Below are 67,630 nucleotides of genomic sequence, written 5' to 3' on the forward strand. Positions count from 1 at the left end.
GACCAGGAAGTCACAGGAGACAATATACAGTCAAAGGAGCAGTGATAATAATCATGGTCCCTGATAGTTACGAAAGCACAGAGTACAGGCAATAAGCAAAGTGATCTGGGGAATCTGAACGCAGGGGAAGCAACGCACACTCATCATTATTAGGGACTTTAGATAGCTGGAATACAATGGTAAAAGCACAGCACAGACCCACGGAATTAAAAAGGACCAAGGCCATCTATGCCAACCTAGCTCTAGAGAGGAATTTTCTCCCCAGCCTCCTCCTAAAGATGACCATCCAACCTCTGCCTGCCTTCCTCTAGTGATGAAGAACTCACCATCATACAAACAGCCAATTTTCCCATTGGATAGCTCAAAGAATTTTTCCTTATATTAAACAGAGTTGTTGTGAGGGTCAAATGACAGAATGTGTGTGAAGTGCTAAAATGCTATAAATACATGTGTGTGTGTGACCTGCATAGTTATGATACATGTAATGTGAAGTATTATTATTATTATTATTCTCCTCCTCTACTGCAGCACCACACAGAACAATTCGAATCCCTTTCTCCATAATTTCCCTTCAGGAACCTGAAGACACTTATGTCAGTAGAATGGAGGCTCCTTGAGGGTAGAAATTGTTTCATTCATTGCCTTTGTCCAATGCTTAGCCCAGTGTAAGTGCTTCAGAAATATAGGCTGATAGATTGATTGTGTGTGTCCTTGCTAAGTGATCTCACAAAGCAGATCTCCATCCATTAACCATTCTGAACTCTCTCTTCCTCAAATGAGATAGCCAGAACTGTGGGTGATATTCTCAATGGGAAGGGGCAGCTAGGTGGCACAGTGGATCAGCCCTGAAGTCAGGAGGACCTGAGTTCAAATCAGGCCTCACAAACGCTTGAGACTTACTAGCTGTGTGGCCCTGGGCAAGTCACTTAACCCCAATTGTGAAAGAAAGAAAGAAAGAAAGAAAGAAAGAAAGAAAGAAAGAAAGAAAGAAAGAAAGAAAGAAAGAAAGAAAGAAAGAAAAGAAAAGAAAAGAAAAGAAAAGAAAAGAAAAGAAAAGAAAAGAAAAGAAAAGAAAAGAAAAGAAAAGAAAAGAAAAGAAAAGAAAAGAAAAGAAAAGAAAAGAAAAGAAAAGATATTCTCAATGAGATGTGACCAGGGCAGTGAAGCTCTCACTACCCTTGGGCTAGATACTTTGGCTATCCTCATGCTGCTATATCACCTTCAAATCCGGCCTCAGACATGACACTTACTAGCTGTGTTACCCTGGGCAAGTCATTTAACCCTATTGCCTAGCCGGAAAAAAAAAAAAAGATCATATCACCTTCTATGGTCCTGTTGTTGTCCTGCTGCCTCCTACTGGACTTATGGTACAATCAGACCCCAGTGGATTTTTTAAAGTTTAGACATTTCATTTTGACATACCAGTAACTTTGGCACAGTCTAAGGAGTATTTATTAAGCACCTGCTCTGTTCCAGGCACTAAGCTAAATGCTTGCGATACAAGGACATCCCCTCCACAAAAGGGGGGGAACCACTCCTGCCTTCACTGAGTTTACATGATGCTGGGGAGAATACAACATATGCATGAATAAAGAAATAAAGCTGAATTCATTAGCCGAGGGAAACCAGCACTGACTGGGGGCATCAGGAAAGCCTCCTCAAGGGAGGGAGGACCTGAGATGAGCTTTGAAGGAAGCCCAGCATCAGCAGAGGTGGCACTAAGGAGGGACAGTGTCCCAGGTGTGAAGGGCCGCCAGGGCCAGGAAACAAGAAATGCCTTCATTCCCAAGTTCAGAGGCCTGGAAGAAGACTGGCGGGGCTAGAATATACAGTATGTAAAGGTGAACAATCTACAACAATCCCAGAAAGGAGGGCTGGAGCCAGACTGTTTGGCAGGGAGGGAGGGAGGAGACATTAAGTGAGGAGCCTGAATTTTATCCTCATGGTAATAGGGAGTCATTGAAAATTCTTGAGCTGAGACAATGATATAATCAGATCTCAGCTTTTGAAAGATTTGTTTGGCAGATGTAGGGAAGATAGATTGGAGAGGAGGGAGACTAGACAGTCTAGGTCAGAGGTGAAAACTACCTGTTTGGGAGGTAGATTTGACAAAAACTGGACAACTGGCTTGATAAAGGGAATGCAGAACAGAGAAAAGGTTAGACTGACTCCAAGGTGTCAAGCATGGGTGACCACCACATTGTGGTGACATCAACAGAAATGGGTGCATCCAATAGCGGGAAAGGTATGCACAGGGAAGATAACTAGTTCCATTTTGGATGTGTTGCATTCAAGATGCCTGGGGGGCAATGTCTAGCAGGAAGGTGTACAGGCAACACTAGAGCTCAAGAGAGAGATTAGGGTTGGGTCTATAGATTTGAGCATCATGTACATAGAGATCATATGGAAATGCATACCACTCTGGGAGATAGCAGAGAGTAAGAGAAAAGGACACAAAGACTCAGCACAGGGACCGATGGAACAACCACGCCAAAAGAGGGAGAGATTGATAATGATCCAGTAAAGAGACTGAGAAGTTGTCAGGCAAGGAGGAGGGGAAAAACTAAGAAAAACAGGAAACTGTCATGAAGGTCAAGGAGGAAGAAAGTGGGGTGGGGGACGCTTGGGAAGGAGATGTCAATTCTGTTAAAAGCTGTCAAGCGCTCAAAGACAGGGAGGACTGGGAGGGGGAGAGAAGCCATTGGACTTAGCCATTAAGAGATAGTGAAGTAGGAGAGTAGTTTGTTGGAGGCAAGTGGTTGAGAGGGAAGCCAGATTGTGAACTGGTGAGAGGTGAGAAGGCAGTGAGGGAATGGAGGCAGCAAATGTATCTCATGATTTCCTTGAAGAAAAATGGAGAGAAGAGCATAGTTAAGGTGAATTTTGAGCTTTTTACGTCTCCAGACTGAAAGAATAGAGATTTAAGAGTTAGATACTGAGCTCAAGGGATATCATTGATAGGGTATCTAAAAGATTCCTCTTAGGCAAATGCCATGCAGCATCTTTGTCTACAACCTGGATGAAGACATAAATGGAGTGCTTATCCATCATGGAGATGATGGAAAGCTGGGAGGAATAGCTCTCAAAAGAACTCAGTGCATAGAAAGATGGGCCAAATCTAAAATGATTGCATCTAATTGCAACAAGAGCTTCCAGGGCATGTGAGTGACAAGATGGAGGACTAGACATTTTCTCTGATCCTCATCACCTCTCAGACCTCTCCAAAACACCAAGTATGTGGCAGAGGTAAAACAATTTCAGCTGTCCCCATGGAAGAAGACACCCAGAATCCAAAAGGTGATTTTTAAAAAACCCATAAACTCACACCCACTGACCCTGTGCTCACTCAGTGCCTGTTCTCCCCCTCCCACACTACTGGCAGTGAAGCTGATATTAGCAGCCTAAGGACCCTGCAGGAGCATACAACAAAACCCAATCCCTCACTCTTTCCCATGTCCACAGAGACCCTGGACCCAGGCTATGGGAGTCTTCCCAGGATGCAACAGACAGCCAGTACAGCCAGATAGCAGTGTAGCACCAGCATACAAAGCTCTGAATTGCCAGTGCTGAGGTGGACGACCCTACAGAGCCAGCCGGTGAACTCTCATTGCTGGGCTACATACGGAACTGAGAAACAGAGCGAGCAGGAGAGGACACCCGGACGAAACACCATATTGCTTGTGTGGCTCTCCACTGAGCCTAACGAAGAGTTCAATGTCCCTCTGGGGCCAATTCCATGAACCCAAAAGTCACCTGTGGCAGAGATGTAGTCTAGTGAACCATGAACTACCCAGCGTGAGAGGAAGCTCAGATACTTTGAGACCTAGCTCCAAAAGAAACCACCATCATCAGAGAGGAGGTAGTCAGCAAAAGGAACCGAAATTACCGCAGATGTCAGGAAGGAGAAAGCTCAAAGCCCTTGAATGTAAACATATAAATCAACAGGGAAAATATTAACAATAGAAAGAAATATGACTTCCAGATCTATAAATAAACACTGGGAAACAAAGGAAACTGATCCAACACTTGATGAGACAGAGTACTCTGTGGGATGGGAGGAGAAATGGAACCACAACACTCTCCTAGAGTGGTTAAAAAGAGAAATGAGAATTATGAGAGTGCAATATGGACTGCATGGCAAAATATAATGGGCAAAAGAGAAAAGCTGTCGTCTGTGATGGCAGGTCTCATCTCATTTTACAGATGAGAAAACTGAGGCAAACAGGGTTAAGTGATTTGCCCAAGGCCACACAGCAAATATGTGCCTGAGGCCAGATTTTAATGAGTCTTCCTGACTCCCCTTCTAGCACTCTATACATTGAACCACGTTGCTGCCCAAGAGTAAACTGAACCTGCAAATATACAGAAATTAAGGACAAGCTGGAAGAGAAGGGAAAGATGAGAACATTAAAAGGAAGTATGCTTCCTATGTAAGCAAAATGTACTGATCTCAAAGACAGGATGTGCAGAGACAACCTAAGGATCGCAGGTCTCCCAGAAGAACACAATAAGATGAAAACCCTTAACATCATAATGAAGGGAAAAATAGAAGAGAATTGCCCAGAATTTCTGAGCGTGGAAATCGAAAGACAATTTTCATCAAAAAAAAAAACCCTGGGCTGCAAACTCTAAAACACATGGTGGCTAAATTCAACAATTCAATTCAGAAACAAGTTCTGCAAGTGATCAGAAGAAAGATCTTCAAACGCAAAGGAAAGGACATTTGAATAACATAAGACTACGTATGCTGCACCCACCAGAAAGCATAGAGGGGAATGCAATGATCTATTCCAAAGAGCAATACAGCTCAAGATGCAACCCAGGACCTAGCCTGGAAATCTGAACTTAACCATAAATGAGGGGAGGGAAAGGACGTTCAATAACAAAGATGTTCTAAAGCATTTTTAGAAAGAACTGAAGAAATCGTTTGCTTTGGGGACACAACAAACAACAGTGAATAAATACTGCAGGAATAAACGCCAGGACAGCAATGGCCATGGAGTAACAGGAGGGAGACCAGTAGAGACTCCTTTCTAAAGGGACACAAGGAGATGGGAAGGAAGGCAGAAATCCAACAGATGTAAGGTAAAAGATAGGCCTGGGTCATTGTGGACAGAGCCTGTCCATACTGCCTGCAGGTGAATCAATGTTTTTCTTGTGGCCGTATTACAACAGGGAGAGAATGTGGTGGGGGAGGGAGAGAGCAGGGGGACAGACAGGAATGTGTGAAGTGCTGGGGTCAAAGCAAGGGCTTGCAATGAGGGTACAGTGCCCTGCTGTGGTCTGAGAAAGAGAAAAGCCTATATGGAATAGGTGAGGAGGCAGGGGAAGGACTGAAAAGGCAAGGAAGGAAAGAGGCTTTAATTTGGTAATGGGGGGGTGGGGTTTGGGAATTCCACCGATGAATGCTCCTATGGGTGAAAAGAGATGGTCTGTGAAGGGAGATTGGTCTAGGGGATTTTGTGCTTGAAAAATCCACTTATCTTGCCTCAGGACGGGGGAAGTTGGTTAAATGGCACCTGGGGGAGTAGGAGAGCATGGGCCCAAGGATATTTTGAAGCAAATGGAGGCAAAGGTAATCAGGGGAGAGTATATATCGATAGTGGACCATATAATTTGGGAGGTAGTGGGGGAAAGGGCTATACCAGGGGAGGAGGGGGCAGTGTCCTCTCTGACAGCCCCAATAATTGGCATTGTTCTTGGAATGAGGCATAATGGAAAAGGGAAATCCTCAGGGCAAGCTCTACAAGGCATTGGCAGAAGCTGCCTAGAGGGGAGAACCTCTAATGGATACCTTGGACATTTTGATTGCATGAGGAATACAGAGAAGAGAGAGAGAGAGACCAGATAATTATGGGGGTCATGAATCAGATAATGAAGGTCTAGAATAAGCAGAAAGAGAAGATGGATAATGAAGAGAGAGGGAAAAATCATTTTTTTGAAAAAGAGAATAAAAAGGAAAATTTTAAAACTAATGAATAGAAGTAGTTGAAGGGAGGAGAAGGGTAATTCTACTTGACCCAGAGAAAAATGGAGGGGGAAGAAATATATAACCAAGGGGCAGCTAGGTGGTGCAGTGGATAGAGCTCTGGCCTTGGAATCAGGAGAACCTGAGTTCAAATCCAGACTCAGACATTTGACACTTACTAGCAGTGTGACCCTGGGCAAGTCACTTAACCCTGATTGCCTCACCAAAAAGCAAAATAATAATAATAATAAAATAAGAAGAAGAAATATATAACTGGATAAAAGCATGAGAGAAAAATAAACCAGTAAGCAAGACTCCAAAGGAAAGGGGGAATCATATGAAAAAGGGGGATCAGAGGTGAGAGGAAGAGTTAGTGGGAAAGAGCCATCTTAGAAAAAAAAGATTGAGATAAAGAAAGAACATAGTACTGTGTTTACAGCAGAAAGAGAGGGATCATAACTTGAAAAAATATTAGCCACAGGTGGAGGAAATATAAACTTCTCATAATTTAAATATGAATGGATTTTAAAACCCAATAAAATTTAAAAGAGTGAGAGATTGGAAAAGAAAACAAAACCTTACAATATGTTGTTTACAAGAAATAGATTTTTAAAACAGACATGCATACAATAAAAGTGAAGGAATGGGTGGAAAAATCTACTCTGCATCAAGTGAACACAAAAAGCAGGAGTTGCAATCATGCTATCTGACAATCAAAAAATAAAAAGAGATAAACAAGGAGATTACATTATGCTGAAAAGAACGACAAACAATAAACTAATATTAGTTGCAAACATTTCAAATGTCCTAGCATCCAGAATCACAAAGAAAACATTATCTGGGTCATAGGAAGACATAATAAGACATTAGAAGACATAATAACACAGAAGACTTCACTATCTCTCTCTCAGTTTTGGATAAGTCTAACAGAAAGAACAGCAAAAGGGAAAATGTGGAACTGAACAAACTGGAGAAACTAGAGCTGAAAAGCATTTTGGCGTCTTCTAAATAGAATTGTAAAAGAATATACATATTTCTCAGCACCATGTGCAACTTTTGCCAAAAAAATCACAATGTACTAAGGCATAGAGATATTGAAAACAAATGTTAAAAAGCAGAATGAATAATAATACGTCCTTTACAATCCATGATGCATTAAAAATGGTAATTGGTTTGGGGGCTACAAACAAAAAATACAGATTCAAATGGAAACTGAACAATGATTTCATAAATAACAAATGAATCAAAGAACAAAATCATAGAAGCACTTATGAACTATGTAAAAGAGAATGATGATGATGAAGCAACATGCCAAAATTTCTGGGATACAGCTGAAATAATCCTCAAGGGAAAACTACAAACAGATATGAACAAAATAGAAAAAGAGAAGATTAATGAATAGAATACGCAGTTTAAAAAATTAAAAAGCCAACAAATAAACCTAAAATTGTCACAAAAAGAAGATGTTAAAATTTAGAGGGGCAATAGATAAATTGGAAACAAAGAAAAAGCCCAAAGGAATGATAAATAAAACTAAAAGCTGGTTCTTTGATAAGACTAATGACATTGACAAACCCTTAGCTAATCCGATTAAAAAGAAGATAACAGAAAATCAAAGGAATAAAATGGCAAATAAGCAAGGTAAGATCACAATAAAAGCAGAAGAAATAAGAATAATCAGAATATTATATACAGTTGCACGCTAACATATAACTGAGAACACAAAAGAAATATAGGCATTCCTTCAAAAATATGAAATAACCAAAATATTGCAATACCAGATAGAGATTTCAAGTAACCCAATGTCAGAAAAGGAAATAGATCCAGTTGTAAAGGAACTACCAGGAAGGGGGGAGGGGGAAGGGAATTCTTGCTCCTGGTAGATTCAAGGGAGTTCAAATGAACTATTAAAGAGCAATTAATACATACACTTCAGAAATTATTCTCCAGAATTGGGGAGGAGCATTCTACCAGTATCCTTACATACACACACACACACACACACACACACACACACACACACACATACACACACACATATAATACCTAAACCAGGGAAAGATAAAACACAGAAAGAAAATTATAAGCCAATATAATTGATAAATACTGGCTCAATTTTTTAAAACAAAATCCTGTCAAATGGACTACAGCGATTTATCCAAAAAATCATTCATTACGACCAACCTGGATTTACCTTAGTGATGCAATCATGGTTCAACATTAGCAAAGCAATCAACATAATTAATCTTATTAAAATAAACACATCCAAAATTGCATGAGCAGCTCAATAGATGCAGAAAAAAGACTTTGACAAAGTATAACACTCTTTTGTGCTAAAAATCCCTCGGAAGACACACATAGAGGGACCAGTTTTAAATATGAAAAGCATCTGTCTAAAGTCAAAAGCAAGCATCACTTGTAATGGGGACACACCAGAACCTTTCCCAATAAATATGAGAATGAAGCAAGGATGCCCACTTTCCATATATTATTTTAAATAGTTCTGGAAATGCTAGCGACAGCAATAAAACAAGAGAAAGAAATAAAAGGCATAAAGATAAGAGAATAAGAGATAAAACTATCTCTATTTGGTGATGATATGATGGTATACTTAGAAAATCCTAGGGAATCAGCAAAGATACCATTTGAGACAACGAATAGCTTTAGCAAAGTTGCAGGCTAAAAAATAAACCCTCCAAAACCAACTCATTCCTATAAAATACTAATAAAACCCAAGAAGTAAAAATTGAAAGATAAATCCCCTTCCAAATAACTACAAAACTCATAAAATGTCTGGACATAGACTCATCAAAGCATCCAAATGATTTCTATCAAGTCAATTAAAAAGGGATCCTTAAAGAAATAAAAAACAACGTAAATAGTTGGAGAGATTGAGTGCTCATGGCTAGGCTATGCCAACGTAATAAAAATGACAAAGCTGCCTAATTTAATTTAAACTTTTAATGCTGGACCAATCAAATAAGCAAGGGGATACTTTCTAGAACTTGATAAAATATAACAAAATTCATTTGGAAACACAAAAAATCTAGACTATCAAGGGACATTATGAAAAGAGATAGGAAGAAAGGGAGAATAGCCCTTCCAAACCTAAAACAATATTATAAAGCAGTAGTCATCAAAACCATCTGGTATTGGTCAAAAGATGCAGAGGTAGATCAATGGAATGGATTTAACAGGGGATACTCAGAAATGCAGAACTCAATAACCCAGTGTTTGATAAAGTGGAAAACAAATTACCTAGGAAAAAATTGACTTAATAAAAACTTCTCGGAAAACTCGAAAGCAGTCTGGAAAATAGGCTTATGTTACATTTTAATGTATTGGACAATAAACAGGCACATGACCTTAATATAAAGATCTCATGATTAAAACAAATTAGAAGAGAGATCATATGCCTCTCACATGTATGGGTGGGAGATATATTCTTAGGCAAACAAGAGATAGAGTTAATTACAAAAGATAAAAGAAATAACTTTGATTATTTGAAACTGAAAAGCTTCTGCACAGACAACATTAGTATATCTAGGATAAGAAGGGAAATAGTCAAATGGCGGAAATTCTTTGTATCAGTTTGACTCCAATAAGGTTTTGGTGTCCAAGATGCACCATCAGTTAGTAAATAGATATAAATAAATGAGGTGGAGGGAAATACAGTTAATAATCACAACTGTGAATGTGAATGGCATGAGCTCATCCATAAAACAGAAGAGGACGGCAGACAAGATTAGAAACCAGAATCCAACAATATGTTGTTTACAGGAGACACACTTGAAACAGAAAGACACACACAGAATTAAAATAAAGGGCTGAGACAGAATCTAATATGCTTCAACTGAAGCGGAAAAAAAAAGCAGGGATAGCAATCATGATCTCAGACAAAGCAAAAGCAAAAATAAACCTAATTAAAAGAGATCAGGGAAACTATATTTTGCTTTTAAAAAAAGCCATATACAATGAAGTAATATCAACTTTTTAAAAAAAGTATCTCTGATGAAGACCTCATTGTTCAAATTTTTCAAAGACCTCAAATTCAAATATACTGAATATAGAATTGAGTCAAATTTATAAAAATAAGAGTCATTCCCCAACTGAAAAATGGTCAAGGGATATAAACAGGCAGTTTTCAGAAGAACAAATCAAAGCTATCTATAGTCATATAAGAAAATGCTCTAACTCACTATTGATTAGAGAAATGCAAATTGAAACAACTCTGAAGTATCACCTACCAGAAATGACAAATGCTAGAGGGGATGAGGGAAAAATAGCTACACTAATGCATTATTGGTGGAGCTGTGAACTGGCCCAACCATTCTGGAAAACAATTTGAAACTATGCCCAAAGGACTATAAAACTGTGTATACCCTTTGACCCATCAACATCACTACTAGGTCTGTATCCCAAAGAGATCAAAGAAAAAGGAAAATGAACTATATGTACAAAAATATTTATGGCAACTTTTTTGTGGTGGCAAAAAACTGAAAATTGAGGGGATGTTCATCAGTTGGGAAATGGCTGAACAAGTTGTGGCACATGATTGTGGTGGAGTAAGCACTATGGTTCTATAAGAAATGATGAAGGAGGCTGGTTTCAGAAAAAGCACATCAAGACCTATATGAGCTGATTCAGAGTGAAGTGAGAAGACCCAGGAGATTATTGTATATGGTAACAGCAATACTATAATGATGATCAACTGTGAAGGACTTGGCTACAATGATCCAAGACAATTCCAAAAGAGTCGTGATAAAAAAAAAATGCTATGCACTGGCAGAGAGAGAACTGATGAACTCTGAGTGCAAACTGAAGTGTAATTTTCTCACTTTCTTTATTTTTCTTGCTTTAAAAAATATGGCTAATATGGAAATATGTTTTGCATGATTTCACATGTATAATTAATATCATATTGCTTGCCTTTTCAGTGGGTGGGGTAAGGGTGGGAGAGAGGAAGAGAATTTGGAACTCTGAATTTAAAAAGAAAAGAATGTAAAAATTAATAAATAATAAGTTTGAAAAGAGTAAACATAACAAAATTATGAAGATCCAGCAAGACTCATATTAGCTAATAAACCTCAAAGCCTCCTTTGTAGAGGTGAGAGGTCCATAAGTGTTACATGTTATGCATGTTTTTGGACTTTTCAATGAATTTGTCAGTTGTGCTGATTTTTCTCTTCTTTATAAAAAAAATACTATCTGTTAAATGAGATGGCTGTCTAGGAGGAGGAAGGGAAAAGATATTTGGGATCACTGTGATGGTGTAAGAAATAGAAGACATCAACAAAATGCATTTTTAAAAATGTGATTGCAGCTAATATTAAGTTCTGTGTTGGATTTAAAAAATCAGACACAAGAACAAGATCGGGACGGGGTTGCGGCTCCATAACACTTTGTGAAAGAAGACCCTGAGAAGCTAGTGGACTGAAGGGAGTCAAGAAAACGACAATAAATGTACTGCCTGGAGTTCCCTCACCTGCAAGCCTCCAAATGTTACCTGAGCTTGGAGGCCTGTTGTACATCAGCGTTCACTCAAAACCCCTTTGATTCCTTTTACAAGTCAACATGAGGAGATAGCAGCTAGGTGGCGCCATAGTGCACAGATACCTGGTCTGGAATTTCGGAAAGTTCAAATTTTACCTCAAACACGTACTAGCTGTGTGACCTTATGCAAGTCACTTCATCTCTGTTTGCCTCTGTCTTATCATCTATAAAATGGGGATAATAGTAGCTCCTACCTCCCAGAGGTTTTGTGAGGATCAAATGAGTTAATAATTATATAGCTCTTAGCACTCTGCCCGGCACGTAGTAAGCACTATATAAATGTCAGCTATCATTACCTTCATCATATTAGTTCAAAGGGGAAAATATTCAGTTAACCAAGTGCGTAAAATAAGGGACAAGAAAGATTTATTCCTCCTTCCTACCTACCCCCATACACTTAAGGGTAGACTCTTCCACAGGTTATCACACTACCTATGGGAGAGGGGGCAGAGGTAGGGTATCTCATAGTGAGGGTATCTCATTCTTCAAAGGTGTCATTGTTGTTGGACTCCTCCTCTTCTTCCAGCACTGGCCCTTGATCCTTTACAGAACCAATGATGTCTTCTGATCACGTCATCAAAAACTGCCCTCTCTCCTGAGCCAGATTCTTGTGTTACTCCCTGCTGGCCATGGCCACTGAGCTGCTCCCTTCTGGTCTTCAGCTGCTACACAGCCTCTTCCCTGCCCCTACAAGTCATCCAAGAAAGTTCTTTTAACTTAAACCCCATGGGTTATTTCAACTCTTTTGTGATATAGAACCTAGCCAGCTACATAGAGAAAACCTTAAGCACGTACATATTTTTCATGAATTTTGCCCTTTCTGGTGCTCAGACACTCAGTCCTAACTCTGACTCCTGTCATGCTGCTGGCTTGGGAGATGGTTCCCTTCATACATCCCAAGGCCTCCCAAGTAACAGAATTGCAAAGAAGCTAAATGGATCCAAGGGAAGAATCCCTTCTTGAGTCCTGAGGTACCACAGATGACCCTACCCCATCCTACCCCACTCCCCACAGCTAAAGATCACCCTGGAACCAAATGGCTGCGCTCTCCACATGACACTGCTGTTCATCCTTTATTTTCAAAGAGGACCAATGACAACACGATATTGGGATAGAATAGTGGATGACAGGTGATATCTTGACTTGCCCATGAATTGAATTTAAATGAGGCCAAGTTGGGTAGAGATATGACCTTAATGTTTAGTTGATCTGTGGTCCCAGAATCACAAAGTTTGAAATCTAGAAGAGATCTCAGGGGCCATCTAATGTAATTCCTATATGAAAAAACAAATCCCCACAGTACCATGCTCAGCAGAGGTCATTCACCATCTACTGGAGGATCTCCAATGAGAGCTTCTCATTAGTGTGACCACCCTCTCCCCTCCAATGATTCAGATCTCAACCCACCCATATCTTCCCATTCCGTGATATTCAATTCCTAAATGCGAAGTTCAGGTGGAGAAGTAGAAATCTAGTGTCCAGGATGAGCTTAGATCCCATCATCCAATGAGTGAACTAAGAGGCAGCATGCCAGAATGAAGTGAGTTGCCCCACCTCTGACCTATGCTGACTGGGCGACCATGGACAAGTGATTTCATCTCTCAGTGCCCCATGTGACTCTCTCAGATTAGAAGTTGAAGAGAAAATGCTAAGCTGCATTGGTGGGGGAATTTTCTCTCCCCAGAGCCCCATAAACCAATGAAATAACAAGTCTGGTTAAAAAAAGCCTCAAACCTGAATTCTCCTTTCCAGCTTTGTGTCTTCTACAGCTCTTGTTATCTCTGTCATCCACATCACAGAACAGCACAAGGCCATAAGACTCCTCTGGAGTTCCTCCCAGAATGCCATCTATTAACGATAACTCTTTTGTTCTGCTCCCTCAACTAGGTCAACATTCAGCTCACTGTGCTCTCATCCAGCCCACTCCCTTCCATATGGTCCACAGGGATACTGTAAGACTTTCAGTCACCGAAATCCAGACACAGTCTTCTGTCTCTATGCTATTCCCTTTTTCTACTGTCCTAATAACCAAAAGAAAGTGACTTTAGTTGGACATGCATGACTTGTTCTTCATGGAAGCATGCTGACTCTTCTTAGAAATCACTGCTTCTCTTTCTAAGTATACAGAAACCATACCTTTAAAAATGCATTCCAGAATTTTGCAAAGAATCACAGAAATTCACAAGCCTCTAGTTTGCTCTGTCCACTTTCTGGTTTTGAAAACCAAGGTAAGCCTTGCCTGTTTCTGGGTTCCAGGCCATTGATGGGGGCTCAGCAATTGCACTTATGAATTCTTTATATATGCTGGGATGTATGGCGCTCATCCAAGCCTATGTAAGTTAATAGCAGCTCAGTGTTCTCTTGCCATTTGCTCACTTATCTTCACGGAACCTTGGAATTGGAAGGGATATCAGAGATATGTAGTCCAACCTGTACCTACAGCATCCCTGACTCATCCTCACTTAGCCCCTGCTTGTAACGGGGAACTCACTATATCCCCAAGAAACCCATTCCACTTTAGTTCAGCTCTAATTGGCAGGAAGTTTTTCCCAACATTGAGCCAAAACTTGTTCAGTTTTCAATCATTTTTTCAGTCGTACCCAACTCCTCATGACCTCATTTGGGGTTTTCTTGGCAAAGATACTGAAGTGGTTTGCCATTTCCTTCTCCAGGTCATTTTACATTTGAGGAAACTGAGGCAAACAGGGTTGAGTCGCTCGCCCGGGATCACAGAGCTAGTAAGTGTCTGAGTCTGAATTTGAACTCAGGAAGATGACTTCCTGACTTCAGGTTGGGCTCTCTATGATCTATGGCACCACCTAGCTGCCACAGCCAAAACCTATCTCTGCAACTTTCATTTAACTTTTAGTACTGCCCACTGGGGCTAAGCAGAGCAAATCAGATTCTTCAACATGACAGCCCTTAAAATACTTGAAGAGAGTGCCCATCCCCTATCCCTCCCCTTCCCCCCATCTTCTCTTTTCCAGGCTTGACATTCCCAGTTCCTTCAGCTAATCTTCATATGGGCTGGTCTCCAATCCTCTCATTTATCTTGGGTTTCCATATTTCCATATTCCATATTAAGCACTTTCATTTCATTTTTCTACTCTGAAGATTGTTCTTATTAAAGAACAGAAAAGCTTGCTGGAGTTGGGTATTTCCACAGCCTCTCAGTTATACTCTCATCATCCCATGCACCCCAAAGAGGTTCTTAAACGTTGTTCTTTCTCTTTATCCAACATAGTTTTAACACCACCCCCACCTTTTTTTTTTAATTGTCCTTAGCTTTTTTCCCCAAGCTTCAGCTCCTGCTGGGCTTTAGCCTTTCTGATACTATTCTTATAGGACTGTGCCACTTTTAGTTTTGTCCTCAGGTGTGTGCCCTGGCTTCTGTCTTTTAAATAAACTTGAATGTGTCCTTTGAAATCTGAGCTCACTGGTGAGCTCCTCATGCAGTACTGCAGATCTCTTCAGATGCCTCCTCTTCTGCTTCATCAGAATTCTCTCATGAGAGTTTGTGCTCGGAGTTTCAGGCTTCTCTTTTCTCTGAACTTTTAGAAATATGCTTTCCTAAAGTTTCAGGTAGATGCCTGGCTGCGAGCTCACCTGCCTTCTCTGCCAGGAGCCCTAAGATTAATGGAGTGTTGAAATAGCTTGTACCTGCTTCGGGGGATTGTTAAATTTTCTGTGTGAGCCATGACACCTCAAAAATGGACAAACACTATGAATCAGGGTCTCAGTTTCTTGTTTTTATTGATTGTCTAGACTTTAAAAAGTGATGGAGAAAATGTTAATGGGACAGATTAAATCTTAAAGTGTATCATGCATACATTCCCTATCCCCTGCAAGAACCAATTATTACACATTTGCTAACACTCTCCTACCTAGAGCCACTTTGGTCCGGCAAGTTGATGCTTTCTCTTCACTCACCTCTTCACTCCTCCTCATTGTTCAGAATGGGTTCCAGCCCCTCCTTCCTCCATATGATGAAAAGTGACCTTATCACCATTAGGAGAATTGAGAATGTCTTAGCAGTTCTGCCTTGAGCAGAGACAGACCTCAAGCAGATGTCTGGCCAGTTGAAATCTCCCATTACTATACTTTTCTTTTTCATTTAGGCAATGGGGTTAAGTAACTTGCCCAGGGTCACACAGCTAGTAAGTGTTATGTGTCTGAGGCAGGATCTGAACTCAGGTCCTCCTGAATCCAGGGCCAGTGCTCTATCCACTGCACCATCTAGCTGCCCCCTCCCGTTACTATAGAATTCCCTCCATGCCATTTCTGAAAGTCACATCAGGAACTTATCACCCATTTCCCCTTGCTGGCTAGCTGGTCTATAAAATATTCCAACTATGAAAGTGCCTTTTGTTTCTCTCTCCTTTTGGCTTCACCTGAGTGCTTTCCCTTAACTTTTCCCTTCAAGTTTGCAATTTTCCATCCAGGAAAATGTATTCAGTTATTTATTCAACAAATATTTATTGAGCACCTATTGGGTACAGAGTAGCACTGTGCTGGAGGGGTGGGAGTAGAATTTTTAGATTAAGCTTGATCCCAGCCCTAATTGAGATCATAATTCAGATCAAGGGATATTGTTCATAGATGATTATAACATACATTATAGAATGAGTGTTTCCAAGAGGCACAAAATCAAATGTTTTGTGAGGTACAGAAATTATTGAAGGGGGAACCTAGGTGCCACAGTGGATAGAGCACCGGCCCTGAAGTCAGGAGGACCTGAGTTCAAATCCGGCCTTGGACACATGATACTCACTAGCTGTGTGACCCTGGACAAGTCACTTAACCCCGATTGCCTTACCGGAAAAAAAAAGTTATTGAAAGATCAGAGAAGGCCTCTTGAAGGAGACAGCATTTGAGTTGTGATTTAAAATGTAGGCAAGAATTCAAAAGGAGAAAAGCAAACATCCTGGACCTGGAAAACCGAGTCAGCAAAGGCAGGTTCCCTGGATCAGTAACTCTTAGGATTCTAGAGCTAGAAGGAACCTCAGAGGCCATCCAGTTCAACCCCCTCATTTTGCATAAGGGGAAAATGAGACCCAGAGAAAATGAATTGCCTGACTTATCTGAAGTGATACAAAGCGAAGCAAGCAGAATGAGAAGAACACTGTGTGCAGTAACAGCAGTACTGGACAGTGATCAACTGTGAATGACTTGGCCATTCTGAGTGATACAAAGATCCAAGACAACTCCAAAGGACATAGGATGAAAAATGCTATCCACCTCCAGAGAAAGAACTGATGGAATCTGAGTGCAGATTGAAGCGTAATTTATTTATTTATTTTTCTTTTTTTTTTTCCTTTGTAACATGGCTAATATGGAAATATGTTCTGCATAATTTTACATGTATAATTGAGATCACATTTCTTGTTTCCATAATGGGTGGGGTAGGTGTGGAAGGGAGAGAATTCAGAACACAAATTTTCTTTAAAATAAATAATAAACCATAGAATAAATAAAATAATAAATTTTAAAGTAATACAATTTAAAATAACAAAATAATGAAATAAAATAACAAATTTTAAAATCCATTTTTAGAAGTAAATAAATCCTGGGAGAAAAAAAGAGAAAATTAACTGCTCAAAGTCATACAAGTGATAAGTGGGAGAGTCAGAATTTGAATCCAGGACTTCTAACTCCAAATCTGACACTCTTCCCGCTGAGCCACCCCTGCCTGCCTCACAGCTTGAAAGTTAGGGTGGCCAGATTACTGGAAGATGTACAGCCAATTCCATCTAACCTGTTCTTGTGGCTACCTCCTCTGTTACTATGTTCCCTCTCAGGCCCATCCCACAAACTCAAAGTGACACTATTCCTGCCTTATTTACCTTCCTGCCAAGAGGTCTCTTGTTCCCTTCCTGCAGCAGTCTGGTATGGAGGATTGAGCTTAGAGTCAGGAGAGATGGAGCTTCACATCCCAGACCTGACATTTCCTAGCTGGCTGTGGGACCTTGGGCAAGCCACTTCCCATCACCAGGCCTCTGTTTCTTGATCCATCAAATGGAAATAATAATACTTGTCCCACCTGCCTCAGAGGGTTGCTATGAAGAAAACATATTGTAATCCTTGTGAGCGCTTTGGAAATTTGAGCTGTGTATTGATAGACATGCACCAGACCCTCACTTATTCATTCTGCATCTCCCTCTTCCTAAATACTATCGCCTGTGAATCACTGAACACCCACACTGATTCACACCTTTTTCTACCTCTTTGTTCTCTTTTTTTCCTTGCACTTTGGGATATGTTTTGGAAATTGTACCAGGATGATTTTCTCCCTTTCCATTCTCTCAGCATTTTTCTTTTGACCAGACTAATAAGCATCTAGACAAAGAAGCCCTTTCCAGCCTCAGTGGATTCATACCATCCCTGGTTAAGTGACCATCCTTCCAAAGCAAAAACTTCATCTCTAATACCATCTTCTTAGCCAGTTGTCTACTTCCCAGGTCATCCTTTCTTTCTAACATTTTTGGTCTACAGCAGAGAATAAAACATTGTGCTCCTGTGGGCTTGAGATTCCTACCACAGGATCCCTAGGGATAGTTTCTAGGAATCAATCCCCTGCCCAGGAGCAATAGATAACAGGAAATCAGTAGTAGTCATTAGGTTTGACAAGTGTCCAGAGGAGAGGTTCTTAACACAGAGAGGCCATGAATTTGGTTTTTGAAAATATATTTTGATAACTGAATTTCAATAGAATTTGTTTCATTTGTGATCTTGTGTAATTTATTTTATGCAATGGAAAATATGATTCTAAGAAGGGATCCATAGGCTTAATTAGCCTGCCAAAAGGGTCCATGCTACAAAAAAGATTAAGAACTCTTAGACTTCAGTGGCACATCCTAGGCACATACTCTAGGAATACAGGCCTTGGTCATGCCCAGTCAACATGTACACAGCAGGGTATCCCAGAGAAGCAAGAAAGAGGTTGTCTTGTAAGAATCCTGAGGATAACGATGGTGTCAGGTTGAGTTATTCAGTTTTTGGCTGACGAGAAACACTTGATTTTTGATGCCTCTTGCTCCCAGGACAGAGAGCTTATTGGAAAGATGGAAATGTGGGCAGGCAGAATTACGGGAGCACTCTGAGGAATCACTGACTGAATCACTGAGGTCAGGTATGATTAAGACATTTAGGAACCGTGTCATTCTCAGGAAGACCAGAGGGTGTGTGGTTGCCTGCACCAGACTGGGAAAGACTTATATGTGTAGGCAAGCTGGGCTGTCCAAATCAAGACAAAGACTATTATCAAAATTCTACAGAAAGGTGATAGCTAATGGAGTCAAGATGGTGGAGTAGAGGCAGCAACCCAGCCAAACTCTCCCAATGTTCCCCTCCAAGCACCTTTAAAATACTGCCTCAGATTGAATTCTGGGGCAACAGAGCCAATAAAAGGTCAGGGCGTGGCACTTTTTCCAACCTAAGGCAATTTAGGAGATCAGAAGGAGAGGTAAGTGACACCGGAGTAGAGCCAGCCCAAAGCACATGGGTGGGCAACACAAGCAGTGGGCCTTGGAGGCGGCTGGAACAGCAGCCAAAGCAGCCTCAGTAGCTCTCAGTCTAGAACTGGTAAAGGGGTCACGCAATTGACAGGTGACCCTGAACTGACACCGGGCATAGGACCAGATGCCATTTGGAAGCTGCATTTCTCATACGAGGTTCTGAATCACAGTTCCAGGGCAGAGAGGAGCACCAGGGCTTGTGGCTACAGGGAAGCAGAGGCTCTTCCTGGGTAAAGACCAGAGCACAAACCAGGAGAGCAGTGACCACACCTCTCCCAGGATCACACCACCTTGGAAGCATCAACAACTTGCAGACTTCTAAACTAACTCTGAAAACAGCAGCACAAAAAAGCCTAAAGCTTGGGGCAGTATCTTCCCACCTCTTGGTAAGCAGAGCTCAGTTTTAATGTAAAGTTCAAAGTCAAGAAGTAGGCTGGGGAAACGAGCAAACAATTAAAAAAAAAACCTGGCCAGAAACAAGTTACTACAGTGTCAGGGCAGAATGAGGCACAAACTCAGAAGAAAATAATGACATGAAAGCAGTCACAAGCAAAGCCTCAAAGAAAATTGCTAATTTGACACAAGTTTAACATAAATTCCTGGAAGAGTTAAAGAAGGAGATGAGAGTGGTAGAGAAAATGTTGATATAAGAAATGAGACTGATGCAAGAAAATTATGAAAAGAGAATTAACAGCTTAGTAAAAGAGGCACCAAAAAATACAGAAGAAAATGACACTTTAAAAAAACAGAATTGACCAAATAGCAAAAGCGGCACAAAAATTCGCTGAAGAAAAGAACTCCTTTAAAAAAGTAGACTTGGAGAAATTAAAAAAAGAAATTCAAAAACTCACTGAAGAAAAGAATTCCTTAAAAAGCAGAATTGGCCAAATGGAAAAAGAGGTACAAAATCCTACCAAAGAAAATAATTCCTTAAAACTTAGGATTGGGTGACCCAGCAATAGCACTGCTAGGGCTGTATCCCAAAGAGATCATACAAACAGGAAAAGGACCCACATGTACAAAAACATTCATAGCAGCTCTTTCAGTGGTGGCAAAGAATTGGAAATTGAGGGGATGCCCATCAATTGGGGAATGGCTGAACAGGTTGTGGTATATGAATGCAATGGAATACTATTGTGCTATAAGAAATGATGAACAGGCTGACTTCAGAAAAACCTGGAAAGACTTATACGGTCTGATGCTGAATGAAATGAGCAGAACCAAGAGAACATTGTACATGATAACAGCACGTTGTGCGATGACTAATATTGATAAACTTAATTCTTCCCATCAATATAAGGATCTAAGACATCTCCAGAGGCCTCGTGATGGAAAATGCTATCCACATCCAAAGAAAGAACCATGGAAGTTGAATTGCTATCTTTTTTTCTCTTCTGTTGAGTTGTGTTTCCTCTTTCTGGTGGTTCCTCCTATTGGTTTTAATTTTTACTTACAACATCACTAATGTGAAAACATGTTTAATAGGAACATAAATGTATAGCCTATATCCGATTGTGTGCCATCTTGGGGAGGGAGGTGGGGAAGGAGGGAGAGAAACATTTTAAACTCAAAAGCATAAGGAAGTGATTATTGATAAATCCAAATAAATTAATAAAATTTTAAAAAAATTCGAATTGGGGAAGTGGAAGCTAATGACTCTATGAGACATCAAGAAACAGCAAAACAAAATCAAAAGAATGAAAAATAGAAGAAAATGTGAAATATCTCATTGGAAAAACAACTGACCTGGAAAATAGATTAAGAAGAAATAATTTAAGAATTATTAAGCTACCTGAAAGCCATGATCAAGAAAGAACCTAGACATCATATTTCAAGAAACCATAAAAGAAAACTGCCCTGATGTGTTAGATCCAAATGCTAAAATAGCAATTGAAAGAATCCACTAATCATATCCTGAAAGAGATTACAAAATGAAAACTCCCAAGAATGTTACAGTTGCATTCCAGAGCTCCCAGGTCAAGGAGAAAATACTGCAAGCAGCCAGAAAGAAATCATTCAAATATCATAAAGCCACCATCAGGCTCACATTAAATTTAGCAACTACTATGTTAAAAGAGTGGAGGGCTTCGCATATGATATTCCAGAAGGCAAAGGAGCTAGGATTACAATCAAGAATAGCTTACCTAGCAAAACTGAGTATAACCCTTGGGGGAGGGTGGGGAGTGATGGCTAGTTAATGAAGAAAGGATTTTCAAGTATTCCTGATGAAAAAACCAGAGTTGAATAGAAAATTTGAAATTCACACACAAGATTCAAGCATAAAAAAGTAAACACGAAAGAGAAATCATAAGAGAACCAATAAGGTTTACATATACATATGTATGTATATGTGTGTGTGTGTGTGTGTGTGTGCGCACATTTACATAAGATTAACATTAGAAGTGTTTGTATTCCTATATGGGAAGATGATACATGTAACTTCCAAGAACCTTATCATTATTAGGCAATTAGAAGCAATCTACATAGACAGAGTGTATGGGTGTGAGTGCCCTTTCCAAAAGATTATGTTGGGATAATCAAAAAAAAAAAAAAGAGTGAGAAAGAGGAATGCATCAGGAGAAAAGGAAAAAGAGAGGAAGAATAAGTAAAATTATTTCACATAAAGGAGGCATGCAAGGAAGAGATTTTACAGTGTAGGGGAAGGGAGTGGGCAATGCTTGAACCTCCCTCTCATCAGAATTGGTTCAAAGAGGGAAGAATATATATACACACTCATATGAGCATAGAAATCTCTCTCACCCAATAGGGAAGTAAGAAGAGAAGATGATAGGAGGATGAAGAGACAGTGATAAAAGGGAGAGTGAATTAAGGGAGACAGTGGTCGGAACAAACTTTTGAGGATGTATAGAGCAAAAAGAGAGAGAATGATAAAAAGAAGAAAATGGGGAGGGAGGGAAATACACAGTAATCATAACTGTGAGTGTGAATGGGATAAGCTCAACCATAAAATGGAAGTGAACAGTAGAATGAATTAGAAACCAGAATCCAACCATTTTTTTTTATAAGAGCCACATTTGAAACAAACACACACACACATACACACACACAGAGCATAAATATAAAGGACTGGAGCAGAATCTATTATGATTCAGCAGAAGTAAAACAAAAAAAAAGGCAAGAGTAGCAAAAGCAAAATTAGACTTAAAAGAGATAATCAGGAAAACTACATTTTGATTTTTTTAAAAGTGCCATAGACAATGAAGTAATGTCAAAAACAACTTTACAGCAATTTCTCTATTACAGGCCTCGTTTCTCAAATATAAAGAACTGAGCCAAATTTATAAAAAAAAATAAAATAAAATAAAAGCCATTCCCCAATTAATAAAGAGTCAGAGGAAATGAACAGGTTATTTTCAGAAAAAAGAAATAAATGCTATCTATAGTCATATGAAAAAATGCCCTAAATCATTATTGATTAGAGAAATGCAAAATGAAACACCTCTGAGGTATTACCTCATACCTATCAGATTGGCTAACGTGACAGAAAAGGAAAGTCGCAAATGCTAGAAGGGATATGAACACATAGGTAAATTAATACACTACTGGAATTGTAAACTAATTCAACCATTGTGGAGAACAATTTGGAATCATGCCCAAAGGGCTATAAAACTGTGCATATTCTTTGACACAACAATACCATTATTAGGTCTGTATCCCAAAGAGATTTAAAGAAAAGGAAAAGGACCTGCATGTACAAAAGTAATTATAGCAGCTCTTTTTTTCTGGTGGCAAAGAATTAGAAATTGAGGGGATGCCCATCAATAGAGGAATGGCTGAACAAATTGTTATATATTATTGTGATGGAATATTATTGTGCTGTAAAAAATGATGGGGGGGTGGTTTCAAAAAAACATAGCAAGATCTATATGAACTGATGCAGAGTGAAGTGAGCAAAACCAAGAGATCATTGTACACAGTAACAGCTATATTGTAATGTTGATCAACTGTCAAAGACTTAGCTACTCTGATCAACACAATGATCTAAGACAATTCCAAAGGACTCATGATGAAAAAATGCTATGCCCCTCCAGAGAGAGAGAACCAATTAACTCTGAGTGCAAATTGAAGTATATATTGTTATTTTCTTTATTTTTCTTGCTTTTTGTCTCCTGGCTAATACGGAAATATGCTTTGCATGATTTCACAGATATAATCCATATATTGCTAGCATTCTCAATGATAGGGGAGGGGCTGGAGGGGTGGAGAGAATTTGGAACTCAAAAAAAATTTAAAGAATTTTAAAATTAATTAATTGATTTTTTAAAAGGTGATAGCTGCTACCAATTGCCCTGATGACAGATATCTGCCATCTTCCCACTCCAAGGCTGCCTATAGATAGGAGAGAAGCAAGAAGTGGGCCCTCTGCTCTATTGCTAAGGAAGTCATCTGACTAAAAGTCCTACAAATTTTCCCCAGCATCTTATCGTAGCAAAGATTTCTCTATTCATCCTGCCACCTGTCCCCTTCATACCACCTACGCTACCTTGATCCAACAATCTTCTCTCTCTCTCTCTCTCTCATCTCACATAGACTCAATATCTCTCTGCTCATAAACATTAGTTCCCTTAATTCTACAGAAACTTTCCCTTGATGCTTCTCCCTTATCTAGTTACATTTACTTTCATTTATTGTGAAACTTTTGAAAAAAGCTGTCTACACTTACTGCCTTCATGTCCTCCCTAACGCTTGTCTCCTGAGGCCCCTGCAACTAGGCTTCCATCAACATCAGCCTACCGATGCTGCTCAGTCCTCCTGGACTACTCAGACCTTCCTTCTGGCTACCCTGCTCTTTGGATGTCCAATAAGAAGCCCAAACACAGCATCCCCAATGTGTCAATAGCTTTCCCTCCAAAGCCCTTCTCCTCTTACCAGCTTTTCCACTGCTGATACACCTCATTTATTGTGCTTCACAGATGTTGTGGCTTCCACAAATTGGAGGTTTGTGGCCACCCTACATCCAGGAAGTCTATCAACACCATTTTCCCAACAAAACACGCTCTCATCGTGTCTGGCACAGTGATCTGTGATCAGTGATCTTTGATGTTACTATTGTAATTATTTTTGAGTTACAGAATCATGGCCCTATAAACAGCTCATACAAAACTTAATAGATCCCAAGAGGTTCCCCATCTTTTTCCCTTTCCTCCAACCTCCCTGTTCCCTGAGACACAACAATATTGAAATTAGGCCACTTAATAACGCTACAATGGCCTCTACCTGATCAAGTGAAAAGAAGAGTCAATGAATGTTGCAAATTTCATTGTTGTCTTACTTTAAGAAATTGCCGGGCAGCTGGGGGGCACAGTGAATAGAGCACTGGCCCTGAAGTCAGGAGGACCTGAGTTCAAATCCAGACTCAGACCAAACGCTTGGCACTTACTAGCTGTGTGACCCTGGGCAAGTCACTTAACCCCAACAGCCAAAAAAATAAAAAGTTTTAGGGGCAGCTAGGTGGCACAGCAGATAGAGCTCCAGCTTTGGAGGCAGGAGGACCTGAGTTCAAATTTGGCCTCAGACACTTGAAACTTACTAGCTGTGTGATCCTGGGCAAGTCACTTACCCCTGATTGCCTCACACATACACACAAAAAAATTGACTTTTTGGGGCAGCTAGGTGGCGTAGTGGATAGAGCTCTGGCCTTGAAGTCAGGAGGACCTGAGTTCAAATCTGGTTTCAGACACACAACACGCAACACGTAGTAGCTGTGTGACCCTGGGGTAAGTCACTTAACCCCAATTGCCTAGCAAAAAGCAAAAAAAACCACCCCAAAACCAAAGAAATTGCCACAGCCACCCCAGCCTTCAGCAGTCACCACCCTGAACAGTCAGCTGCCACTCACATCTAGGCAAGACCCTCCATCAGCAAAAAAATTATCACTCACTGAAGGCTCAAATGATGGTTAGCACTTTTTTCAGCAACACAGTATTTTTAATGTACATTTTAAAACATTAAGTTTTGTTTTTGCTTTTTGAGAGGCAATTGCGGTCAAGTGACTTGCCCGGGGTCAAAGAGCTAGTAAGTGTCACTCTGAGACTAGATTTGAACTCCAAGGTTGGTGTTCTATCCACTGCACCCCTAGTTGTCCCTAGGAGTACTTTTTTTTTGTACATAAGACTATTGCACACTTACTAGACTACAGCAAAGTGTAAACATAACTTTTGTATGCACTGGGAAAGCAAGAGATTCACGTGACTGACTTTATTGCAGCACTCACTTTATTGCAGTGGTCTGCAGCCCAACCCACAATATCTCCAGGGTGTGCCTGTACCATGGGGCCACCACCATCCTCCCAGTCACCTAGGTTCACAACCTCAGCGTCTTTCCGGACCTGTCTGTCTCTATCTCCCCACCTTGTCAATCCCTGGACAAAATGTGTTGATTCTACCCCAATAAAGCATCTCAGTTCCACCTCCTTCTCTCCGTCCTGAGAGCCACCAGCTTATTTCAGGCTCTTATCACCTCTGGACTATTACAATAACCTTCTAATTGGTCCCTCTACCACAAGTCTCCCTGCTTCAATCCATCCTCCATGAAGTTTGACCATGTCCCTCCCCTCCCTCCCCTGCTCCTCTCCCATGGCTTTCTCTTACCTCCAGGATCAAATATAAAGCCCCTCATTGGCACTGAAGGCTCTTCATGACCTGGCCCCTTCCTACCTTTCCAGTCTTCTCACACTTCACTTTCCCTCACACACTCAGAGACCCAGCAACACTGGCTTCCCTTCTGTTCCCAAGCCACCATCTTCCGTCCTCGTACCCTTGCACTAGCTGGGCCCCATGTTGGGAATGTTCCCCTTCTTCCTTCTTTCTCAGGACATCCCTGGCTTCCTTCAAGACTCAGCTACGATGACGTCTTCCACAGGAGGCCTGTCCCAGTCTCTGCACCTACATGGGCCTCCCCCTCCCGGGTTGCATTCCTTCCACTCAGTCATATGGAACATGTAGCTATGTTAACTAGTTACTTCTACGTTGCCTCTTGTGCAGTAAGTTCCTGGAAGCCAAGAGCTGCTTGTGGTTTCTTTGTATCCCCAGCCTGGCGCAGGGTGAAAACTTAAGAAATGCTTATTGACTGACTGACATGGTCAGTCGATCATGACACTTTCCTGGTCCTCCCACCCCCATTCCTCTAGCTATTCTTCTGTCTCTGTCGTATTTATATGCTAGCGCTGTGCTTTCCTCTCTCCCCCTTCCGTCCCCTCCTATCTCCTTTCCTCTCTTCTCCTCCCCTCTCCACTCCCCTCCTCTTCCCTCCCCTCCTCTCCCCTCCCCTCCCCTCCCCTCTCTTCCCCTCCCCTCCGGTCTCCTTTTCTCTCCTCTCCTCTCCCCTTTTCTCCTCTCCTTTCCTCTCTCCCCCTCCCCTTCTCTCCCATCCCCTCCTCTCTCCTTCCCTCCCCTCCCCTCCTCTCACCTCACCCCTCCTCTCTGCACTCTCTCCCTTGGCAATCCCCCTCATACCCAGCCTCTCTGCCTCTGATTCCCAGAGCTACATCCCTGCCCCCACTCTTAGCCAGAGGCTTTAGCTTGCCGTTTGCATACTTGAGATGACCCACAGCCTCCTCAGACTCATCAGGTCTCAAACCAAACTTGTTCTCCTTCCTCCTGGACAGATTTCTACTCCCTCTGCTGACCCATCTCTGCCTGAAACATCTCCCCGTTTGTCCTAAATAGTTCTTCTGGCCCGCTGCACCCAACTGCTCCTTCTGAGCTTGGATCCAAACCTGTCCCTTTTAAATAAACTCTGACGTGCTCCTGGGGTCCCAAGAGCACCCAGAGGGAATAAGGGAAAGAGGGGATAGAGACCAGACTTGGGGACAGGGGCAGGAGGACAGGACTGTGGCCAATCTCTGGGCCCCCAGAGCCACCTGGAGGCCTCAAGGAGAATGACCTGGAGCCATGTGGGTCAGCTCCCTGGCCCAGTTCTGAGAAGGAGCCCCTCCCCCCCATCCAGTGAGGCCTCAGGCTGGGTGGGGCTGTAGCCCTCATGGGCTCTCTCTCTTCTGAGAGTCTCAGGGGTTCTTTCTTTAGTGAGAAGTGAGGGGGCTGAGTTGTGTTCTTCCCATCACCATAAGGGGGGAAGGGTCAGTCAAGACTCCCCAGTTTGGGAGGTAGACCTAGAAGGAGCAGGGGTCCTAGGGAGCCACAGCAACCTCCAGAGCTGCCTGGGTGCTAGCACCCCGTGGCCCTGCACTATCCCCCCTGCGGCAGTGCCTCAGAAACAGGCAGGATCACACCAAGCAGATAGTTTATTGAGGGCCCCTTGGGCCAGGCCTGGATATACAGCATGGGGGGAGGGGGCAGATACACTCGCACTAGACAGCTGTGAGTGGGCCAGTAGCGGCAAAGCAACGGTGTGGTCAGGCACAGCAGGGCCAGGGAGATGCTGAGGGACCCCCTCCCCTAGGCTCTGCAGGGGGGGCCCTTCTGTCTCCCATGGGCTCAGGAAGGAGCAGGGAAGGCCCTTCCTGTGTCTCCCAGGCTCTGATAGGGGCAGAGAACACCCACATGTCTCCTGGGCTGATTGAGGGGCAAAGAATCCCTCCACCTACCTCCTGGACTCCCCAAGGGGTCGGACAGGGAACATCCTTTCTGTATCTTCTGGGTTCTAGGGGAACCAAGAATCCCCTCTATGTCTCCTGGGCTCTATGGGAGCGTAGAACCCCTTCTGTTGTTCCTGGTCTTGGAAGGGGCTGAGACACCCACTCCTTGGGGTGTGCCCTGAGCCTAGCCTAGCTGGGCAGAGCAGGATGGGGAGGACAGCTAGCTAATCCCTCTAGAGTCTCCATAAAAAGTAAAACTCCTTTAGAAATAAATGGTGAGGGGAGCTGAGGAGGAATTCCTTTGGGGAACAGAGTCATCTCAGACAGAAGAGTGCCCTACCAGAGCCCCCAGTTCTGACCAAGGGCTAGCGGAAGGGCAGAGGCAGACAAGAGGAGAGACAGAGGTAAAGAAGGAGAGACACAGAGCAAGAGAGAAATACGCCAAGAGGGTAGCTAAAGAGAAAAAGACACATGTGGAGAGAGACGTAAAGAGAAAGGAAGAGACGCAGAAAGAGGGAGAGACTCAGAGAGGCACAGAGAGGGGGAGAGACAGACACAGAGAGAGATAGCCAGAGATAAGGGAAGGATATGGAAAGGGGAGGTCTCAAGTGATTCCTGGATCTGCTCAGGGCCCCCATTCCCCCAGGGAGAAGGCCAGTGTCTCCCCCTTAATGTGCCCTGGGTGGGAAGGGGAAAGGGATAAGGACCAGAGTTCCCAGGGCAGCCTCAGAGATCTCTAAGCACATAAGGTCACTCCCTCCTCCTGTGTCCCCAGGGGAGGAGACGGGCCCAGGCAGGACTACTCCAGGTAAATGTCTTCTGTGGGGCACGCATATTCCAGGTGTTCTTGATAATATTCCAGGAAGGCTCGACTGGGAGAAAAGCAGGACAGGACAAGAGAAGGGTGTGTCAGAGTAGAGGTAGGAGTCCAGGAACATGAGCAGGCAAGGGCACCTCCTGGGTCATGTGCTTCCCCAAGCTCAACCCAACCGTCTTCCCCCAACTCTCCATCCCCACCCCAATTCTCCCACCTCTTCACTCTAACCCTTGGGTGCCCCAGCCCCTTCTCCATGCACCCCCTACTCACCCCACACTCTGGGCAACAGGTCGCATGGACTCTTGGGAGACAAACACATGGCAAGCAAAGCGGCTGAGAACTGGGTGTTTGGTGATGAAACCAAAATAGCTGTGGAGGAAGGGCCAATGAGGGGAAGGTGGGAGGGAAGATGTGGACAGGGCACTTCTGTGGTGCCCCTTCTCCCCTCCCTTTCTAGGCCAGTCACTGGGGCTTCCAAGGAAAATGCTCCTGTGATGACGGACTGTCCCAATCTTCATTCCCATGACCCATCAGAGGCTGTCATCCTCCAGACATGTCAATATCCACCTTGATGACTGTCCCCATAGTCTATCCTCAGTGGCTCAAAGTCAGTCACTCTTGTGATCTCTGTCTCTACTTCAAGGGGTGGGGAGGTGTCGGGGAGGGGAAATGTCACACTAAGGACCTCACCATCATTCACAATGGTTCATCCTGAATACTGAAATTCCTCTCTGACCACAATATCATGCCCTTCCATTTCTTACCCCTTACTCCTCAAATACATTTCCCTACCTTCATCATTCATTGCCTTTGGGACTTCAATTTTCTCCTATTGTTCCATCCTATTAACCCTGGCCTGTTTTCACTTCCTTCCCTCTGTAGCTGGACCCCATGGTCAATGATTCCAATAATGCCCTCTTTTCTACATTTGAAGCCCTTGATCTCTTGACCTTATATCCTGATAACCTTCAGCATTGCATATCTTCCCTGCCACCTCTCTCCACTCCACTTCTACTCCAGAAATTGGGGGTGAAAATCATGAAACCATGTTATCAACTTCAGCTGGGCCCTCACCACCATACAGCAAACCTTTCACTCACCTCTGAATGACTGTTAAATTCCTCAGATGGCTACTTCAAATTCTCCCCTTTCCCCAAGTTCCTAACTTCATGCTTTCTCCCCTTACTCCCAGAGATTTTATCTGCTTTAGTGAGGAAATTAGAGTCTATCTAATATGAACTACTTTGACTGGTCTTTTCCTCTTAGCCTCTCAATGTCCTCCCATGGGTCCTTCCTTCAAACCCTGAAGTCTCAGAGGAAGATACAGCCCTCCTCACCAAAGGTACCACCTCCACTTGTACCCTTCATTCTAACTCTCCCATGACCTTGCTCCAACAGACAATGAGAGACAGACAGAGGCAGAAATAGAGAAGGGAGGGAGAGGAGAGAGAGACAGAGACAGACAGGGAGGGAGAGAGAGAGAGACAGAGAAGAAGAAGAAGAAGAAGGAGAAGAAGAAGAAGAAGAAGAAGAAGAAGAAGAAGAAGAAGAAGAAGAAGAAGAAGAAGAAGAAGAAGAAGAAGAAAGGAGAAAGAGACAGAGGGACTCAGGTCTCCCCATTCTTAAAAAAAAAACCAAAACACTAACAACCTTCTCGAGAGCCTACCACACCCTCAAGGATAGCCTGAGGCACCTATTTTCATCTCTTTCTCTTGTTTCACTGCCCAACTCCTAGAAATAATACAACTCTGTACTTACTTATTCAACATTTACTGACTCCTCAAAGTCAATCTGACTATGGTTCCCCCATCATTCTACTGAAACAGTTCTCTCCAAGTAAATGAATGGCTTCTTTATTACTAATTACTTTATTACTTCTTTATTACTTTATTACAAACAGTCTTCTTTCTATCCTCAGCCTTGCCCTCTCTATGGAATGCAGCCATTGACCACCTCCTCCTTCTTAATTCCTTCTCTTCCTTTGGCTTTCATGATGGGGCACCCTTATCTTTTTTTAAATTTTTTTTAGGCAGTTGGGGTTAAGTGACTTGCCCAGCTAGTAAGTGTCAAGTTTTTGGTCTGAGATCAGTTTTGAAGTCAGGTCCTCCTGACTTCAGGACTGGTGCTCTATCCACTGTGCCACCAAGCTGCCCCTAGGGGCACCCTTATCTTAATGTTGGCTTTCTCTATCTCTTATTCCTCCTTCTCTTTAAATGGGGCCACTCCCAAAGACTGATATTTGGGTCTCTTCTTTTCTCCTTTTTTTAATAATCCCTTCTTTGACTAGTTTATCCTCTCACCTGGCTGTAATTATCACTTCTTTGCAGATGATTTCCCAATCTACATAGTCTCTCCCCAGAGTTCTGTCCTATATTTCCAGCTGCCTCCTGGACATACCCATCTGAGAGTCTCACTGACAGTTCAAGCTTAACATGTCCAAAACAGCCCTCATCATCTTCACCCACCTCCTCTAAGTCCATTATGGACACCAGTGTTTCCCCAGTCTCATAACTCTACGGACTGTCTTTTTTCTTCTTCCTCTCCTTCGTCCTACAAAGAAGTCAAGTCTAGCCATTGCAACCCCTTTCACATTCATCTCTTCCTCCTCAAATCCATAGAATCATAAAATTTCAGAACTGGAAGTGATCTCAGAGGCCATATAGTGCAATCTGATTCAAGTGAGCTTCCCTTCACCATCATCCCTGACAAGTGATCATTCAGTTTTTGCTGGAATATCACCCATAACAGTGAACTTCATTCCTCCTGAGGCTACCTGTTCTTGAAACAGCTGTTAGGAAAACCACTAATCTGCCTTGCCCTACCTATCACAACTGCAGAATCTCAGGGTTAGAAAGGACCTCAGAACCTACCTAGTCCAAAGAGGAATCCTCGCTATATTGTCCCCAGTATGTGTCTCTCATCTAATACCCAACTCCTTCATTCCCAGCCCCTCTAAACTCCTCCTTCATCCCCAACTACTCTAAACTCCTGCTCTCCATCCTCAGACAGTTTGTCCCTCAGGTGAGATTTTCTCATGCTCTCCTTGAGGACAAAATGGAGAGGCTTTAGCTAGATACTAATTCAAACAGGTGTATTCAGAACCAAAGGATTGATCTCAAAGAGTAGTGACTTGGAATACCCTCAGGGATATAACTTCAGCTCTCTGCTGTTTAAAATATTTAACCAATTACTTGGCGATGGTGAAGTCACAGTGTCCAGTCTTCACATTATACAAAGCTTAGAGGGATGGACAAATATGTCAGATGACAATAATGCTCCAAAAAGGTCTTGACAGACTAGAACAATGTACTAACTCTATTAAGGTGAAAATAAATAGGTCAAGTCTTACTCTTGGGTTCAAAAAATTAACTGCACAAATACCACATGGAGGGAATTGTGGCTAAATAACAGTTCATCTGGAAAAAACTCGGGGAAGGGGCTTTAGTGGACTGAAAATTCAAAATGAGTCAATAGTGATGCACAAGTTTGATGCACAAACCCTGATGCAATGTTAACCTGAATTAAGAGAGAAATAAGTAGAGAGACATCATGGAGGGAATCATCCTGCTGTGTTCCTCCCTGCTCACACCATACAGAAAACTGTCTCATGCCAAGAGTGCCTCCCTTTTACGGGGGACATTGACAAACTGGAGCATGTCCAGAAGAGGGTAACTGGGATTCTGAGGTAAGCAGAGATCACGCCACATGACAATCAAGTGAAGGAACCGGTGACACTCAGTTTGAAGAAAAGACGTGGAGGGATGGAGGAGAGCTGTCCTCAGGTATGAGAAGTATGATCATATAACATGAGAACTGTTCTGCATGGCCCCAGAGGGCAGAACTCAGGGAAAAGAGTGGCAGTTGCAGACAGGTAGCTTTTAGTTCGATATCAGGGCCAACCACTTAAAAATTAGAGCCGTCCAGAACTGATATAGGCTACTCTGGGTGATGGGGGTGCCCCAACCCTGCCCTTGGATTCTCCCTTCCCATATCTTGCAGTATCTCCTCTCCACTGGCTCCTTCCCCTCTACCTTCTCACATGCTCAGGTCTTAATCTAAGCCTAAAATTAAAGAAATAGAATAGAATAGAATAGAATAGAATAGAATAGAATAGAAAGAATAGAATAGAATAGAATAGAATAGAATAGAATAGAATAGAATAGAATAGAATAATAGAATATAACGTTAAAGCCTTCCTTTGACCCTGCTGCCCTCTTGTGGGTCATCTCAGTAATAACAGCATTTATATAGCACTTTGAGGTTTACAAAGCACTATGGATCTCACTAGACCTTCACAACACTAGGAAGTAGGTGCTATTATTCCCATTTTACACATGGGAGAAACTGAGGCTGAAAGAGTATAAGTGGCTTGCCCAGAGTAACACAGCTAGTAAAGTGTCTGAGGAAATACTTAAATTCAGGGCTAACCGACTGCAGGCCCAACATTCTACTGATTTCTCCACCTAGCTGCCCCTTGTCTGTCTCTGGGAAAGGATGAGGACCCAAGTCTGATAGAAATGTGCAGCTGCTCCATTACTTTGTAGTCCTGGCAGAGAACAGGGTGAATATTTGGAAGAGGAGTAGCACATTCTGCAGGGTGACAGAGGGAGAGCCATTAGCTTTGGGGAAGAGAAAGGATACTTAATCACCTGAGGCTAAAGGAAGCAGGAGAGGCCAGGTAGCTCTTCAGCCAGGTGAGGAGCCCTCCATGAGCTGTGACAGTTCAGCACCTCTGTGGTCACTGTGCCTGCTCACCTTTCTCTCCTCCCCCCTCAGACACTACTTCCCCAAAGGCTCATCTACACCCAAAGACTTCCATTCTTTACCATCTCTTCAGTTTCTCCTTCTCTCTCCCATTGGGTTTTCAATGGTCACTAAACTCAATGACCTCTTTGAACCCAGATTTCTCTGACGCTTTTGGCAGTGTAAACCCCCTCCCTCTAGGGCACTCTCCTTACACACACACACACACACACACACACACACTCATTCCAGCTCTCATCTGTAGCACATAGGGGAAACAGCCTCTTCACATACATTCATAGATGCCATATAGACAATGTATCAGGCATGTGGGAGTCTAAGGGACACGCAAGGGTCCTCTAGGATGTGCACCAAAGCCCACAGAGGGCCTGAGATTCACAAGTATATCTGAGGCCCATAAAGGCACTCTAGAGTACATCCACATGAGGCTATGTGGAGCTTCATGGGAGCACACAGGGACGCATGAGGTCATAGGCCTCCAGGGTAAACAATCCATGGCAGGATGGAGGGGCCACAACACCAGCAGAGGCACACAGGGATGATCTAGGAGGCTGTGGAGCACATGGGAGCATGTGGCAAACACAGGGTCATGTGGAAGCCCACGGGATCCCACAGGAGCATACATGGGTAATACACGGCAAAATGGGAGCACGTGGGAAATGGAACACAGGAGGGTCTCACCAGCTGTTTCGGGGGTGGCAGCCACAGAATGAAATGTTCTTCATCTGGAAGAAGTGACTGCAGCGCTCAAACTGGAACAGCAGAGAATTGGGGAGGAAAGTCTAGTAGGGGCCGGCTAAGGAATTCTGGGGGCCATCCCCATTCAATACCACTGGCCTCAAGATCACTTTAAAATCAGAGGACCATAAAATATAGCTATGATGGAATTTAGAGGTCATCTAGACCCACCCCCACCCCTTACCTCCCACCTCCCACCCTCCCCTTCCCTCCCCCCACACACCCATTTTAAAGGGAAGGTAACTTTGTCTATAGGTTGAGTGACTCAGCCAAGGTCAAACAGGCAGTAATGTATTGTTATCCAACCCAACTCCTTTCACTACCCATTCCATGGTTTCTCCACTGAATCATGCTGCTTTCTACCCTGTCTTCCCATCTCAAACACCCAGGTCTGCCCCACCTTGACTCCTCACCTCAGGCCCACCCCCGCTCAGACTCAGCTTGACCCCTCGAAGGGAGATCTGGAGGTCACAGGAGGCTGGAGGACGAAGATGGACAGTCAGCTTCCGAGCTGTGGCAATCTGGAGAGGAAGAGCTGGGGGTCACAGGGGCTCAGAGTGTGACAGAGTTTGCCTTTTCCCTTAATTTGAATCATGTTTATGTCACTTTCAGGATGTTTATAAGCAAACAGTCTTGGGAAAGTGATGGGAAACACCATCTGGAAGCATCCCATTACAAAGGGCAAAGGGGCCTCAGGGTCCATCGGACTCCCATCTCTACAAAAAAGTTCAAAGTTGGAGGTACTCCTCAGAAGGAAAACAGGAACGGAGTGGTTGGGCAAAGGAGGGCACTGAGTCCAGGAAAGATGGTCCCTTGAAAGGGTGGGGCTACTGCTCAGCCTAGGCCCTGGGGAAAGGAAAGACCTCTTTGAGCAGGGCCGACATCTGTCTCTGTAGCAATGGGGCTGGAGGCCCTGCTCCTATTGCTCCTGCCTGTACCTATCAAAACTGTGTATTTTGGGGGTTGGAAGGCTGCATAAGTCACTTAATCAGACTCCCCTTTTAACCTCCAGCCCCATCTCAGACAAGACTTAAAGTGCAACCAGGGCTGGGGCTGCCCAGGGGTGGGAAGGGTCTGGGAGTCACAGCAGGTCAGGCCTGGGGGAGGTGGCCAAGCTGGAGACAGACAACTTGGCATGACACAGCCTCTGCCTTCTCCATTCCTGGGCTAGGTGAGTCTCTGGCCGAGTCTCTAGCTGCCCAGCCCCTCCTCCCTCACCTTCTGCATAGCTGCACACAGGATCCCGTTGCCCTGGTGACAGGGCACCTCCACAGAGCCTAGAAACTGCACGTTAAAACGTTCCACCCAGCACGGGCTCCGCTTTCCCCCTGCAGAATCAGAGCAGGAATGACCGTGGGGCAGGCACCAGGAGATTCTGCTCCTCACCTTGCCTGCCCCTCCACCACAAGGCCCCTATGGAAGAAAAGACAGCCAATGCCATGACATCTGGAGTCGGAATCCCCCATGCTCTTAGGGCCTGAGCCAATACACACCAAGGCCCAGAGAAGTGGGGGTCAGTGCCAGGGCCTGGGTTGGGCCTGGGGACTGGGGAAGAGATGGGGCCAGTATTGGAGTGAGGACTTGGGTCAGGGCCTGGTCTGAGACCTACCCAGCAGGTCCTTGGTGGGGCCAGGAACAGCGTGGGCATAGAAGGCTGGGAAGATGCCCCGCTCTCCTGTCCTCATGTTAAAGCCTCGAAACCAGAAGTCATCCTCCTCAGCCTCCACCAGAACAGGGTCGTCCACATCAAGTTCCAGCTCATCGGCATGTCTTGGGATGAACCTGAGGCCAGGGGCAGAGGTCGTCACCTACGACTGGAGGGGTCAGTCAATCCAGGGCAAGGGGCAGAGGTTACCCAGGCCCGAAGGGGTCAGTCAATCCAGGGCAAGGGGCAGAGGTCGTCACCTACGACTGGAGGGGTCAGTCAATCCAGGGCAAGGGGCAGAGGTTACCCAGGCCCGAAGGGGTCAGTCAATCCAGGGCAAGGGGCAGAAGTCACCAAGGGCTGAGAGGGTCTGTCAACATAGGTCAAAGGACAGGGGTTACCCAGGACTGGAGGGGCAGAGGTCACCTAGGACTGAAGGAGTCAGTAAACCCAGGGCAAGGGGCAGAGGTCACCAAGGGCTGGAGGAGTAAGCCAAGCCAGGTCAAAGGTCAGCGGCCACCAAAGGTGGTGAGAGAGAGGAGCCTGATACCTGAACACAGCTCGATGGGTTTGCTCTCTCTCCTCCCCATTGATCACGCAGGAGAAAAGCCCGAAGGACTCTGTACCTAAGTAAGAACAGGAGAGAGACAGAGGGTGGGGGGAGGGAGGGAGAGACAGACAGAGAGATGGGGTGGGGGAGGGGCTAAGAGAGAGGAAGGCCACCAAGGGATGGGCCCCCAGAAATTAAGTGTAGTCCCCTTCCTCCGGGCCTCAGCGCCGCGGTCCGGGGAGGGGGTCCATAGGAGTAACCAGATTTGCTAATGAGTTCGATACTGACACCCCCTCGGGCTCCACTCTTCTCCCCGGGTTTTCCTTCTCCCCGGCCCTTCCTCCTCCCGGGCCCATGCCCTAATCTTAGGTGCGACTGATACTGCTGAGCACTTTGCTCCCGGACTGCTCTCCTTTGGGAGGAGACCGACCTTCCCAGGTCCCGGCGCCTCCAGGCCCAGCCCAGCCCCGTCCCCCTCCCCCTCCCCAGGGCACCCCAGCCCCCCCCCCCCCGGGCTCTTACTGGAGGAGCGGGATGTGCTGTTGACGAAGACGTTGAGGAACTTCTTGGAGAAGGTGAGGTCGGGACTGTCCGGGCTGTCTGGGGAGGCTGCCCCGCTACGGCTGCCTAGTAACAGGGCTCGGGCTCCCGGAGTCCCGGGCCCCGGCGGGGAGCCCGCGTCCTCACTGCCGCTGTCGCTGCCGCTGTCGCTGGCCGGGCTGTCGTGGCTGAGACCTGAGGCGCAGCGCCGCAGGCTCACCAGCTCCAGCTGCGTGTGCTCGTCCACCACGAGCGTGTATTTCACCGCGTCGTACACCAAAGATGCGTCTCGCGCTGCTGCTGGGCTCGGCCCCAGGCCCAGCCCGCGCGGGGCCGCCACCCCCGTGGCCTCCTCGTCTTCCTCTTCGTCTCCTTCCTCTTCGTCCTCGTCTTCCTCCTCATCCTCCTCCTCGTCCTCCTCGTCCTCCTCCTCTTCCTTCGAGCAGGCAGCCGAGCAGGCGCGGCTGGCGCGGGCGGCCCGGCCTGGCGCGCCCCACACGGGAGTGATTGTATCCCGCGTGGGGTTGCTGAGGAAGAGGAATGGCCCAGGCTGGGCTGGCGGGGGCCGCGCCGGGGCTAGGGGCCTGCCTGGGGGCTGCAGGGCACCTCCCCCACCGCCGCCGCCGCTGCCTCCACCTCCACCTCCGCACAGAGTTTCCATGTCCACCAACTCCAGCTCAATGCTAGCAGGTGCCCCCGGGGAGCGCTGAGGCTCCCGCTCCTCCTCGTCCTCCTCCTCTTCCTCTTCTTCTTCCTCTTCCTCTTCTTCTGTGTCCTCGAAGGCCAAGCCTGGCCCCGAGCGGCCCCCGCGACCCCCACCGTCCGGAACACGGCCTAACTCCGAGGCGGAGACCGAAGCGGACGTGGGGGAGATGGTGTCACTAGGGGAGGGCGGCGCGGGCAGCGCAGCTGCGGGGGCTGAGGCTGAGGCCGGAGGCGGGTGTCCGGGCCCAGGGGACAGGCACTGAGCCGGGCAGCTGATGGGCGACGAGCCCTCGGAGATGAGGCGGCTCACCAGGTTGCTGAGCAGCCACGGAGAGTCAGCGTCTTCGCTCACGTCGGGCTCCGACTCAGAGCCCGACTCATACTCGCTGTTGGCCTCGTCTGGCCCGGCAGGCGGTCCGGCCCCGGCCCCTCCCGGGCCCACGGGCAGATAGGCGGGCCGCCGCAGGCTGCCGGGAGACTCGGAGGGCGCGGACAACGCGGGTGGCTCGGGAAGTCGCGGGGAAGGCGCCAGGCCGGCCCCGGGGCACCCGGGCTCCAGCCGGGGCTCGGCCTCGTGCTCGGGCTCAGCCTCGGGCTCGGGCTCAGAGGCGGGAGACGAAGCCTCTTCAATAGAGTTGGTGAGATGGGAAGAACGGCCGCTGCTGCTGCCTCCGTCGCTGCTCAGGTCGAGCTCCGTTTCGGAGATGGAGGAGATCATGTGACCCAGGCTTCGGCCTCCAGAGCCGAGCCCCCGCGGCCGCCAGCTCCCCTTCAGCGTCCTCGGAGTCCGAGCCAGAGGCCGAGCCCGAGCCCGGCGAGGACAGCTCCTGACTGCTCCGAAGGCCCCGGCCCCTGCCCCGACCCCGGCTCCTGCTCCGGCTCCCGCTGGAGTGGCTGCGCAAGTCGGCCTCGATGCCCGGGTCCGAGGAGGGCGAAGAGCCGCCGGGAGCAGGCGGGGGCCCAGTGGACGCCTCAGACCCCTCTCCTGGCCGATTCCCTTCGCAGTCGTAGTCACTGGGGGGCCCACACTGTTCCTCACGGTGCCCATCTGCGGTGCAAACATGAGGCCCCCGATGTGCTGCAAGGAGGAGGGTGGGGCAGTAAGAGCCCCAACCCTGGCCCCCCAGCGCAAGCACACACACACACACACACACACACACACACACAACCAGCTCTTTCCATCAGTTTAACAGATCCTCTCCACCCACTGTCAACCCCGCCCCCCAACCTCTCAGGCCCTCTATTTACAACTCCCCAATTCCCCTTTCATTCACAGCTCCCCCAGCCCCCTTCATTCACAGCCTCCCAGCCCCCTTCATTCATAGCTCCCCATCTCCCTTCCCCAGTCGCCTTCATTCACAGCTCCCCAATTCCCTTTCGTTTACAGCTCCCTTGGCCCTAGTTCACCTGCCATCCCCCTAAATGGACCCCCAGGCTTGGGGCTGCACCCCAGGAGTTCCACATCTCCCTTCATTTCCTGAGACCCTCTCTCTTTCTCTGTGCCTCATTCCTAATCCTTCCTTCCCCTCTCTCACCATTGTGGGACTCCTCTGGGGGTGAGGGCAGCAGGGTCTCCTGCCAAGTGGCTGGAGGAGGAGAGCAGCCCCCGTTGTTGTTCAAAGAGTCCTGGGGGGGAGGGGTCAGGGTGAAGTAAATGTGTTAAAGATGAGGGAGACAACAGGACAGACTCACCAGGGTTAAATTCATCCTCCCCAAGTTGGGTTTCAAGCTCCTGTCCCATGGGCAGACCCCCTCCCAAATTCCCCTCCTTTTTCCACACAGAGCAACATCTCCCTAGCATGCAGAAAGCCTGTGAAGGCTACAGGCCACACTGGAGGACAGGGGAACTGGCCCTACTCTTAGAGTCTCACCTGGGTCCCAAGTGAGGTAAGGTTCAGGGTGGTGGGACGAGGTTTCTGGGGCTCTTGGGCAGAAGGAGATGGGATGAGGGGTGGTGATGGGGGTGCTTCATGCCTGTGGCCCCCTTCTACCTCCCCTTCCCCATCCTCCTCCTCTTCCTCCTCTTCATTCTCATCAATCATCTCAAACTCCTGAAAATCATCCTGGAAGGAGCAGATAGGGTGCGGGTGTTCTGAGCGTCCCAGAGAGAGGCTGTCCTGGATGGAGACAGAAACCCAAAGATGAAGAAAAGAGACCCAGAGATGGACAGGGACAGAGACCAAGAGGAGGACAAAGACTGAGAGGTGGGGAGCGATGAAGACCTAGCAAAGGGGAAGACAGACAGCCAAGTATGGAGAAGACAGGAACCCAGAGACAGTGAAGTCATGAAGACAAGGGCACTGTAGCAGCTGAAACAGAATTCGATTAAAAACCAGCAGACCAGAAGAATGGGCCTCAGCTGAGTAAGGCCACAAGACTAGTTTGCCCAGTGAAGAGATTAAAGGCCAGGCTCAGGCCACTTTGTACTGAACTGTCATGCCATCTCCAAGTGCCACATTTTGGGGAGAGCTTTGACAATCTGGGACTAACCAGGGCAATGAGGGCCATCTAGTTCTTGCCAGATAAGATTCCACTGAAGGGACTGGGGATATTTTGTGTGGAGAAGGGAAGGCTGGGGGGGCAGGGTACAGCAGAGATGCTGTCTTCATGTTTTTGAAGAGCTTCATTTGTAAAAGGGATTAAGAGTCATAGTAAGACTGAGAGATGGCTTTGGAGCCAGGAGGGCTGGAGTCTCTTTAGGTCCTGCCTCTGACATACTGGATGTGTGTGTGTGTGTGTGTGTGTGTGTGTGTGTGTGTGTGTGTGTGAGAGAGAGAGAAGAGAGAGAGAGAGAGAGACACCCTGGGAGAGTCACCTGATTTCTCAGACCTCTAATCAGCTCTCTAAGGCTGAGTTGCAGAGGTGCTGAGTTGCCCAAGTGTCCTCACCCAGGAGTTCTCTAAATCAATGAAATGGCAGGTCCAGTTCCTTTCTCTGTCCAAGCTGAACCAGAAGCAATGGGAGGGCTTTGCCAGGAGTTAAATTTAGACTCAATGCAAAGAAAAACAACCCAACAGTGGGAGCTGTCCCAGAGTGGGAAGGGCTGCCTAGGGCAGTGGTGGGTTCCTTCTCCCTGGAGATCTTCAGGCTCTTTGCTGGTTGGTCACCTGTCTGGTTTGTTATAGAGGAGCTCTTTGGTTAGGAAGGGGATGTACCATGGATCCTCTGGGAACTCTTTCACCTCCAGATTCTGTGATTGTGTTGGGCCTAGGTTGGGATTGCTGGAGACATGAGGAGCCACAGCACGAACAAGCACCCTTAGGGATGTCTCAACAGGAGGGTATCCAGCAGCAAGAGGGAAGAAGGTTAGGCCCTGATAGGATTTCCATATTAAGAGACTGAGAGGAGCCCAAAGGTTCCCCATCTCCAAATTACCCAACAACAGACACTACAGAAGAACAGAATAGCAAAAGCCTGAACCCAGCCCCTTCCTACTACACCCCATCTGTCCTGCATGGGCTCCCATGCATACCAATGCTTCATTCACACACCCTACCCCTGACAGCCCCACCTCTTCCCCACCTTCTCACAAGGGTCCGAATCATAGTTGAGACCAATGCCGCAGTCATCGGTGATCTCGGAAAGGTCTTCATCATCAAATTCTTCCAGGCTGATGTCCTGGGGAGGCCTGAGGGGGCATAGGGATGAGGGATACTATAAGGACCACTTTCCCACCTTAACCCCATTTCTTGATCCCTAAGAGGGTCCTGCTGAAGTAGAGGGCACTGTTTCAAAGCAAGCAATGCTGGAGTGGAGCTGGGACACTGCTGAGCTGCCCACCTCCCCTGCTCTCCTGAGCTACTGAATGGGGGAGGGGGCAGGGAACATGAGCCCCCAGGATACTGTTCTTCTTTACCTTTCAGGTCCCCTGAGAAGAGGGTTTTTCCAGAGACTAAAGTAGGGGAGAAGCATTATGAGAAGCAGGAAGGTCTGGGTTCGTCTTGCTTCTAACCTGTTCTGGCTGTGTGACCCTGGGCAAGTCCCCTAACCCCTACAATACTCCCAGGTAATCCTCTAAAAGGATACTGTTATAATAAGTCTTATTATAAAACTGTAAGAAGAGTTGTTGGAAGGTTTGGAGAGAGATAGGAGAGGAGAGGAGAGGAGAGGAGAGGAGGAAAGGGGAGGCAATAAACAAACCCGTAGAGTTTAGGCCTCTTATTTGGCCCAACTAGGCCTCCAGGTTCCAAAATTCCTTACACTCTTCCCAGCAAATAGCCCTCAGACACCTACGTTCACATTTCCTTTTTTCCCTACCCCAATGCTAATTCTACTCATAGCCACTGATTTCAGGATGGTGACTGTGCCCTCGGAGAAGTGTCCAACTAGAACCTTGTTTCAGATGAATCCTTGAGAGATCTCAGCAATAATGGAAGGTCATTTCAACACACACACACACACACACACACACACACACACACACACACACCCCAACTTCAGCGCCCCCAGAGCACCTGAATCTGACCTACAGGCTCCCCTTAGCACCCCTACCAGGCCTCTATGGAGAGCTGACCTCCATCCCCCTGTTCTCCCCATATTAATCAAATGTACTTCATGACATTTGACAAATATTTTTGAATCCAGTTTCCTCCATTATAAATTCATATTTGCATAACTTTAGCTGAGTCTTTACTCCTGCATGGCAATCCCTTTCATTCAACTTGTATTGTCTCCTATTACACTTTCCTCTGCCATGGTTCCCATCCATCTCCTCCTGAAGGACCCAGTACAACCTCTGCCCCCTCTGCCTCAGTGGACAGAATATGTCAGGTTTTCAAAAGTTTGAGGCCATCTACTGAGAGCTACCTTGATCCTATTCCAGAGAGTGAATAAAGTGTTGGACCTGGATTCAGAAACACCAGCTTCAAATCCAGATGCAGACACTTAGCAGCTAGTCTTCCATTTCACATCCCCGAATGTTGTTGCACCCAAGAGGTCTGTCCTGAGTCACATTCTCTTCCCTCTCTACTCTCTTGCCCACCCTCCTTTGTGATCTCATCCACTCTCCTGGCTCCAGCTGTCATCTCTACACAGAAGACTCCCAAATTTGTACCTTCAGCCCTGCACTCTCTCCTGAGCTACAGCCCTGCTTGGTCCACTGCGTGATAGACATCTCCACCTGGATATCCCACAAGTGACTCAGACCAACATGTCCCAAACCAACCTTTCCCCCAGGCCCTGTTCCTTCTCCCAAAGTTGTCATTTCTATTAAGGGAACTATCATCTTCCTAGGCACCCAGACTTAGAACCTCATTGTCACCCCTTTTCTCAGCTGCATCTCTAATCAGCTGTCAAACCTTACTGTTTTCTACTTCCCCACGCTTTCTGTCTCTCTCCAAACCTTCCAACAACTCTTCCTATAGTTTTATAATAAGACTTGTTATAACTCAGTATCATTTTAGAGGATTACATGGGAGCATTGCAGGGGTTAGGTGACTTGCCCAGGGTCACATATCTCCGTATCCACCCATCCATCTTTTCTTCCCCATCACACAAGCAGCGCCCGAATTCAGACCCTCATTACCTTTCCCCTGGATTATTGCCAGAACCTCCTAACTGGTCTCTCTGTTTCCAGTCTCTCCCCTGTCTCCAATCTGTCCTGATCATATTATCAGATTATTTTCTCTTATGTAGATCATCCTCTGCCCCGAACCATTCAGTGACTCCCAAATGCCAATGGAATGCTTTTTTTCTGATTTAAAGTCTTCTGCAAGCTGACACAGCTTTTCCTTTCCAGCCTTACCTTCAGCCTCTCTCCGAGGGCTCTCTCAACTGGAGGGCTCTCTGTGGCCTGGCACACATTTCATGCCTTCCCATTTCCATGCCTTTGCAACATCTCATCTGCCTGAAATGCTACGCCCCTTCTCCATCTGCATTTGGTGAAATCCTATCCACCTTTAAAGGCTCAGCTCAAATGCCACCTCCTCCAGGTGGCCTTCTCTGATACCCTCCCCTGAGGCCCAGTTGGTAACATGCTTTCCCAGAGCATTCTCAGAGCACTGGGCTTATTCCTCCCTTTCTGATGCCTTTTTTCTGTATGAGCTTGTGCTACAGTTGCTCATGTTTTCCTCTTAGGCTGACTGTGAACCCCCCTCCACCCCCTACAAGGGCAAAGCCCAGGCCTCACTGGTCTTTGTCTCCCTGCCAGTGCCTAGCTCTGCTGCAATTGGCACAAATAAGGGCTTCATCAATTCGATGAATGGTAGGGATCTACTGTGTCCTTGACTGCCACGTACCAGTGCCGTGGCTCTCCAAGGGCTCACCTTAGCCCTGCAACAAAGGCCCTCGAAGGCCCCACCTCCTGGAATCCCCAGCTTCCCTCAGTCAGTCACCCCTCCACCTAGCAGACTGATCCCACACCAGCACCAGAATTTTGACTCCCCCAGGGCAGGACAGAGCGGAGTAGGACTAGGCCAGCTCCCATACATTGGTGCCTGCCTAAAGGTCTGGGTTAGGACAGGGACCCCTCTCCTCTCTGTTCCCTATCTTCAGTCCTATCCCACAACCCCACCCTTCCCCAGGGGAGCTTTGCTGAGCTGGAAAGTTGGGGGGGGGGTGCCGGGACTGGTGCTGCAGCAGTTGATGGGGAGGAGAGAAGGGGTGGAGCATAATGGAAGGAGCAAGGCCCTGTTTGTCGCCCTCCCCCAGGTATCCTACCCCTCCCCAAGGACTCCATTTCTCTTCCCTAGACTACTCCCCTGGCTCCACCCCTAACTTCAGTTCTGGCCCAGGCCCCAGGCCCCATCCCCCATCCCCCATCCTCCCTATCCCCCTCCTCCAAACTCTTCCACAGACTCTGTCCCCTTTCCTTAGGCCCTAGACCCCAGCCTTTTACTCAGGCTCCATTACCCTTCGATGACCAGGCCCAGCAGGCTGGGCCTGCAGGGGTAGAAGGATGTCGCAGGTCTGGGACCTAGGGACAATCGCCCTAGGCCCAAGACTGTGGCCTCTCATTTCGGGGCCAACTTCAGGGGATGAAGGGTCCAGGCCCGAGAAGGACAGTGTAGGTCTGATAAGAAATCGGGAGACTGGAGGAGTTGGGGGAGGGGCAGGAGGCCTGGAACCAGAGAGCAGCTGAACAGTTGGTCAGAGGATGGGGGACAGAGGGTGGGAGATCAAAGGTGGGGTGGCAGGGGGTGGAGAAATCAGAGGATTGGGGGGGGCGCCAGGAAAGGAGGTTGCAAGGGAGCCACAGCATGGGGAAGAAATGGTGAGAAACCAAAGGATAAGGGACCAGGAGATGGGGGCGGGAGAGGGGCCAGGGGAAGGAGTAAATGAGTAAACGAGGAGGGGGCAGGGTAGTGACCTGGAGAAGGCCGGAAAGGAGGGGGGGTGGAAGGGGTCGCCGGAGAGGGTGCGGGAACCAACCGCGGTCTGGGTGCCCCAGGTGCCTACCTGCCTCCCGGCGGTGACAGGGAGTGGAAGGTAGAGAGAGAAAACATCTCCGCCCGATCCGCCATCTTCTCCCGGGGAAAAGCTGCCCGACTGCGGAGATGGGGGGAGGGGTGGACGGCACCGCCAGCCCCCGCCCCAGCTCCCTCGCTCGCCGCTCGCCCCCCCACTGTCCGGTGAGCCCCACGCACCCCGCGACCGCAGCCGCTGCCCGCGACACCCGGAGCAGATATCGCGGCTGCACAGGCGGCAGTGCCGCAGGGGGAGGGGGAGGGAGGGGCAGGATGGAATGGGGGAGGAGGTGAGATGAGGGGGGAGGGGAGCCTGGCCAGGAAGCTGGTTGGTGGATGCGAGACCCAGGGGATCCGGTGCAGATGAGGGGATCGGGTGTAGGGGAATCAGGCAGGGCAGCGGTGTGGGGGCGAGGATCGAGTAGTCAAAGGATGCTGAAGAGCCATCCGGTTAGGGACGGATGATGTCGTAAGGAAGAGGAAGAGGGGCTGCTGGGTAGAGGCGCGCAGCTGCAGGGGAGCAAACAGGGCCGGGGTCCAAGGTCTCAAGGGACCAGGGGGATGAGGGAGCCAGCGGTAGCACAGACTGACTGATCGTTCGGTCTTGAGGATGTTGGGGAATCGGCCAAGAGTGCAAAGCTGCAGCTGCTGTAGAGCTGTCCGCGACTAAGCTGAGATGGAGCTGTCCATGAAGAGGGTTCTGATGGCGCCGACACCTAGCTGTAGATCCTCAGAGAATTAATGGGAACTGCCTCTGAAGAGGACATTGCAGGACAGAGACGAAGCTGTCCATTCCAAGGTCCTGGTGGGGTTGGAAAAGAGCTGTCCATGAAGAAAGTGTTGAGTGTGCTGGGCCAGAGCTGTAGATCCATGAAGACCCTGGCGGTCTGAGACACAATTGTTCATCCTTTGGGTACTGCTGTGGCTGAAGTGGAGCTGTCCATGAATACGGTACCGACGGGTTGGAACGTTGTCCATCCTTTGGTTTCTGCTGGGACTGGAACGGACCTGGAATTGGGGCTGGGACTAAGCTGCCCATCCTCCTATGAATCTTTATGTTTTAAGCATGTTGCTTGTAAACAACAAATTGTTGGATTTTGCTGCCTGACTCATTCTGTCGTTCTCCATTTTATGGGCAAGTTCATCCCCTGCACATACAATTACGATTATTAGCTGTTTGTTTTTTATCCCCTCTCCATCATATAGCCTCACACTTTAAAAGAGAAAAAATAAGGGAGGAGAGGTCATATAAGCACAAGTTATCTGGAACTGGAGCAGTATTACTCTGGATCCTGCCCTCTCTTCCACTGCCAGGATCTCTGTCTGTCTATCTGTCTCTCTCTCTCTCTCCCTTCTGCAATCACCCCACCAGCTTCTTCCTGATTATACTTATTTTGCTGATGACTATCCCTAACTCTACCTCCTACCTTCTTTCTTAAACCCTTCTCTTGCATCTCCTTGTTCCCAGCTCAGTCCCCTGTTTATTTAATTCCATTTCTATACTATACACTTCCTCCATGGCCCCTTTTCAGGCCCACATAAGAGTTATGCCTTAAATTCCCTACTCTCCCACCCAAAATTCCATGTTTTTATATTTGTTTTCTTAGGGATACATCAGTTATCTAAAATGATGAGTTCCTCCATCCTCTTATCCATTCTGTCCCTATGATGTTCCTACAATAAAAAAATAATGACCAAGACCTAATCTTTCTGTCTTTATTCTCTTATTGTCCTTCAAAGAATTGGGGGAGTAGCTTCTGAAAATGTGATAGTTTCTTCCTCACCATTCAACATGCATGTCCAGATCTTTATTTAGTCCTTTTGAGCCTGAATTCTCCATCCTGAAGACAATGATGGGTGAGAGGTAAAGTTATCCATACAAGGGATGCTCCAATGTGTTAGAAGGAGTACTAGGCTTGGCATTAGAAAATCTAGGTTCAGATCCTGCATCTGCTACTGGTGTGACCTTGGGCAAATCATTTGGTGTCTTTGTGCCTCTATTTTCTCATCTGCAATATAAGGGCGTTGGCTTGGATGGCCTCCAAGGTCCCTTCCAGTTTCCAAAATATATGGTCATATGATGGAGCTTTAATAGAGCTGTCTGTTCTGAAAGCAGTAATGGAGTTGGAGCAGATGCTGGTGACTCAGGAACGGGCCTTCCTCTCCCAAGCATGTCGGCATGACTAAGTCAGTGTTGTCTATGCAGAGTGAACCGTGGGGCTGGGCCAATGTTCAGTATCCAACTGGGACCGAGTCAATGCCAGTGCTCAGATGAAACAACATATATAAAGTGCTTTGCAAACCTTAAAGAGCTGTGTAAATGCTAACTGTTAACAATAATGATGACAGTGATGAGGATAGTGTTATTATTATCATCATTAGATTTATTATTATTATTATTATTCAGAAGACACTGGTGGGACTGTCATGATGCATTTATCCTAAAAGTACTGATGGAGCTGAAACAAACCTGTTCATCCTTTGTACATATTCATCTATTCCAAAAACATTTATTATACTCCTCTTGTTTGCAGAGCACTATGATGAGTTCTAGGGGGAAATACAAAGTTTAGATAAGATATGGCTCCTCCCCTTATGGAACCTGTAGTCTAGAAAAGGGATAAAATATCAATGCTGATAACTGTAGGACACAGTAAAACATAATAAGAACATTTGAGTGTTAGAGAACCGAAGATATGTGAGTTCTGAGAAAGATGGTCATTACTGACTGACAGGATTAGGGAGGTTTTCATAGGGGCATAGTGCCTGACATATAACAGAAACTTAACAAAACTTATGCTGTTTGATTGATGAAATTAGGATTGGGGTTAGGAGAAAATGTCACTGGAGCTGGGTTTCAAAGGATGGAAAGGAATTCAACAAGAGAAGGGGGAGGAAGGACATTTCAGTCATGAAGAACAGCCTAAAATAAGGTGGGAAAAGGCACCGTCCATCTGTGGGGCAGAAAGAAGTTTAGCTAAGTAAATGGGAGTGACATGAGATAAGTTTGGAAAATAGAGGTGGCATCAAATTGTGGGGGGCCTTTTGTTCTGGGCAGATGAGTTTAGGGATGGCGCAGAATGAAGGGAGCCAGAGCCTTTCTGACCCTGGAAGCAGTGAGATCTGGAGAATGATTTGTGACCCACCCCCTGCCCAGGATATCTCCCCAAATTCCCTAAACAGACCTCTGCTCCAGGACTGGAGCCAAACAGCTGAGTTCTCTTCTTCTTCTCTCACCCCAAGGCAAAGCTGAAACAGCTGCTCTCTTATCCTTGGCCTCTCCTTTACTCAAGGGGACAACAGCACTGGGCTCTTAGCTGTTGCCAGGACTCCGCTGGGTGGAGTTTTCAGATCTGTGAAACCAGAGGGGCCTCCAAGGAGCAAAGCCATGGCTCTCATCAACAGAGGAAGGGAACCTTTCCCAGCCCTTGTCCTATACCCCTGAGTCCCAAAAAGGAATCTGGTCCCAATTTATGGAAAACAGAAACACCCCCCCACCAACACACACACACACACACACACACACACACACACACACACACACACCACCTATCTCTTGTCTCCAGACAATGGTAGGCCCCATTCCATTGTAAACATGCCCCCATCATCATTCCCTAAAGTCTATCCCTTTTCTAATTCAGTTCCTCTTCCAATCTCAATGATCTCTATCTCATGCTTGTGCTCTCTCTCTCTCTCTCCCTCTCTCTCTCTTTTTCCCCTTGGGAACATGGCTTATTTATTGACACCCTCCCTGGCCTAGCTGAAGAGGAAAAGAAAAGGAGGTAATTGTAATGCAATATTTGGAAATGAATATGAGAGTGTCTCTGTGGTACATAGAGCCCACAGCTCCCCTAAAGGACAGAGAGGCCATGGCCCCTCCAAAGGGTCTAGAGATCCCCTGTAGCTTTTCCCTAAGAACTTGATATCCCCTAGCAATTTTTCCTGGTTTCCTCCTTACAATAAAATGCGTCCCCAACATGGTTCTCAGGTGATGGATAAGACCCCAGGCTTGACAAACCATCAAATCACAGAATCTCAGAGCTAGACTTGACCTCAGCAGACATTTAGTCCAACCTATATCCGAAGAGGAAGCCAGACTACAATATCCTCAATAACTGATTATCAAAATTCCACCTGAATACAGCCAATGACAGGGAACTCACAACCTCAAGAAGGTGTCTGTTCCATTTGGGGTTAGCTTTCATCGCTGATAACTTTTTCTTTATCTTGAATCTAAACCTTTCTCCCTATATTTTCTACCCTAGTTCTACTTTCTGAGGCTACCAAAGCAAGCTTTATCCTTCTATGCTTCTTTGGTTTCATTTCCAAGATACATAAGAAACTAATTCCAATTTATGAGACTAGGAGCCACTCCCCAACTAATAAATGGTCAAAGGTCTTGAGCAGACAGTTGTCAAGGGAAGAAATTCAAGCTATTAGCAGTCATAGAAAAATGTCCCAAATCACCAATAAGTAGAGAAATGTGAATGAAAACAACTCTGAGGTTCTACCTCACATCTGTCAGATTGGCAAAGATGGCAAAAAAGGAAAATGACAAATGTTGGCGAGTTTGCAGGAGAACAAGTACACCAGTGCAGTGCTATGGATTGGTCTAGCCTTTCCAGAAAACAATTTGGAACTCTGCCCAAAAAGTTGCTAAACTGTGAATGACCTGGATGATTCAATAGTACCACTAGTAGGCTTATATCTAGAGACAGAAGTATTTGGTAGCACAGTAAATAGAGCTCTGGACCTGGATTCAGAAGACCTGAGTTCAAATCTAACCTCAGACACTAACTGTTTGATCCTGGGCAAGACTTAACCTCTGTTTGCCTCAGTTTCCTCAACTATTAAATGGAGGTGAAAATAATACCTACCTTGCAGGGTTGTTTTAAGGACCAAATGAGATAACATTTGTTCAAAAATAAAAGCATTTAGCACAGTCCCTGGAACATAGTAGGCACTCATAAAAATACACACAAACTACCTCCATAAGGAAATAGTTGTCATAGTCAAAATCCAGTGAAAGGATTTGGAAAAACCTGGAAAGCAATACCTGAGTCAACCACCAAGTGGTGATCAAAGCCTGAATACTTCCCCACAATGGACACCAGCTGCTTCAGCCCTTCACGTTCCATGGGAAAACACCATTTATCCTTTAGACATGTTTCTATTTCCAGGGTTCTAATTTAAGGGAACATTTATAATTAAAGTATTTTAAAATATACCAATTGCTACAATTATATTGGCTCTGCCCCTACTCCTTGGAATAGTTTGCACTTTTACTTACTTTCCCATATGTGCCTAATAATTGAGTCAGACATACCACACAGAAATCGCTGCAGTTTTAAGAGGCATTAAATTAAAGTAAAAGAGACAAATTCTTTTACTTCTCCACCAAGATAGGTATCCCTGCCTCTTTGTTTTTTTTTTCTCCTCCCATCCACTCTTCCATGCTGGGAATATCTCCACGTACTCTCATGACTTACAGAGTATAGTGGTGAAGGAGAAGTTTCTCTCAGCATTCTTAAGTATAAGAGAAGGTAGGGAAGTAATTGTCTTATACCCAAGTAGGATTCAGGGTAGCTTGCCATCTATGGGAGGCTCTGGGTGTGGCTAACTCCTTGTGCCAGATTCACTCCCATACTGTCCTGGCATTACTTCCTCTAGCCATGATGATGGTATCTTGATTCTTCCAAAAGACCATCAATTATAGTTCTCCCCTCTTTATAGTATTATCTGTCACAGAGAGGATTAGGACTTCAAGGAAGTCCCTTGATGGCAGAAAGTTCTCAGCCGCTTCTCCATCTCCTTCACCTTCCAGTCTCCTCCTGTGCCCAGGTTACATGTCTATTAATTCATTCAAAGATCATGAAAGCTTTCTTGGCTACTACTTCATACTTCAGACTCCTGACGAACTGCTCTTTAGTGAAACTTTCAGATCTGTTTCCTCTGAACTCTCTACTCACACCCTCTTCTATTTGGCATTTATAAAGTTAGGATTTTACATTTATCTCTACAGAATTTAATCCTATGAGATTTCACCCAATTTTCATATCTATAGAGATCTTTTTAGATCTTGATTCCATCATGCAACATGTCAGCTGTCCATCCTATTGAGCATCCATTTCATTTGTGCATTATTTCATAAGCATGCCATCTATACCTCCACCTACTGAGTCAATCAATAAACATTGATTAAGTACCTACTATGTGCCAGGCAATGTATTAAGTGCTAGGGATACAAAGAGGCAAAAGACAGTCCCTGCTCCCAAGAAGCTCACTATTTAATGGGAGTGACTACAAGCAAACAAATTTCTATAAATAAGCTATATACAGGATAAAAAAAGAGAAATACTTAAAAGACAGAAGGTACTAGAATTAAGAGGGTTGGGAAAGAAGATGGGATTTTAATTGGTAACTAAATGAAACCAGGAAAGCCAGTATGAAGAGGGAGGGCATTCCAGGCATGGGAGGACAGCCTAAGAAAATTCTCAGAGCCAGGAGATGGAGTATCTTGTTTCTGGAACAGCCAGGAGACCAACACCCTAGATCAAGGAGCAAACATCAGGGAATGAAGCATAAGAACACTGGGAAGGTAAGAGGGAGATTATAAAAGGCCTTAATGTCAAAAAACAAAAAGAATTTTGTAGCTTGTAAAAATGTTAAACAGATAAGAAAATTGAGGCTCAGAATTATTTAGTGTATAAGTGGTCAAAGAATATAAACAAATAGTTCTGAAAAGGATTGCAAACCACAAACAAAAGGGAAAAAATCCTACAAATCACTAATATGAGAAATGGGGGGGGGAAGAGGTTTTCATATTATGCCCAGAAATTTGTCAAAGGTGATAATTGATGGAAACAATCAATGTTGGAAGGACTGGGGAAAGATAGGCATACAACGCTGGTGTAGCAGTGAATTACTCCAACCATTCTAGAAAGCAAATTGGAATTATGTGAAGAAAATGACTCAAATGTGCATTCCCTTTGACCCAGAGATTCTAGCTTAAAGTATGTACCCCAAGGAAGTCAGACACAGCCACAGAGGCTAGAATATTCATAGCAGCACTAATTTTTCCCTCTTTTTTTTTTTCAAAACAAACAAGCATGCTCAAGCAAAACACATCCACTCATTTCTGCACCTTGACTCAATGGACCATGGACCCCTCTGTCAAGAGGGGAGAACCCTGTTTCTTTATCTGACCTCTGAGATCATGATTAGTCCCAGGTGAACTATTACACCGAGTAAGCAAAATTTGACCTCTTTTAGCATGGTATTCAAGGGCTTCCATGATCTGATACCCACCCTATCTCTCCTGTCTCATTCAACAAACATTATCAGGTGCCTATAACATGCAGAAGATAGTTCTAAATTCTAGGGGGATACAAAGTCTACCTAAGACACCATCTCTGTTTTCACAGAATGTTAGAGCCAAGGGTAGGAGCACAGAGAACCATCCAGTCTGCCTGGCTCATAGACTGCATGGAGGGGAATAAAAGGAGAAAAGACTGGAAAAGGAGGTGATTCTAGCTTGCACGGGGCCGTGACTGCCAAGCCAAGGTGTCTGGACATTTCTGGGTAGACAATAGTGAGGCATCGAACACAACTGAATATAAAAGACAATTTCATTCCATTCTGTTCAACAAGCCTTTATTCAGGCACTTACTGGGTGCAAGGCAGAGGTATGCCTGGGAGAGATGCTTCTGGCAGCCGTGAGAAGGGGGCTAGGAGCTAGAGTCAAGAGATCTTCATGTGGCCATATTTCAAAAACAGGGTGAGTCCCCATCCTTGGTGGTTACACATGAGCTCTAATGGTTCCCACGGCCTAGATGCTCTCCCTTCCCTCTTCATCTATTTAATTCCTACTGATTCTTAAAGACTGATTCCAATGCCACCTCCTCCAGGAAGCCTGTACTGATCTGCTGGTTGGTAGGACTGTCCCCTCTTCCTCTAAGGTGAGGAAGTACCCAGGTTACCCCTTTCTAATGCATATAGCATGGAATACTGTGTGCCCTAGTGGTTACCATCTGTGGGTCTTACTCTCCCCTTCACCCATGAGCTCCTTGAAGGCAGAGTCTGCCAAAGATCTCTCCTATTCTGGGGCACAGGGCTCAACGGGCAGGTAGTTTTTAATAAGTGCCTTTTGAATTAAAGTGAATTGAGACCTTCTGCCTTCCCTGACCTCTGATATTTGATTAGCTCTGACTCACCCACCTGGCTTCCTGCTCATCTGAACATTTGATCTGCCTTAGTACCTGGTGGCACACTCAGAGCCCTTCCTGCCCTACCGGACTCCTGCCTGCTTTTCCAGACTTGCGTTCTGCTCCCCTTCTCATTTTCTATGACTCACTTACTTGTACTGACTCCACACTGGCCTGATTTTTGCTCTTGACACACAACATTCCATTTCCTGCTTCAGGGCCTTTGTAGTGAGTGTGCCCTATGCCAGGAATGCCCTCCCTTCTCATCTCCACTGCCTGGCTTCTCTGACTTCCTGTAATCTCACCTTCTGCAGGGAAGCCTCTCCTGGTCCCTTCCATTGTTAGAACCTGCCTCTCTCAATTTACCTTCTAACTCCTCAGTATGTGCCTTATACATATCTCATTATTTACATGTTGCCTCCCCCATTGAAATGTGGGCTTCTTGAGGGCAAGGACTGTCTTACAAATGTTTACAAAGTTTGCCCTTTGTGTCCTCAGCACTTAGACCAGGGCCTGGCTCATTTATTAAAGAAAGGCTCAATAAATGCTTGTGGTCTGACTGGCTGGTTCTTCCTCTGTGATCTCAGTTGGACACAAGGAAGCCCACCTTCTGCCTTCTTCACCCAGGTCGTTACATTCTAAAGGCAGTGGAAAGTGCACCTTGGAGTGGCTTCAGCTTCCATATTTAGAAATGAGGGGGTTAGACTAGATCAATCAACATTTACTAAGTGCCTACTATGTGCTTAGTGCCAGGGATACATAAGGAGACAAAGGCAGTGAATTCTTTGGTCCTCCCAAGCTCTAGCTGTGACCCTCCCTCCCATCCTAGGTTCCCCCCACCCCCAATCTTCCCCAAGTCTCTGCTCTCCTGTGGCTTGGGGGATTGGGGGAAGGAGGGGTCTGTTCTTATTGAGGCATGCTTTTTCCCCAGGGACTCTCTATTTGCCAGAAATCTGTTGGCGGCTTCTCCAGTGAGAAAATAGTATGAGGATTCTGAAGGATTCTAAAAGACTACTCAGTTCTCCTGGGGATTGATGGAAAAATCTGTAGCTTCTCCCTCTGGTCCATTTATCAAAGGGACCCCTAGCTCAGCTTGTCAGAGGAAGACCCGCTGTGGCCTGAGGCACTGGCATCTCTGCTGAAGGGCATTGGCCCCAGCCACAATCAATCCAGGCAAACTACTAGTCAGAGACCTCAGCCTGTAACTTCTCATAGGAGGAGAAAGAAATGTCAATAGAACAGACTAGACATTCCAGAAGGAGAAGCAGATGTATGCCAACATTAGCATCTGCCAAATGCAAGGACTTTGAATACCAGAGCAAGGGTTTCTTGGGAACATTAGAAAGCAGGAGGGGTGAAATGATTCTAGACTTCATACCACTAAACTACCGTTTGATCCATGAATGAAATATTCGTAAAACATAAAACAGCAAGAAGGAAAAGGAATCATGTAGTTATGCAAGTCGTGAAGGACAGAGGAGATATTGTCAACTGTGAAATGAACTGGAGAAATGACTGGGGATGAAATGAAAGATGATTTAAATATGAAGATTTGTAAAGTTCTGCCCAGCAAAAGACAACCTAACAAAGCAATAAGAAAAGTAACCGAGGGAGGGTGGAGAAACTGTTTGGAATTTGCAGTAAATTCATCTGTTAAAAGTCTGCAAAGCATCACAACAAGGTGAGAGTTAGCTGTGCCACCCAACCCACAGAGTGCCAGGCAAGGAATATGGCTGGGCCCCCATCTGTGTGAATGACGAATCCCATGAAGGAGCTGAATTGTTCAGATTCACCCTTGTGTATTTCCATCGAGCTGGAACCAACGACCATATTTTAACATAATTATTACTTCTCATAGTCACTAATCAAGACCTTGCAGTAAAGAATATTAGCCCAGGAAGATAAGCGTAAAGGAGGTGGAGTGGTCATAAACCAAGAGTGAGGGGTAACTGATGCACAGCTAATGGGGTCCACGAGCATCTATGCAAAATCAAAGGGGCTAGAGGAAGGCCCCCATTGCAGCACACTTGAGGGAACCCCCTGATTAGGAGTTACAGGAGGACCAGGACAGGATTCATATATGAAGAGAGTCCCCATGGCAATAGCGTCACATATCCATCCATGTTCCAAAGTATTGAAGTCATAGCCTTAAGATGATGTTCTTTTCAAGAGCCAAGGATTGGAACAGAAAACTCACCAAAGAGAAAGTGAAAATGGTAAATAACTCCCAGGTTATCATGCTTCCTCCACCCCAGGAATCTGCACATATAATCAGTGTTGATAATGGGCTGGCAAAATGAATTGAATTTCCTTGAAAAGCAGAGAAAGGAAAATTCAAACCACCTTCAGACACCACCTTCCACCCATCAAACTGGCCAAAACAGCATAGCATCTTCTCCTGGCTTGGTGCTTCTACGCCACCACACCAGGAGACAGGACCCCAGAGCAAGAGCTAGCTCAAGCACTAGGGGGACTCTGTGGGCGACCACTCCTAACCCAGTCCTCCTCCACCTCTACTGGGTTGAAGGTTTTAACTCTGTTACTCACTCCTTCCTCCTGAATCGATCAATCAATTAATAACCATTTATTAAACACTTACTATGTGTCAAGCACTGTGCTATGTGCCAGGGATACAAATGCAGGCAAGGAAAAGACGTATAACAAAATGTGTGCAGTCTAAAGGGCAAGACAACAACAATAAGGGGGTAGTGTGGGTGTTCTCTGCCCCTAACAGAGCCTGGGAGACACAGGAAGGGCCTTCCCTGCTCCTTCCTGAGCCCATGGGAGACAGAAGGGCCCCCCCTGCAGAGCCTAGGGGAGGGGGTCCCTCAGCATCTCCCTGGCCCTGCTGTGCCTGACCACACCGTTGCTTTGCCGCTACTGGCCCACTCACAGCTGTCTAGTGCGAGTGTATCTGCCCCCTCCCCCCATGCTGTATATCCAGGCCTGGCCCAAGGGGCCCTCAATAAACTATCTGCTTGGTGTGATCCTGCCTGTTTCTGAGGCACTGCCGCAGGGGGGATAGTGCAGGGCCACGGGGTGCTAGCACCCAGGCAGCTCTGGAGGTTGCTGTGGCTCCCTAGGACCCCTGCTCCTTCTAGGTCTACCTCCCAAACTGGGGAGTCTTGACTGACCCTTCCCCCCTTATGGTGATGGGAAGAACACAACTCAGCCCCCTCACTTCTCACTAAAGAAAGAACCCCTGAGACTCTCAGAAGAGAGAGAGCCCATGAGGGCTACAGCCCCACCCAGCCTGAGGCCTCACTGGATGGGGGGGAGGGGCTCCTTCTCAGAACTGGGCCAGGGAGCTGACCCACATGGCTCCAGGTCATTCTCCTTGAGGCCTCCAGGTGGCTCTGGGGGCCCAGAGATTGGCCACAGTCCTGTCCTCCTGCCCCTGTCCCCAAGTCTGGTCTCTATCCCCTCTTTCCCTTATTCCCTCTGGGTGCTCTTGGGACCCCAGGAGCACGTCAGAGTTTATTTAAAAGGGACAGGTTTGGATCCAAGCTCAGAAGGAGCAGTTGGGTGCAGCGGGCCAGAAGAACTATTTAGGACAAACGGGGAGATGTTTCAGGCAGAGATGGGTCAGCAGAGGGAGTAGAAATCTGTCCAGGAGGAAGGAGAACAAGTTTGGTTTGAGACCTGATGAGTCTGAGGAGGCTGTGGGTCATCTCAAGTATGCAAACGGCAAGCTAAAGCCTCTGGCTAAGAGTGGGGGCAGGGATGTAGCTCTGGGAATCAGAGGCAGAGAGGCTGGGTATGAGGGGGATTGCCAAGGGAGAGAGTGCAGAGAGGAGGGGAGAGGTGAGAGGAGGGGAGGGGAGGGAAGGAGAGAGGAGGGGATGGGAGAGAAGAGGGGAGGGAAGGGGAGGGAGGAGAGGGGAGGAGAAGAAGGAAAGGAGATGGGAGGGGACGGAAGGGGGAGAGAGGAAAGGAGAGGAAAAAGGGGAGAGAGAGGAGAGGAGAGAAAAGGAGACCGGAGGGGAGGGGAAGAGAGGGGAGGGGAGGGGAGGGGAGAGGACAGGAGGGAGGGAGGAGAGAGGAGGGGAGGGGAGGGGAGAGAGGAAAGGAGAGGAAAAAGGGAGAGGAGAGGAGAGAAAAGGAGACAGGAGGGAGGGGAAGAAAGGGAGGGGAGAGGACAGGAGGGGAGGGGAAGAGAGGGGAGGGTGGGGAGGAGAGAGGAGGGAATGGGAGAGAAGAAGAGGGGAGGGAAGGGGAGGGGGAGAGAAGAAAGGAGAGGAGAAAAGGGGAGAGGAGAGGAGAGAAAAGGAGACTGGAGGGGAGGGGAAGAGAGGAAAGGAGATGGGGAGGGGACGGAAGGGGGAGAGAGGAAAGCACAGCGCTAGCATATAAATACGACAGAGACAGAAGAATAGCTAGAGGGATGGGGGTGGGAGGACCAGGAAAGTGTCATGATCGACTGACCATGTCAGTCAGTCAATAAGCATTTCTTAAGTTTTCACCCTGCGCCAGGCTGGGGATACAAAGAAACCACAAGCAGCTCTTGGCTTCCAGGAACTTACTGCACAAGAGGCAACATAGAAGTAACTAGTTAACATAGCTACATGTTCCATATGACTGAGTGGAAGGAATGCAACCCGGGAGGGGGAGGCCCATGTAGGTGCAGAGACTGGGACAGGCCTCCTGTGGAAGACGTCATCGTAGCTGAGTCTTGAAGGAAGCCAGGGATGTCCTGAGAAAGAAGGAAGAAGGGGAACATTCCCAACATGGGGCCCAGCTAGTGCAAGGGTACGAGGACGGAAGATGGTGGCTTGGGAACAGAAGGGAAGCCAGTGTTGCTGGTCTCTGAGTGTGTGAGGGAAAGTGAAGTGTGAGAAGACTGGAAAGGTAGGAAGGGGCCAGGTCATGAAGAGCCTTCAGTGCCAATGAGGGGCTTTATATTTGATCCTGGAGGTAAGAGAAAGCCATGGGAGAGGAGCAGGGGAGGGAGGGGAGGGACATGGTCAAACTTCATGGAGGATGGATTGAAGCAGGGAGACTTGTGGTAGAGGGACCAATTAGAAGGTTATTGTAATAGTCCAGAGGTGATAAGAGCCTGAAATAAGCTGGTGGCTCTCAGGACGGAGAGAAGGAGGTGGAACTGAGATGCTTTATTGGGGTAGAATCAACACATTTTGTCCAGGGATTGACAAGGTGGGGAGATAGAGACAGACAGGTCCGGAAAGACGCTGAGGTTGTGAACCTAGGTGACTGGGAGGATGGTGGTGGCCCCATGGTACAGGCACACCCTGGAGATATTGTGGGTTGGGCTGCAGACCACTGCAATAAAGTGAGTGCTGCAATAAAGTCAGTCACGTGAATCTCTTGCTTTCCCAGTGCATACAAAAGTTATGTTTACACTTTGCTGTAGTCTAGTAAGTGTGCAATAGTATTTTGTCCAAAATAAAACCAAATAATGTACATGACTTAATTAAAAAATACTTTATTACTAAAAAATGCTAACCATCCTCTGAACCTTGAGCAAGCAGTAATCTTTTTTTGCTGGTGGAGGGTCTTGCCTGGATGGCCATGGCTGCTGACTGGTCGGGGTGGTCACTGATGGCTGGGGTGGCTGTGGCAATTTCTTAAAGTAAGACAACAATGAAGTTTGCCACATCGATTGAGTCTTCCTTTCACTTGATCACTTAGAGGCCATTGCAGGGTTATTAACTGGCCTAATTTCAATATTGTTGTGTCTCAGGGAATAGGGAGGCCTGAGGAGAGGGAAAGAGACAGGGAACTGCCAGTGAGTAGAGCAATCAGAACACCCATATTTGTGATTGTTTGGGCAAGGTTTATAGCCCCAAACCAATTATAATGGTAACATCAAAGATCACTGACCACAGATCACTGTAACAAATATGATAACACTGAAAAAGTTTGAAATATTGTGAGAACTACCAAAATCTGACACAGAGACACCGTGTGAGCACGCGCTGTTGGGAAAATGGTGCTGTTAGACTTCCTGGATACAGGGTGGCCACAAACCTTCAATTTGTTTAAAAAAAATGCAATATTTGCAAAGCACAATAAAACAATGGCCATATGAGCAGAGGGCTTGCAGAGAAGGAGAGTGGGCACTGTTTTGGACGTCTTGAGCTTAGATGCCTGTACGACATACAATTTAAGATGTGCAAAGGGCTATTGGAGATAGTGAGATGTAGAACAGCAGAGATTAGGGCTAGATATTTAGCGCCAGGAATCATCTGCACAGAGATGATCATTGAACCCCTTGGGAGCTGATGAGATCACCAAGCACCAGGCATAGACCGGGGGTAAGGAATCTGTAGCCTCGAGGCCACATGTGGCCCTCTAGGTCCTCAAGTGTGGCACTTCGATTGAATCCCCTTAATAGAAGGATTTGTTCTATAAACTTGGATTCAGTCAAAAGGCCACACCCAAGGACCTAGAAGGTCACGTATGGCCTCAAGGCCACAGGTTCCCCACCCCTGGCATAGAAGAAGAGAAGCAGGCTCAGGACAGAGCCTTGGGGAACCTTCATAGTTATGGAGCTTGAAAAGGATGAAGAGCCAGTGAAAAGAGCTTCTTTCCTCAGCTGTTGTGACGTGAGACTTCTTCCTCAACTTATCATCTATATACTTACATGTTGTGGCTCCACACATACACACACCTCCCCCCAGGAAGCTCTTTGACGGAAGGGAGTTTTTGTTTTGTTTTGTTTTCACAAGCAGGAATTAACCCAGTCACTAGCACATAGTAGGTGCTTCATTGACTCTCTCCTCCACTGACTTCTCACCTCTGCCCAACCCATTGTGTGAGTCTCCTTATCCTTCGCTCTCCTCTCTTTTCATCTTTTCCCTTGGCAACCTCATCTGCTCCCAAATACCACCTTTATGATATAGAGATAGATAGATAGATAGATAGATAGATAGATAGATAGATAGATAGATAGATAGATAGATAGACAGGCAGACATATATATAATATATATATATATGCATACATATATAATCCTTCCCTCCCTAAGATCCAGGTTGACCCCCGCCTACAGTACCTCTAAGTGCCAACCCAGTGCCTCAAACACATAGTATCCAAAGCTAGACAGCATTAGGAAGAAAAAAGAACTTCTCATTAGTGAGAGAAGCTAAAGCTAACCTAGGCCTGGTCAGACCACATCTGGAGGACTGCATTCACTCCCAGAGAGCACATTTCAGAAGTGAGTCATTAAATATTTATGAAGCATCTATTATTATATGCGAGGCACTATGATATGTACTGGGGAGACAAAGAAAGGCAAAGACAATCCTGCCCTCAAGAAGCCTCAGTCTAATGGGAAAACAACTGTGCACAAGAAAGATACAGACAGACTAACCTGGAGATATTCGAAGAAGAAAGGCACTAGCATTAAGGGGGTGGGCATGGCTCCTTGCAGAAGCTGGGATTTTCCCTGGGACTTGAAGAAAGCAAGGAAAACCAGAGGGTGGAGGCAAGGGAGGATAGCATTGCAGGCATGGGAGGAAGGCCTGCAAAAACGCCTAGAGTCTTGGTGGGTATCACTGGATCACAGAGACCATGTTGGAGAGGAAGGTGTAAGAAGAATGAAAAGGTAGGAAGGGTCCAGGTTACAAAGGACTCTGAATGCTAAACAGAGGATGGCATGCTGGATCCTGGAGATGATAGGGAGCCACTAGAATTTGTGGGAGTGGGAGGGAGGGTGATGTAATCATTTGCATTTTAATGCAAATAAATGACTTGCATTTTAGGAAAATCACCTTAGTGGCTCAATGGAGGATGAAACAGATGGGGACCGTCTTGAGGAAGGCAGCAACTATAACAGTCCAGGTGTGAGGTGATGAGAGTCTGCACCAGGGGGTGGCAGTCAGAGGAGAGAAGGAGGCATGTTCAAAGGCTGTTCCCAAGGACATTCAGAAGGCAGAGACCACGTCAGAGTGCCAGCAGGATGGGGAAGGACCTTGAGAGCAGACCATAGGAGGATTGATTGAAAAATAGGCTTGGAAGATCAGGCAGTTGGGTGGCATCGTGAATCCAGTGCTGAACTTGGAGTCAGAAAGAACTGAGTTCAAATCCTACTTGAAACACTAGTTATGTGATCCTGGGCTTTCTCTCCACCTCATTTTCCTCAACTCCCTCCCAGGGTTTTTTGGGAGGATCAAATGAGATAATATTTATCAACTGCTTGGCAGACCTTGAAGTGCTGCATAAACATTAGCTACTATCACTTATCTGGGGAGGCCGTGTGGTTCAATGGGCAAAGCTGGAACTGGGCACTCAGATCCTGCCACCTACACTTACTACTTGTCCACCTTGGGCAAGTCACTCTCTTGGACCTCAGTTTTCTCCTCTGGAAAATGGAGAGTTCCCCAGAAGGCCTCTGAGGTCTTTTCAGATGTGGAAACTGAGGCCCAGAGAGTGGTTTGCCTAAGGAGGACAAGAGTTCCATGGGCTGGGGAGGAATGGATAATCCCATCTAAGTCTGAAGGTCCACTAAGCACCTCTCACATACACATGACCTTCCACAAGCCTGTGCAGTCACCCCCACTTGCCAGATGAGGACACTGAGGGCCCAGAGAGAAGCAGAGATTTGCCTGTGGTCAGACAACTAGGAAGTGGTAAGATAAAGTATCTACTAAATTTCTGTGGTGTTTGAAAGTTTGCAAAGTGCTTTGAATTACCTCATTTGACCATCACAACAAGGGTGGGGAAGGGAAGGGAAGAAGTGCCAATGTTATTGTCATCTTGTTACAGAGAGTTAAGTGACTTGTCCAGGGTCACTCAGCTAGTATCTGAGGCAGGATTTGAACCCAGGTGTTTTCCTGATTTCAGCTCTTCTATTGTGCCCCTCAGCATCTCAGGATATTGAGGCCAGCCTACAACAAAGAGTCTGGTGCGTGCTGGGCTTTCTGGATGCCCTCTCCCTCCCTGGGCCTCAGTTTTCTTCTCTCTCAGGTCCCCACCCTGCTCCGAGACCAGATTATGTGTTAACTTCAGTAACTGTGAAAGCACTGGAATCCTTTGGGACCTGCTCTGGAAATGCAGAGTGGCCACAAGGGAGATTTTGGCAGCTCTGTGATCTCCTTGGCCTGGGTCCTCCCACCAATGCTCCTAAGACAAATCATCCTCTTTGGTGCATCCCCATTCCCCCCACCCCATCTCAGAGCTTTCATGGAGGCACTGGAGGCCTCTCTCCAGCCCCTTCCCCCTCCCCATCAGGGCACCAGGGTGGGCAGCATGGGCCATCCATCAGCTACTCCAGCCCCATGATGCACTCACCTCCTTCTCTGCTTGAACACAGCCTGGGAAACATCTTTTACACCAGAGGTGGAGAGCCTGCAGCCTCGAGGCCACATGTGGCCCTCTAAACCCTCAAGTGTGGCCCTTTGACTGAATCCAAACTTTACATAACAAATCCCCTTCATAAAAGGATTTGTTCTATGAGGTTTGGATTCAGTCAAAGGGTCGTACTTGAGGACCTAGAGGGCCACATGTAGCCTCAAGGCCACAGGTTCCCCACGCTGTTCTACACCATTTATCAAGAGCTGGGGAAAAGCTAACAACAGCTCAAACCACCACACCTCTCTCCAATGTCCTCTGGGCCATCCATGAGTATGCTCCTTGGGAAGCTTTGGGGATCCATAGTTAACATCCACACAGTGTCCTAGAGACAGTACTGCTGTCCAAAAGATACTGCCTGTGATGTCAGGCATTGGCCATGTGTTGGCTGGACTTTCTGCACTGTTCACTCCCCTCTCCTTATTCTTTTTTAGCATGGGATGATGGTCCTCTGGGAGGGAAAGGGACATAATGAGAAATGTAAGCAACCAGAAGAACAAGATGGGAATAGAGACTGGCCTTGTGATTTTACTGATGTCCCAGATGAGTAAACTGCTTCTCCCATGCAGGTCAACACATTCTCTGTTAACTTGGGGTCCTAAAGACTTGGCCAGGGCACATAGCCAAGATGTGCCAGAGATAAGCCTGGAACTCCATGCTTCCTGGCACCGAGGCTCCCTGTATATCCACTACACCACAGCAACTCTCAAAAAATGGATTTTGGGGGCAGCTGGGTGGTGCAGTGGATAGAGCACGCTCTTGGAGTCAGGAGGACCTGAGTTCAAATCCAACCCCAGACACATAACACTCACTAGCTGTGTGACCCTGGGCATGTTACTTAACCCCAACTACCTCCAAAAAAAGAAAGATTTTTTTTTGGAAGTGTTTCTGTGAGGGGGAAGCTTACAGTCATTGAAAGTACTCTATAATCCCTCAAAAGCAACCCATTTTTCTCTCCTGAGCCCAAGGCCTGGCCAAGACAAGATTCAAGGTGCTCCAAGGCAGAGTGTGAGAAGAGGTGAGACATGAGTCTGAGCTCGAGGCAGGGAAGAGATGGAGCATATCCTGTCCCAGGCTGAACAGCAGGCAGCAGAAAGGCAGAGCCAGAGCTGCCCTCTGGTTTGGGAATGGAGAGAAGTAGGGGGACGTGTGATGAAGCCAAGCTAACAGGCCCAGGTCAGCCAGAGCCAAACCAGAAGGTAAAGAAGCCCAGACTATTGGGCACATGAGAAAGAGAGAGAGACAGAGGAGAGACAGAGATAGAAGAGAAACAGAGAGAGACAGACAGACAGAGACATAGAAAGAGGGAGGAAGGGAAAGAAGAGAAGAGAAAGAAGACAGGAGAGAGAGAGGCAGAAACAGAGAGAGAGAGACAGAGGAGGAGGAGGAGGAGGAGGAGGAGGAGAAGAAGAAGAAGAAGAAGAAGAAGAAGAAGAAGAAGAAGAAGAAGAAGAAGAAGAAGAAGAAGAAGAAGAAGAAGAAGAAGAAGAAGAAGAAGAAGAAGAAGAAACAGCAGCAACAACAGCAAACTCAGGGCAAGGAGAGGAGAGACATGGGAGATGCAAAGCCCAGACTGTTTCAGCCCAGAAGCAGAAAAAACTGGCCTCATGGAAGAAGTAGATGCCATGATAGATTATCCTGAAGGGAGAGGCCTGCACTAGAAGACAGAGGCTTGGTTTTTCACCCTTGCCACATTCCTATCCTGAAGGAGCCCAAGAGACAAAGTTGCACGTGGCTTGCTGCAAGGGATTTACATAAATGGAGTTGGCTTCTTCTTTTACTGAACCTTCATGACAAGCTCTTTAGAAACCAAATCCTTTGTTTTAGGGGGAGGCAGGAAACATTTCAGAAGGAACCAGAGGAGGAAACCCTGGAACCAAGGGAGAGATGGCATGGGCAGCAGCAGGATTGGAGTGCAGTTGGGACATCTGACTGAGGAGGAGCTGGGCTCAGGGCCAGCCCATTAATGTTGGAGAGGTCAAAGAGAGCCTTTGGTGATCATCCCTCTACATGCAGCCTAGTGATGGTCTGGGAAGTTAATTCTTCCCCTACAGATTCGGGGTGGGGGATCCATCTAGAAGCCATTTATAGGGTACAGGAGGGGTCCGTTATTCCCTAAGAATGTAGGACCTTAAGCAGAACAGACACAACTAAATTCCATTCAACAAATATGCTTTAATTTGTGATGTGAGTATTTCATCCATTTGGGGGCATTTGAAGTTGGAAAGAGATTAGCATATTCATGGGCATGGACACAAATGAGTCAAATGAGTAATGATTTTCATGCCCTAGACAGAGCATTTGGGAAGGTGCTAGGGGACTGGTAGCTGAGGGAAACTCAGCACAGTCTTAATTCAATGGAGCTCATGTGGGGGCTTGCCTAAAAGGAGGGCACTGAAGCAGCTTCAGGTCAAAGCGCCATCTGGTGGCTTACACAGGAACTGTGCTCTGAATAGTCCCACCACCAGACAAAGTACATGGGCACTACCTGTGTACCCACCTGGCTTTCCAGCTCTAGTGCCAAGGGGAGACAGGTACTCTCCTGAAGAGAAGGAATGTCTGTTCTTACAATAAGATCATAGGCTTTAGAGAAGGAAAGGAAGAGAACCAAGACCAGACTCTTCGTTTTACAGATAAGGAAACTGAGACCTGGAAAGGGAAGTAACTTGCTCAAGGTCACACGGGTAGGTAGCAAAGCAGCATAACTCATGTGCTTTGACTAATCTTCCTCTTCTTGAGAAGGGCGGCTCCAGGATCCAGATCCCCGCAAGGAGGGGAGGCTATAGCGTGTGAGAACCAGCAGCACTTGGGAGGAGCTAATAAACACCAGTTAAAACTGAAGCTGAGCAGACTAGACATCATGAATATGAACCGATGCTATTCCTCAATGTCCCAGGAATGTGTGGCACCCATACTCCCCTTATCTCTCTTGGCTGGCTCACTGCCCCTTCAACTTGTCCTCATGCCAGAAGGCTTGGCAAGAAGAAGGGAACCGGGATGGGATGGGGTGGCTATAGCCAAGACCATACTACCACTACTATTTACTGTCAGGGTTCTAAGGGAAACCCTAATTTGGGAGGAATACACTCATATTTCCTGCCATTGTGACGCCTGAGCTTCAAGTGATGTGTTTCCCATTTCCACAAAATCAGTCACAATGATGTCATTGACTCTTGACCATGAAACATTTACTAAATGATAAAGGAAAAAATCAAGAACAATTATAAAATTTACTCAGAAAAATCATGAATAATCATAATGTTTACTCAATGGAAGGTAAAAGCAGGAATAATAAAAATATAACAATCCACCCATAAGGCAATACAAGTGGTGTCCTTGGGGAAGAGTGGGCATATTTCAAGGAACTGAGCAGTTAGGCATATGATTTGGGAAACCCATTGCCCAGAGAAACTCAAGAGTCTAAAAAGAAGGCTTTGATTTCCTCCGTCTCTTTAGGGAACACCATACCACGTGACTCCTACTAGGCAAAACCGCTTCTCTGCTAGTCTTGGACCACTGACACAGGGTGTGGCTCATCTAGCACACAGCTACAGCTGGCAGGGTGCTGAGAAAGTGTTATGTTCTTTTAGCAAAAATAAGTGAGCTTAACTCCCAGAAAAGGATACATAAAACCTGGTAGAGAGAAGTAATGGGCAACACAGGCACGTCAAAGAGGTTTCCCCTCTCTGAAGATAGAGAGAGCTCTCAAAGGCACCAGCTCTCCACTTTGCACCCGCAGCTCTGCGTGGTTGGAACTCCGTGGAACACCATCCCCCCACACAGGGTACCCCTGGTGCTCCCCCTTTCCAGCTACCTCTTGTGTGTTGTCTTCCCCCATGGCTTGTAAGCTACCTGAGAACAGGATCTGTCTTTCCCTTTTTTATATCCCAGGTGCTTCATACAATGCTTGGCATTTAGTAGGCACTTAATGTTTGTTTATTGAATTGAATAAGCCCAGACAGCTCTTCAAAAAGCAAGGAATTTTGCTTTCCTCCAATCAACTTCCAACCACTGTAGTACTCTACTCTTCCAATTAAACAGCTCCTTGCCTCAACTACAAAGCTTCTGTAAGCTGTTTTGCCTTTCTGTGTCTTCTCTCCCCAGCTTCTTCTGACTACTCCTCCTCAACTTCTCTTTTTTTGTTGCTGAGGCAATCAGGGTTAAGTGACTTGCTCAGGGTCACACAGCTAAAAAGCATCAAGTGCCTAAGGCAAATTTGAACTCAGATTCTTCTGACTCCAGGGTCAGAGCTCTATTCACTGCACCACCTAGCTGCCTCTTCCTCAACTTCTCTTACTCCTTCTGCTATGTTCTATAGCACCTTCTATCTTCCAATATCTCAAATCAGAGATTCGTTGTTTTTTGTGGTTTATCTTCGTCTAATGATGAAAACAACAACTGAAAAAAAAAAACCAAACCCACCACTCACCTTCACAGCCTTGATGTCATCATCCCATATTCCCTCAACAGTTATCTGATTTATAGTTTGGTAGCCACATTCTTCAAACTCTATAAACCATTCTAAGTAAATGAATTGGCAGGCCACACGGCATTGCAGCCATCTTTACCTCCATTGGTGCTCTGCTTTCACACAGATCCTCTCAGTCCATTTATCACAGGGTGGTTTTTTTTCCTCCAGTCTCCAGAACAGTCTATCTCTACTCCAGCACTTTTATCTGAGGAGCTGTGCTTCTTCTCAAGTTGAATCTATCAATGTTCCACTCCCAAATGTTCCTCTTTCTGCCCCTCTCCACATAACAATGCACACGCATTCACCTGCTAGGTGGCTCTAGCACACACAGGTACCCATGAATGCCTGCACATGCACTTGTGCTTACGGTCATGTGATTGGTGTCTATGTAGATGTGGGACGTCCTTTTAAGCTGAACTCGCCTGGCTGCTCCCAGCTCTGCCCTGGAAGCAGGCTAATCCTCTTCTTGTGAAGGCCATTCAAGCGCAGCTCCTCTGGGTCTTCTCTTGTCCGGTTCTTTCAACTGATCCCCATAAGTCCTGATTTTGAGTAGCTCATTACAGATTTTCTCTTATTGTTGTTCATTTGGGTCCTACTCTCTGGGACCCCATTTGGGATTTTCTTGGTGAAGATACTAGAATGGTTTGCCATGTCCTTCTCCAGCTCATTTTACAGATGAGGAAACTGAGGCAAACAGAGTGAAGTGACTCGTCCAGGGTCACACCACTAATAAATGTCTCAGGCCAGATTTGAACTCAGGAAGATGAATTTTCCTGACTCTAGGCCTTGAGTTCTAGCTTTGTTGGAATCCAGGTCTTTTAAGGCTACAACATTCCATTAACTACTCAGTCTAGCAACCTTGTTAAGAATAAAGTCAAGGAGGTCATTC

General features: G+C 46.1%; 1 protein-coding gene across 1 annotated transcript; it reads right to left on the minus strand.

Moving 5' to 3' along the window:
• Nucleotides 1-27,280: 27,280 nt before the first annotated feature.
• On the minus strand, nucleotides 27,281-46,238 carry MAPK8IP2 (mitogen-activated protein kinase 8 interacting protein 2). Its single transcript, XM_078147860.1, is given in 13 exon segments — nucleotides 27,281-28,464; nucleotides 28,680-28,778; nucleotides 33,855-33,925; nucleotides 34,325-34,432; nucleotides 35,130-35,239; nucleotides 35,521-35,693; nucleotides 36,107-36,182; nucleotides 36,629-38,096; nucleotides 38,098-38,429; nucleotides 38,887-38,977; nucleotides 39,223-39,468; nucleotides 40,874-40,979; nucleotides 44,747-46,238. Coding segments are annotated over 13 exon segments (3,018 nt in total). The 5' UTR covers nucleotides 44,812-46,238; the 3' UTR covers nucleotides 27,281-28,391.
• Nucleotides 46,239-67,630: the final 21,392 nt, after the last annotated feature.

The sequence above is a fragment of the Phascolarctos cinereus genome, unplaced genomic scaffold (assembly GCF_003287225.1).
Source record: "Phascolarctos cinereus isolate Bilbo 61053 unplaced genomic scaffold, phaCin_HiC Scaffold_1;HRSCAF=81, whole genome shotgun sequence".
Classification (NCBI taxonomy): domain Eukaryota; kingdom Metazoa; phylum Chordata; class Mammalia; order Diprotodontia; family Phascolarctidae; genus Phascolarctos; species Phascolarctos cinereus.